Source organism: Oryzias latipes, chromosome 7 (assembly GCF_002234675.1).
Source record: "Oryzias latipes chromosome 7, ASM223467v1".
In the NCBI taxonomy this organism is placed as follows: Eukaryota; Metazoa; Chordata; class Actinopteri; order Beloniformes; family Adrianichthyidae; genus Oryzias; species Oryzias latipes.
In genome coordinates, this window is record NC_019865.2 from 27,439,148 (window position 1) to 27,511,236 (window position 72,089).

Sequence of the window (72,089 nt, forward strand, 5' to 3'; positions counted from 1 at the left end):
AAGCAACGCTTTTATTCAGAGGGGCCTTAACTACACGAAAAAAGAGAAATGTGTCTGCAAAACTTATCATATATATTTTTTATGTTTAAAAATCAAAATGAACCTTAAATACTTTACCCAGTAATATAATATTCTGTTGGCTTTTACTTAGAATGTTATTGGATTTTGCTAGCACTAGTAATTATATTTCTTTAAGAACAACTTTAATATTTGTCCATAATATATTTTATAAATGCAGGACAACATGGAGTTTCAGCATCTAGATCTACATTAGAAGTCAAAAACTATATTTTACATTTTTTTTAAAGAAAACTATGATTTAGAACATTTTTGTTATATATAATATACCAAGCATTAAATCAATTCTATAATTTAAAAATAAACATGTTTGCTTTCTAATCATTTGTATTTAACAAAGGTAAAAAATGCTTTTTTTAAGTAACAGGGATTCTTTAACTTTGGAAAGATCTAAAAAGCCAAATGCTCTGGATGTTAGTTGTCCCGATCCTTCTTTTTCTGCCCTATGGGGTGTGGACTTATGAAGCCCCGGAGGATAAGCAGGATGTTTTTGCTGTCAAAGCCTGTCCAGCATTTCTGACCTTTGTGAATGTTGCCTATTTAGCTGGAGCCACTGTGGAGCTGCTCTGCCACTGCAAGCCTCCGGAGGTAATGCTGATTTTCACAAGTTGTTTTATATCATTGGTTTTATTTAGCGAATCCTTTGAAATGAATTTGTTTGACTTCTCCAAGCTATTTTCCTTGAATGGACGTCGGTTTTCGGTTCAATCTGTTTGTGTCCGAAAGGCCAAAGCAGTTACAATGAACTCAAAAAAGCCACAAACTAAACTCTGGACACAAAGACTGTAAATTAATCTGATTGTTATGTTTAACAAAAAAAAACTCCTGTTGTAATTTAAGAATAAGGATCTTGAAGTGAACATAATCAAGCAGGTTAAACATGACAGTCACAACAAGACAGTTGCATGGTTATTATAGTTAACGAAAACGAACGAAAAAACTAAAACTAGAACTGTAAAAACATTTTCGTTAACTGAAATAAAAATAAAAACGAGAGTTTTAAAAAAAACGAAAACTAACTAAAACTGTTTGTTGTGTGTATAAAACAAACTGAAACTAACTAATATTAACCCCCAAAAATCCTTTGTTTTCGTCTTTGTTAATACATAAGTCTTTGGGGTTGAAATAAAATCTATTTACTTCACGCTGCTAGTTTTACTGTGTATTTGACCCCTACGGCATCACGTAGTCTGTGACGTCACATGATGTCTGTCAGACACTGCCGGCTAGCGTGGTCATAGACATTTACATGAGCGTGATGGCTGCATTAAAAGTTGGGAGAAAGCGGGGGAGTCCTATTTGGGACTTTTTTGAATATAACAGCGTCGAAAACAAAAGTAAGTGCCTTGTAGTCGAAGCAGGAGACAAAATTTGTGGAACGCTCCTCAAAAGGGAAAAATCCTACGAATCTAAAAGTACATTTAAAAAGCGCACACAAAAACGCAAATCAACAGTACCTAGACAAGCTAGCCTGTCGCCCGCCCTCCCCCGAAAAAGAAGCGAGAGCAGATAACGTAATGCTGTTATCGGCTGTTGTATTTTAATTTAAGGATGGTTGTCCTTGAGTCCTCTGAAAAATAAGTGTTTCAAAATGTATCTTTGATTGAGTTTTTATCATACAATACTTATTCTGGTGATTTTGAATCAAGCACCTGACAAATATCCTAATTTACAAAAAAAAAGAAGAAAAAACTAAAACTAACACTAAAACTAATAAAAACTAAACTAAAACGAAGCAATTTCAAAAAATAAAAACTAATAAAAACTAGTAAAGCTGCCTCTAAAAACTAATTAAAACTAAATAAATTTAAAAACAAAAATTCAAGACGAAATAAAAACTAAAACTAATAAAAAATCCGAAACGATTATAACCTTGGACAGTTGGAGGCTGACTCCACTCTTAGCTCAGATTTGAAAAATGCAAAAAACAAAAAAACAAAAAGGGGGGGGGGGGGTTCAGGGGAGGCAGGCTGAACAAGGTAGGTGTCGTCTGCATTAGTGATTGACAGTGACAGTGAAGTTAGCTTGAAGTAAATAGAGGATCTTTTCATTGTTGTCTAAATGAAAATAAGGAAAAGATCATAAGGTTCAGGAGGCCCGGGCGAGCTGCCTCCCCATCCCGCAGTGGCTCTCTGTCTTCCGGCCAGCCAGCTGCCCAAGGGCCGGTTTAGCGAGCAAGCTACCTCCGCCGCTGCTTTTGGTGTGACGAAGCGCCCTCAGGAGCGTTCAAAGATGGGTGGGGCTTTTATAAAGGAGCTGAAGAGCATGACGCGAAACTTCTGAAATGCCGTGGGACTTACACCAGTTGCACAATCACGAAGTTCAACTTTACTACCTTGTTTCAACCACAAGGGGGCAGCACACAGACGGTTTTAGACTACAGTGATCCCTGGCTATAACGCGGTTTAGTTTTCACGGTTTCGCCACTTCACGGATTTGCATCGTGCATTGTGTTCTGCATTCTGATTGGCTAAAAAGTCATATTGCTTCTTTTCTATTCTCTACCTGCGCGTCAATAACGTTGCAGTTTAATATGTACACTTATGTAAAACAGCTTGCCAAATTTAAATTACATACGTGCAAATTTTCTAGCAATTTCGAGTTTCTCTAAAACCCATAGAAAAAAGAGCAACAACAACTGCCTATCAGTATGTTCTTCTCCCGAACAAACACACCTGCACCGCGGGCTTCAAGAAGAAAACACTGCAGAGTGAAGTCAGGATGCAGCGGCTCAGTCTGAAGAGCAGTGAAATACACCTGAGTCACTATACGTCCGACTGTACTTTTTTTTTTTTTAAATATTTTAAATTGTCTCCCGTTTAATCCAATTACTCGGGTCGCGGTGGGCGGGGCTAATCTCTGCAATTTGAAGCCTTTTGTTCACATTGATGATTCAAATTATTATTTGACAGTACAGTACAGAAGTTATTTGTTGAAAAAACGTTTCTAAAGTACTTTGATTTGTGAAACAAATGCTTGAGCCTGTAAAATGGTTTGTTCTTTCTTTTCAATGTATAATAGAGTATTTAATTGTATAATAATTGTAAAAAAAAAAATAAAGGTTTCTACTTCCCGGATTTTGCCTATCGCGGGTTCTTTTTGGAATGTAACCCCCCCCCCCCCCCCGAAAAACAAGGGTTTACTGTATAATTCCAGGATCTAAACAAGTTTATTTTACATTGCCATAAATTGGGCAAGGACCAACAGTCAGCACTTTAAAATCCCCATTTGTACAAGTACAAGGCCAAAGAAAAAGGTGATTTACTGTTAAGTTACCCTTTGAAGGGGTTTCAAATGGAAATGAGTGTCAGAACATGTCTTTATGTAATTGATGTCTAAAACGCCTCATGTATTGATTGAACAGCCATTCTTGTACAATCTGCTCCCAATAATTAAGGTTACTACAGCTCTTTTAATACTCCTCTCCAAAAACTGTGGTCAGTTTAAAAACCTGTGCATAACTGGGAAAGATGGAGTAGCCTTTTTATCTTCTGCATGTCTGAGTGCATATTTGTGTCAACATAAGATAGATAAGATAAAGATACTTATCGTATCTATCTTATGTTTAGACAAATATGCACTCAGACATGGTGCAAGTTTTCTTTCTCAATTGTTCATATACTTTAGTTGTAATACTGCAACAGAAAGATTTCTCCAAGAAAAGGTTAACTTGTGATATTAATGTCTTAGCTTCTCATGCTTTCTCATTGTTTGTTGTTGTGTTTCAGGTCCAGTATGTTGTGTGGTTCTTTAGGAAGCATCGGGCCAGCTCCACAGAGACCAGAGCCCTCACGGATCACCATGGCAACAGGCTGCAGGATACGAGCGAGGTCCTTCACAGCAGTGACCTGCGGAGCCGATTCTCAATCAGGCTGTTCAGCCTGCTGGTCTTCAGAGCCGGGCCCCTCGACTCGGGCGTCTATATCTGTGGCTCTGCTCACAGAGACTTCTTCTTTGGTTTTGACCTGGACATCCAGGAAGTTCACACTCTCACTTTTACTCCAAGGTTAGCACCAGAAGAGTGGGAAAGGAAGTATTTTAACCTTTTTGATTGCTTCTTGCAGCAATTTTATCAAAAATTGTAAAAAGTTAATTCATACAGCTAATGTTTTGGGTAAGAAGGAGTTGAAAGAATAAGATTTTTTTGGTTTTTTAACATAATTTGAAGCAGAAAAATTAGTACTTTTAGTTAAACAACCAGAGTGAAAAGCTTAGTTTTTGTTGTTTTTTGATTGATGATAAATAAACAATACAACTTTTCCAGGCTAAGTCTGCAAAATCTTAAGAAGAAAAGCCAAGAGGAGACGGCAAACAGCCATCCTCTCTACAAGGTCTTTACCAGCTTCCAGCCCTGGTCTCAGTGCGATCGCTGCGGCGTTGAAGGGGAGCAGGTCCGCATAGGACTCTGCTTCGTCCACTCCCACATCCTGCATGTGCGCTACAGGTGGACCAACCAGTCAGTGGCGTCCTGTGGTTCTGAGGCAGTTCCAAGAGCTTTTACCCAACTCAAGCAACGCAAAGTTGGTCCAAAGATGGAGGTCAAAAGCTGTCAAGTGGCTTGTCCAACTGAAGCTCCTCCCCCTTCCAAAGTAATGGCTTTTACTGCTTTTCTTGGGTACAGGTGAGCAGGTTTTATCTCAAACTAAACTGTTTCCATCAAAAAGCTCAAATCAGCTATGAAAAGAATGTTAAAGAAAATATTTTTTAATAAATGGTACCTTTGGGCTGCACGGTGGCGCAGTGGTTAGCGCTCTTGCCTCACAGCAAGAAGGCCTCTGGTTCAAGTCCCAGCTGGGGGACATGTAAAACACAACATCAATGGGGGGCCTTTCTGTGTGGAGTTTGCATGTTCTCCCCGTGCATGCGTGGGTTTTCTCCGGGATCTCCAGCTTCCTCCCACCATCCAAAAACATGCTTCATAGGTTGATTGGCAACTCTAAATTGTCTATAGGTGTGAGTGTGAGTGTGAGAGTGAATGGATGTGTGATTGAGGATATTCCACCCTGCGACAGACTGGCGACCAGTCCAGGGTATCCCTTGCCTACGCCCAAGTGGCTGGGATAGGCTCCGGCAACCCCGTGACCCCGAAAGGGAATAAAACGGTTAAGAAGATGAATGAATGGTAACTTTAGTTACTGACTTTAGTTACTGAGCAAGGACTTCTGTTAGTCTAAACCAAGTACATTCAACTTGTTCTTGATCGAGTCCATAACTTGTGTTCAGTCTGTATTCAGACTGCGGTCAAGGGGACTGTCCTGTTTCAGACTAAAGGTTGTAAACAAAACCATGTGACTACAGATCTTTTAACTCATTGGTCAGGAATTACGAGGGCCTGGCAAAGCAACTAGAGGCAGAAATTAAAAGTCCTGTGCTTTTAGTTCGTCCAAACTTTATATTTCGCTGACCAATTTTGAGTGTCTGTATTAGTGTCAGGCTCAACACTTTTTACTGCTACTTTGATCTGGTGGAGAAATGCTGCAGGGCTGTTACTGACAAGAAGACAGCTATGAAAGATACACTAGAAGTGTTTATGACAAATGGATTGTCAGGAAGACAGTGAGAATGAACGTGGATCACGTTAAAAGTTGTTTTAATGAGCCTGCATCATCCGACCACATTTCATTAAGTTCCCGTGTCTCATCGTTGTGGTGTTATGGCATTGTTTTGAGACAATTCTGTTAGAAACTACAAGGTAGCTTTTAGGATGACGTCAAATCAGTGCCTGTCGGGCACGTTTTGCGTAACAAGACACAGAACTGCGCGTCAGAAAATTTTTAGCGGCCTTAAAATAAATGTTCTAACAAATAAACAGTTAGACTCTTTTTTTCTGTTTGATAACTCGAAAATCGTTGCTTTTTATTTGTGTCGCTCATTTGGTGTTACATTCCAAGACTGTTTATGTCGGCAACGGTGGCTGTTTCGGTTCAGTTGCTCCGGTCCGGAAACAGGCTGAAGAATCTCAGAGCGATTGGAGACGAACCGAAACTACCTTGAAAGATGGGTCAGAGAGCGGTTCCTGGTTCTGGACCAGGGTCCGCTTGGGTGTATTCTGACTGAAAATTTGTTTCAGATTATTGGGGGAAACAAACTCTGGTTCTCTTTAAGTGAACAAAATGTGTCCAGTCTGAACACCCTTAATGAGTTGTTTATTACAATCCAATAATGTGCAATTTCTTCTTTTTTATTTAATGAAATGTCCCAATTCGTCTAATAAAAGTGGTAGCTACAGTTTTGGTTGGGAAATTCATAAGAAAAGCTAAAACGATTAGATTAAAAAAATGTCGAAGAACAAACATTGATTGCCAAACAAAGTTCTTTTTTCCTCCTCTAAATGCTGTATTGATGGGCTACTGCAGGCAACTCATCCCAGACACCAACATAAAAATACACAATGATCTTAAAAATAAGAAAACAAGAAGGATATTAGTTAAATTACAAATTTCCAAAGCCTGTTCTTAAAAGTTTAGACATGCAAAAGCCTCCAGCTCCAGCAAAATGACTCTAGGAGCATTTTACAGAGCTGTCTGAACTGGATCAAAAGGCCAAGGGGAACTTTTCTTACCAAGAATCAGATATATTCAAAGAAATATTATCAAATACATTTTATTTAGTTTGTCACTCATTTTCATATTAAGTGCATTTTTGAAATACATGTTGGCACTCGTGCCACAGTCACTGATTTCTCTTGCATACTACAGTTCTGCCTCCCAGGTGGCACAGATTAAGGTGTTCCACCTGAACCACCCAGCAGACACGGTCCTCACCCTTGGATGTCCCGGGGCTCATTCTGACATGGCTGTGGCCTGGGATCAAGAATCTACACCCATCTATCGGTTCCATCACCCATCAGCCGGTAACATCAGGGCCACGTCTGCCAGACTGCTGATAGATACGGGGCACCACCTTGTGTTCCAGCCTGCAAAGACACAGGATTCAGGTATATTTGCTGCATAAACGCAGCATATTCACATCAGCTCGGTTTCACAAAAAATGTGGCCGCATGCCAACTGTAAAAAAATACTAAAAGATTTTATGTTATATGCCGTTTTATATAAGGTGTGTACCACTGCTGGCTCCAGGGTCGTCGCGTCGCTGAGATCCATCTGCTGGTGTACGCTCACTTGGGCCGTGGAAAGTCTGTGCTGTCGGATCCTGAGCTCCCAGCAGCTGCTGAGTTTGTCCTCAAGTCTTATGCTGTCATGACAGCGTTGTTTCTCCTGCTGCTGTTCTGCAGAACTGCATTCAGACTGATAAAGGACAGCACAGCTCATCACGTGGATTAAACTCAGCTCCGTGCGCTGCCAGCTCCGCCTCATTTGTTTAAGAACAAAGTAAATTCGGTAACGCTTTCTTTTACAGTACAGTACTTACAGTGTACTTAAGTGGCATTTACGTGGTACTTATAGTGTAACTACTGGGTACTTACAGGGTATTTAAATTGTATTTTTATGGAATTTATTGGGTACTTACAGGGTATTTAAATGGTATTTTTATGGAATTTATTGGGTACTTACAGGGTATTTAAATGGTATTTTTATGGAATTTATTGGGTACTTACAGGGTATTTACATGGTACTTTTATGGAATTTATTGGGTACTTACAGGGTATTTACATGGTACTTTTATGGAATTTATTGGGTACTTACAGGGTATTTACATGGTACTTTTTGATGGGACTTACTGGGTACTTTTTTTGTCTTCTCGGTACTTACATGGTACTTGCTGTGTATTTATGTGGTACTATTTGGTTCATACTTATGTGGTACATACTGGGTATTTGTAATATACTTACTGGGTATTTACATGTTGTTCAACTGTGTCTTTTGTGGTACAAGCATGTAAACACCTTTTTTACCACAGCAAGCTGCACCACAGAAAGTAAATAAAGTTAAAATACAGTTCTTAATTGGCTTACAACAACCACCATATTTACTAAAGGTTTTATAATTCTTTCCAACAGTAGGAGTTTATAAATACAATTTCCCCGCCAGTCTGCATTTTTAACCTCATGATCTTTCTCTAGAGTCTCTAGGGAAATATGTTTGTGAGCTGAAGGCCAGCTAACAATGTGGGGGCATGTTTTTACTTTAATTATATGGATCAAAAATGAGAATTATTAACAGAAGTCAAAAGTGCAGCATCATCATCATTGCATCAACAGCTGCTGGTGGTGTAGTTTCAAGGACACGCTTGATGATGTGAAGGATTTCATAAACCCATCATATCTCTACTTTTCTATTGCTCAGTTTTTTTCTTATTTTATTTTATGATCCAATTAATTAATTAAGATATTCAAATATCTGCCTACCAGTCTCCACATTTGGCTTCCTTTGAATCACCAATTAACAGGCATTGTGTTGTTAAATGATGTTGTGATTGAGACAACATTTATGATGGGAGTAGAGTTAAAGAAGAAAAAGACTTAAAGCCGCAAGTGGCGTTGTATGGCCCGCAGACGCAACCCGCCTTCTACGCCCAACTCCACACACAACCGCCGCCCTCACCGCCCTCACCGCCCTCACTGCCCTCACCGCCCACCTTTAATCAAAGGCTAGTAAAACCTGCATATGCTAATTATGCTAACTATTCTAATTGTGCTAATGTGGCTAAAAGTGCTAACATTGCGACCAGCCTCATCAACTCTCTCAAAAAAACACATGGCTCAAAATGCTAATTATGCTAACTATGCTAGCTATGCTAATGTGGCTAAAAGTGCTAGCATTGCGATCAGCATCATCAACTCCCTTAGAAAAACACATTACTTAAGATGCTAATTATGCTAACTATGCTAATGTGGCTAAAAGTGCTAGCATTGCGATCAGCATCAACTCTCTCAGAAAAACACATTACCTAAAATGCTAATTATGCTAACTATGCTAATGTAGCTAAAAGTGCTAGCATTGCAATCAGCATCATCAACTCTCTCAGAAAAACACATTGCTCAAAATGCTAATTATGCTAACTATGCTAGCTATGCTAATGTGGCGAAAAGTGCTAGTATTGCGATCAGTGATTTTATGCTAACCACGCCCACATTCCTTATATGTCCATGTCCAGTGTTCCAGCCTTGGACGCATGCATTTAAATTTCACAATATTCCATTGAAAAACATAAGAGTTATAACAGTGCGCCACTTTTCTAGCTCGCCACGTCCACGTGCACCAAATCTACAACTTCTAATTGCAACTTTTTGTGCACATCGCCTTGCTATGGATGCCTGAGAAGTTAGGAGACAATGGCAAAAAATCCCTAGGACGAGTTTCCGTTTGTATGTGGCGCTAAAGGGGCTTTTTTTTTTAAATGCAGGATGGCGGCCTTTTCCCAAGGTCAAAGGTCGATGAAACTTCTGTGGTGTTTGTAGACTGGAGCTGGTAGCAAGCGTGTGCAATTGCGTAAAAATCGCTCAAACAAAAGTGTTATTTTCCCAAATAGTGGGAAAACACAAAAATCGCCAATTCTCAGAGTTCGCCACAAAATGACCGCCAAGCCGTAGGTCGTGTGGCCGTCCCATAATGATTTCAAAACTTCTTTGGTATATCCCCAACACCTGTGTTTGGGTTTCGCAACTATATTTTGAAGTACATTTTGTTGGAGGTGATGTTGACGGTGGAAAGTTCATTTGCAATTTATCCCAGGTGTGTGCACATTTTGGTGACTCTTCGAGCATGCGGCGGGGGTCACATTTTCGCTGAAAGGCGGCGAACTGCGAAAACAACAAAGGAAGAGATGGATGCACACTTCACTGCCAGACCACAATGATGGTTTTACAGCTACTGTAGATAAGTGATAGCTCAGCTGACTTTGTGTAAGAATGCCGTGCAGGAACTATGGCAGTGCGAGATATAAGTTAGTCAGATAACGTTAGCATAACGAACGTGCTAACAAGTCCACCATGTCCCACCCCTGGCCACACTATGCAAAAAACTACAACGTATACAGAAACTGAAAGCAAAACATTGAACATTGCACAAACACCTTATGACCTGTAAGCACTGGAGGGATGAGCTTCTGCTTTGCAGCATCACAACTTCTGGCAGTAATTGAGTTGACCGAGTTACTGGTGTTAGGATTTTCACCCTATCAATTTCTCAGTCTCTATTTATCATGTTCTTCAATTCATAGCTATTCTCCAGAATATTCCAGGGATTTATGTAGTCTTGATCTTTGTCTGTACATTTTTTTGGATCTCCGTTTGTGAATTTAGGTGGTATTTTGATTATCCCTGTGGACTATTTGTTATTTATACAATGGTCTGGGTAAATACTTGATTCTGGTTGGCTGCAGTTTTAAAAGGGATAATTCGTATTGATAATGCACACCTAAAAAAAAGTTCCGGTCACATAGCCTGATTGCTCTGTACCACTGCGCTGGCTTCTTTAAAACAAACATTTTTCATCTGGACAAAAACAAGCGGTAGGAGGTGAACATTCTCTCTGAGCTGATCCTTTAATCAATCCATCGTGACGATCAGTTTTTATATCCCTTTCCTTTGCTGCTGTAGTTGAGGTTGGTGTTGTGCTCATGTTTCCGTGACGATACGCTGCACTATGTAACAAATAGTCTGCTTTTTTGAAAAACGCTGTCTGAGCCAAAAGAATAACAAGAATAAAGTACTGAAAACTGATTGAATTTTTATTTCTTTTGTAAGTGACAATGGTATGGGCTTCAAGGAGTGCATTATCAGAAATTCGGTTCAGGCTTCCACAGCGTGATTAATTTCGGATAATGCACACTTCAAAGACCATTATCCCTTATGTATCCTTTCCTCCTCTTTCCCTTCCGGAAATAATCAAAATGCTAAGAAGACTTAAATTTAAGAAAATACTCCATTCCTACCTATAACTACTGCTTTTTCAACTTCCTGAAATTGATTGAGCCACTCTGTTTTAAGCCCCCTCCTGAATACCTGGGAGTAACAAACATGATTAAATTGCCTTCTCTGCTTTATTCTGTTTAACCATTTTCAGTTGGTCAAACCATCAGCCATACTGCTTTTGGACCAAGTTCATAAAACCTCAAGTAAGATTTATCTTTACAGTTAATCCTCAGTGTACTAACAGGAAATACTCACCTTGTCTCCTTTAACCTTAGTCGCTGAGAGACTTGGTTGCGTGGCGTTACATCTGCTGCTGCTTGTGCCCCCTTATCTACCTCATCTGAGTTTTTAATTAAAAGGTTGAACAAGACAGTCCAGAGTCTGAGTGTTCTGAGCTCAGGTCTCATTGAGTTGTCAGTCTTGGGTTTGGATGCTTTCTGATATTTTCTGTTGTTTTTCTTCAGCTAACATAAAGGGGTTTGATTTAGTGATGATTTGTTCCGTGCTAAGAACTGCTACTTTTGTTGATACTGAAGGATCTGAAGGAGAGTGTCTGCTTTCAACCTTCCAGAGGTGGCATCGCCTGCTGCCTCATTAAGGCGTCTCTTTACTTTGAGAGCCAGAGGGAGGAAAAGACTCTTGTTTTCCATCTGTGGTCTCCTCTTCAGACTCTCTCATGCCCCTTGTTTTTGCTTTTTAGTGTTCAGCTGCTTCTCAGTTATCAGTTCAACTTCGAATCCTCTCCTGTACCACTCCAACAATAAAAGTCTGTTAAACTGCAACGACAAGAAGAAACCACGAGGACCAATCTGGGTCTGAAGAGTTACCACACTACAAAAAAATATAATAATACAAGCCCATTTTCTCACGTCATTTATCTTCTTAGATTTGAAAACAAATTATTATCAACTATTATCAAATGTTAACATTTTTGTTAACATTTAAGTCCAACAATTGTAAAAATTAGAACAAAAAACACATTATTTTCTCAGGAAATTGGTGACATTCATGAAAATGTTTTATGACTGAAAATGACTCCTCCCTCACATATAGACAAAAACCCAAGCACACACAAAAACAAACAGAAGAAAAAAACACAAACACACTAACACACATAAAAATAAAACCAAAAGACATACAAACACATATACACATATACAAAAAAGACACACAAACACATACAGATCAACACACACGTATGGACAAAAACACACACATATATGCTTACAAACATATTAACTTACACAGAAACACGCAAACACACAAACATACACACGTCTAGGAACACACACATGCATACAAACATATTCACAAAAACACATACAAACACACACCAACACACAGGCACGCACACACAAAGACACCCACACACATGCACTCAGAAACAAACACACTTTCCCTCCATAAAGGTTTCTGTTTCTTTAATACTGAAATTTGAAACTTGAATCAATTATTCTAAAAGTTGTCCCTCACGAATAGGAGAGAATCTTTCACTTAAAGTCAAGATTTTGTTTTCAATTCCTGCATTTCTTTCATTCTGTCTTTAATGTTTTTTTTAGAATATGTTGCTTTTGTTTTCGTCCCACCTCTTGTTGGTTTTTAACCTGTAATCACCCCCATAAATAGCTCTCACAAGTTTGTGTAAACCTGGGTAAATGCAGTGGGTTGTGTCAGGAAGGGCATCCAACGTAAAACCAAAACTCATTTCTTCATGTAAATCACTGTCAGAACTTTCATTCTGGATTGGTCCTAGACCGGTCTACAACAGCCGCCATTGGTGCTGTAACCTACAGAGGATCGTTGTTTTTTTCTGTCACTGTCAGAGAAGAGGATGAAAGGTATGTAGTTACAAAGGATTACAATGAACCCTGGGAGAGAAGCACTTATAAATCAGCCTCAAAGTTGTCTTCTCTAACATTTGGGCATGTTTTTCTTGTACATTAACCATGGTGCAGTTCACCAGTCTGAATCCAAATGGACAGAGATAGTTTTTAAACTAAATACAAGCTTTGGAAAAAAGGGAAAAATCTGCTAGATTGTCCCTATAACAATTAAGTAAGGCAACATTAGACTATCATACATTTAAAGAACATAAAGTGTAACAAATGATAGCACCTTTTTTCTAATCTGTCATATCACTTAAACAACTGTAATTTGGAGCAATGCAACCTAATTACAAACAAAACTTGTTTTATTTTATTTTTTTACAAAAACTACAAAATGCTAAACAGAACAAAACTCTAGTTTTGGCAGGCCTGGACCATCAAGTCTAGACAATGGAGTCAAGAAGTGGAGGGGGGAACGCTGAGTCACACAGCAGTGAAGCACAAAAAGGTTAAAACAGGGGATAATGGGGAGGATACCTTTGGTACCCATCAAATCTGGCCTTTGGAACGGCCCCAGATTCCCGCAGAGATGGTTCCATCATGCAGCTCATAGTCCTTGCAGCAGCAGTGGGATGCCCTCTTTTCAAAAAATGCACACCACAGACGGCTTTTTCACAGACTGATGCAATTTTTCTCAGTTCAAATATTAAAGTGGAAGGCGACAGCTAATTAACTGTAAAGAAATGTATGCTGGTGTTTTCCCATTATTAAGCATTATTGATAGCTTCCATTAAAGACTATGCTCACCCTTCTGCTGGTATATTAATGCTCTTTCAGCAGCTCTACCAAAAGTTTTTTCTTTTTCTGACCTTTTCTTGCTTTAATTTGTTTTTGAAAAGGCTGTGTGATTGGGGAACACAGCAGTTAAAGCATATTGCATTGTATCTGAGTGCTGTTCTTTTACCTGCAAATGTAATCATGTATCCCACTTTATCTTGTGGTGCAATTTTTATGTATTTACCATCCAAGGTCTTTGAAATTTAGAAGCCTGGACCAGGATTTTGCAGAGAATGTTTTATTGTAGTGTTTTTTTTTCTTTTATACTGTGAGAAGAGCTGCACTACACAAACCATAGTCATGTTTGTGAACTAAACATATGCACATAGTCATAGGTGTAGCCACTGAGTTGGCTTAATAGTTTCCTGAGTAGATAAATCAAGTCAAATCAGCATCACTGAGAGAGAAGTGTAGGGTTCCTCATGGTTCAGTCCTGGGACCACTTCTGTTATATCATGAAATTCAATAACACCTGCAAAGTGTCCAGCATGTCCAAAACAATGTGATTTCCTGATCATAGCAGCGTTTTGCTGTAAAGGTCAGAATTAAGAAAAACTTCACTGTTTGAGCTAGGCCTGGGCGAAAAATCGATTGAATGAATTAGAATTTTTCTTACGGGCGATTTAAAATATAACGAAATCGAGTTTTTGTGTAATGGCACATTTTTGGCACCCCAGAGCTTCCGTAGCATTAGTTTCACACGGCGGTATGGCAAGCGACAAACAACAACATCATAGCACACATGAAACAGCAAGCGACAACATGGCTACCAGTGAGAGTGAGAAGTTTTTTCCCAAGAAAGGAATAAAATCATCTGTTGTTGAGAACTGGTATGGATTTGATGGCCCTTTCCCCACAATGCAACATTTGCCTAAAGCCCATTGCAGTCAAAGGCAGCAGCACCACAAACCTATTCCAACACCTGGGGGAAACCTTTTATTACTGGTCTCCCTCATTCTGTAACTCCAAACATGAACGTGCGCACCCCCAGCACTTGTGCACGGTCTTACTCACTCTCACGCGACACGCGCTCATTCCACATGCAGCGTGCTGACACACATACACATACTCATTGTACAACACCTATATCAGGTTTCGGCAACCCAAAATGTTGAAAGAGCCAAATTGGACGAAAAAAAAACAAATATGTCTGGAGCCGCAAAATATTAAAAGCCCTATTTAAGCCTTATAATGAAAGCAACGCATGCAATGTGTATCTATATTAGCTATATTAGCCTACTATCAAAATGACTAAGTTGCTACAAATACATAATGAGCATTATTAACGATTAAATGTTTATTTGTCCTGCAGTGCATCCTGCGGAGAACGACGCGTCACGTGACTGCTCTGTTGTGCAAGTTTAACTTCATTACAATATCAATGAACTGTGTTTCATTGCTTTCATAAAATTAAAGAAATGTAATAAAGAAATCCGATTTTTGATGTCATTTTTATTTTGAGGATTTGAACAAAAAACAACAAAATGGAAGGTGCGTGACGTTCCCCTCTCTGGGAACTAAACAGAGTGCAATAAAATGCAGCCTGAGTTTATAAAAAATAAAACAACAGCCTTTTTAAAAGGTAAAGTATATAAAATCAAATTAATACAGTTAAGTTTGATTTCTGTGCAAATGCCAAGCAAGTCAGTGCAAGGGTAAAACGCAGCAGCATCCTCTTCTTTCGCTGTACATCTCTGGCAAAGACAGTCAGCTTGCTCTCGAATGACAGAACAGCTTCAAGCATTTGCGGTGCCTGCAGACTTTCATTCAGCTCGTTTAGGTGGCTTGCCACAGTCATTTCCACCAAAAATTGCAGCTTTTTGAGCCACTCAGTATCTTCCAGTTGCGGGTACTTCAGGTCTTTGCTTTTCAGGAATGTTTTCACGTGTTCGAAACAGACGACAAAGTGATGCAAAACATCACCCCTGGACAGCCATCAGACTGTGTTGTGTAGCAGGAGATCAGAATATTTGCTTTCAACTTCATCAAGCAATGCACGGAACTGACTGCGGTTCCATTTACATCAGCCACCTACCTAGTGGTCCGTTGCCCTGCTGGTAGAAACGTGTGTCGCGGACTATGACGCAAATTTTCATTGACAGAAATAATGAAATGTAATATTGTAGTGGCGGTCATGTGCATTTTAGGTCTGTTAGCAGCAGGGGATTGTGGGATTCGGTCTCCTGATCTAATTAGGGCTCAGCATGAGCGTTTCTGTTTGCCCACGTTTCTTTTCATATGACAGTTTTGTTGTTCCACCTTAGTTTGCTAGTCTGCTACTCTCAGGGTGAATGTTTGTCTCCTTTTAGTCTAGACTACAAAGTGTGACTTAAATCACAGCTGGGACTTTGATTCCAAGAGTGTGTTCACTTATTTATTATTCAGACCAGAAATGAGGGTTACATTTGTCTTGCATTTGATTAAATAAAAGCAAAATCTGCTTTGAGTTGTCTGCTGTTTGTACTTATTGCTTTCCTCAAGTGTGTGTTTGGGGGGTTGTGCGTTCAGAGATGCTCTTCTGCAGACCTCGGTTGTAACCCGTGGTTATTTGAGTTACTGCTGTCTTTCTATCAGCTGGAACCAGTCTGGCCATTCTCCTCTGGCTTCTGGCATTTCCGCTGTGAGTTTCTGCCCACAGAACTGTTACTCACTGGATGTATTTTTTCTGACCATTCTCATGCCTAGAGATAGTGATGGTTGAAAATCCCAGTTTCAGTTGCAGTTTTTTCAGAAGTTTCTGAAATACCCCAACCAACAACCTGGTACCAACAACCATGCCACATTCAAAGTCACTTCAATCATCTTTCTTCCCCATTTTGATGCTTGGTTTCTACTGCAGATCATCTTGACCATGTCTACATGCCTAAATTCATTGAGTTGCTGCCATATGATTGGCTGATTTGAAATTTGCATCAATGAGCAGTTGGACAGATGTGCCCAATAAAGGGGCCAGTGAGGGTAGACCCTGTACTTATAAAACAGAACAAAAAAAGATATAGGCAGATTTAGTAATTCTGTAGAATTGGGAGGAGACTAGGTTCAAAAGGGATTCAACTTCTGTGTGATTTGTTTGGCATTGCCTTCCCTCTACAGAGGTCTGGAAGTCAAAGGAAAAAGGGTTTAGAGAAAAGCTACCAGCCCTGAATTTTATTTACATTCCAACCAATTGGTTTCCTTTGCATTATTTATTTCGAGATTAAAAATTAAAGCAAGTCTTTTGATCCAATCTGGCCCCTGGAAACCTTTTACCTTTTTCAGTGGCCTCTCACCACTAAACTAAAGCGACTTAAGAGCATGAAACAAGGCAAATGAGAACATCCTCATGCAGTTATTTCCAAAAAATAAAAACACAACCCAGAAAAATGTTTTTAATAGTTTTGTTTTGTGGCTAGTTAGAACCACAAAGTATACAACTTTTTGTTTTAACAGTAATTTTACAGGATTATTACTGAACAAATTGAGAACATGTACTGCATGTACTTCCCTCTTCAAGGAATGTACGTATTTTTATTTTTTTATTTTCTTTTGTCTGTTTGTGGAAAAATTGTGGCCATTTTTTCTTATTGCCTCATTTGTTCTAATTAAGATTTCTTACCTTTACAAAAATGAAATCTGAAAACACAAATAATAACGCAGAAAAAACAATCCGTGGCAAACATTCAGCTATGTACATTTTGCCTATGTTGCACAGATGAAAATTGGTCCTACATGAATCTATACGTGTCTATAGGCTGGAAAGCCTTCTTTGATTCTATAAATGTGGAGGGAAGCATGGTGTTTAAAACAAGGGGAAATATTGTTTTTAACTGCAAACTTGGGCTGCCTAACCCCACAGCTCTTTTTCAACTTTCTCTGCTCTCACTGCAGTAGCCCAATTGCAATATGTTCAAATATAAAGAGTCAATCAGATTCTAAAAAAGGCCTGATTCAGTCAATCCCCAGTTAGAAGCTTTAAATCATTGCTGAGGAAATAGAGTCAACCGAGACATATGTTTGTGCGCCCACCCCAACACAGTAGCCTGGTTCCCGACTACACCCACCTCAACTACTTGAACAATCACACACATCAAATTGTCATTTTTGTTCTGCAGCCCTAAGTCTGGGAAAGAAACTTCTTGAGGACTTTGAGCAAGCTTGACTCCGATGGATATCCTTATTGGTGTTTAGTTATTTTTTGGGCGGCAGTGGCTCAGGCGGTTGAGCAGGTCATCCAATGATCAAAGGGTCGACAGTTTGCTCCCCCCAGTCAGCTATCGCTGTGTCCTTGGGCAAGACACTCCTTGCCTCCAGTGTGGCTCCACTGGTGTGTGAATGTCCTGGTGATGGTCAGAGGGGCCGTAGGTGAGAACTGGCAGCCACGCCTCTGTCATCACCAAGTATGAATGAGGAGTCAATGAATAACAGACACATTGTAAGCACTTTGAGCGCCTGGAAAAGCGCAGATACATCTAATCCATTATTATTATGATTATTATTTTTGTGCAAAAAAACGGAGGTGTCTGACTTGTCTCTTTTTGGGTGCTGCCTTCTGATAATTAAAAAAAAAAAAAAAAAAAACGTCTTGAAAGGCTTTTGTTCCCGAACTAATAATCATTCTATATCACTAAATAAAATTTGCTGATAACCCTAATTCTTACAAATTTGCACTGACTGGTTAATTAAAAAGCTATGGAAGGGATCATATTACTCAAGCGTCCCAACAGTAAAATGACCCAACCAAACGGATCCACAATGGAGAAAGCAAAAGGAGAAACTAATCTATTTTCTATCATTCCAAGTGTGGAACTTTGTTCTTTAGCCACATATAAAATAAAGAGACATTTGGGATTTTATGTAGACATAAAATTATTTGCTTATGAAATTGCAGTTTGAAGTTGTGTTCCACAGTACAGACTAGGGTAAACAGGAAACAAACACTGTATGTAGTGAAAAACTGATCTAGTGTTAAAAGTAACAGCAGTTTTGGTTTAAAAAAAACTCAGATACAAACATGATTATGTTGGTAAAAAGGTAAAAAAAAAAAAAAAGATACTGGTAATTGGTTTCTGGCAAACTTTGTCAGTTTCTCTTCTTGTTTTAGTCTCTCTGGTCTGCCTTTTCTTGTACCCTATTTTCCTTTATTACCTCTTAATCCAGAAACCACATTTGTGATGCTGAGTAAAAATTTCAGCCAATAACTGCACTTAAGATGCAGTTATTTCTGAAAGCGAGTATCATTTGTGCTGTTGGCAGTTTAGTCAAAGAGCCGCCATCTCTGGATCTTTTGTTTTATGACATAACAGAAGCACAAGGGATGGAATAAAAACCAAACCACTGCCACTACAGGCAAATCCACGTGAATTTCTCCAACTAGAAGCTCTGCAAAAACCTCTGCAAAGGTCAGTGAACACGGCGATCAAATATCATAGCAGAGACCGCGGGGTGATGTGCTGGGGTGTAGATAAAGAGGCCACACGGAGCATGTTTTCTCAAGGACTCTGTCTGTGTTTGTCAAGAGGGAACAAATGGAAAATTCTTTAAAACAGACAAATACTGACAGCTGCTCTGTTTACAGCGCCGTCCTTAGCCACCTCCTCCCTGACATATTTATTTTGATCTGTCTAAATATATTGTTTTCTATTATAGTCTTATTCAGTCAGAAAGATATTTATGGCAGAAAATAAAAACAGCTTGTAGTAAATCATCACTTACTGAGAGTTTGCACTTGTCAAACAGGTGATTCTGTGACATGTCCAGATGATTGCTTTCTATAAAAATGTCATTTCATGTGGCAAACGTTGGTAATTTAACAGAGATAGCTGGGTCAAGAAGGTAAACTAAACTGTGTCACATCCAGCCAAAAGATGAGTGGAGCAAACATTATCTCAACAAAGTTCTCCACATAGCTACTTAACCAGGATCTCTCATGGCTCTGCATGCTATGTTTCACACTCACACACCAGTGAGCAAATTCAAGCAATGTGGGAATTCATTGTCTTGCCCAGGGACACTTCACACATGCAGAAACTCGAAATAGAAATGCCATCATTGCAGTTTGGGGGCAGCAACTCTACCTGCTGAGCCAAAGCTCAGTGACCCAAAATGGATGAGCTTGAACGCAATGACAAAATCCAGCAGCAGAATAGGATGGAAAACCTGTGCGGTAACAGCTTCTTTAGGGTCAAGTGTAGAGTAACAGTGGAAGAATGAGGCCATACAAAGAGTTAGAATAACAGGGTTATGTATTTCATGTTTCAAAATGTTAACTAATCAATATCATTTCTTAAAATCATACAAACTGAGATAAAAATGTATTATTTGTACTATTTTTAATACTTAAACTAGGTGAAAGTGCAAATTTGATTGTCGAGAATAAACCTAAGGTCTTACTTTTACTTTCTAAATTGTGATAAATAGAGACAAATAAGTGATGCTGATTAGTTGCTGTTTTTTTTATCAGAAAGTTTAATCACCTTAATAGTTACAACAACTCCTGTGATTGTAATTACATTTAGTGTTTTCAAGGGTTAAAAACTATAAAAGTATGTTTCTTTTCATAACAATTTAATCTTTGGTATTTTCATGCACTTTGGACATGAGTAATTTGTCTTGACTGGTGTCATGCTTGCAGGACAGCCGTCCACACAATGATTTATTAAAGTTACTGCAGCGAAAGAGAAAGGGATGTATGCTCAGCTTTATTAGCATTTAACATTAACTTTGGGCACTTTGAAGAGCACAACTCTAATGGGCTGCTTTTTCTTTTAACTCTACAGGAACATGATGTTTAGCCTTTAAAATCAAAATCATCTGTGAGTCATAGTGAACTGTTTAAATGTTAACTGCCAAAAAAAATTAAGTATGAATCCTGGCAAAAAGTTAAAATGACAGGTGCTCTTTAAAGTCCATTAACACAAGTGAAAACGTTTATTCAAAATAAGAAATAATAAAATGTTCTGCTGAACACAAAAAATATGACCAATAAGGTTTATGGAGTAGCAGCACAAGAGCTTTACCTGAAAACAAACTTCAGCTGACAATGCTGAGTTTTGTTACAGTCAACCAGACTGTGAGGTCAAAACCACCAAGGACCCAGACACAGAATATTTTCAAACTTTTACAAATTTATCAACATTGTGTAAAGAATTTGAGCGTAAAACTCTCATTTACATAAGTGAAGTTTCCTTTGGATCCATTTAAGAAATTACGAGATTAATTGAAATTTAACTTGCTGATGAATCATGAACATTTAGCATAATGACTGACTTTTTATCAGCTTTGTAAATGAACAGCATCTATTTTCAGTCAAATTGATTTGAAACGGTAAGATTGATGCCCTGGTCATATGGGTCAACACCGGGTTTTTGCTGCAGGTTTTTGGGTTGTCCGGGTCTTTGGAGGGTAGTAGAGAGGTGTGGCCACAACTTAAAAGGTATAGCAGATGTGTCTTGCAGTTTTCTTGTTGCTCATGTGTCCACCTTAAATCTTTGTCACACAGCCACCACTGTCAGAAGTCAGAGCTCTGTCTCCTCCACTGGTTGCCGGCGGGAACCGCGTCCAGAGTTCTGAATGCACTTCATCTCCCAGCAACCCCAGCACACAGTTCCTGGATGCCACACACTTGACTCTCGTTTGCAATCACTCAGGGTCTGAGCCTCACTCAGTGTGAGGTATTGTTTGTGCCACTCTGTCTGCTTTACTAAGCGTTATATCTGGTACTGATGTCCTGACTCTGTTTTTGCTATGACTCCGTTTGCCTGCCCCAAATCTCACCTGGATCCAGACTACTCTCGTTTCCTCTCTGATGCTCCCCTGTTTGTTATTCCCCCCTGCCTGCCTGATCCCGATTTAGCTTTGAAAACTTTTAGATGAGATGATAAACCTGCTGCAATTGGAAGTAGCCGTCAGCCTGTTTTGTGGCATCTACAGACATTTTGTGCATATTGCATAGATGAAATTGGTCATACGTAATTATAAATGGAAAAAGTGGTTTTAACATGGAATTCTAACAAATGAAACAAATTATACACATTGAAACCACAGACGTATGAATAAACCACACAAAGAAGACGTTGATCTGCATTGAACATTATTAGTGAGATATGTGTGCCGTATACGCAATATAAAAAGTTATACATCTATGGTACATGCATGAAAATATGTTAGTCATACAAGAACATATGTGGAAGGGGCATGGACAGCCCCAACTCTGGATATTCATCTTTGAGCATTTTAAAAAGCTCAAAACCAAATTCATATAAAGACCCGTCGGCCAAAACCCTCGATGGACATCAGCGAAAATAGATGAACCTTAAGAAATATTAATATCACTACGTGATGTATGTAATTCTCTGAAGGCGGTAATTTCTCTGAAGACCGAAATTTCGTTTGTGAAAAATGCGCAAAATGTACATAGCGGTTGTGTGAACCAGCCTTTAAGGAAATTATAAAAATGAAACATCAATTGCGGGGTGTGTATAAGTATATCACTAAGTGTTTGTAAGAACAATTTAGGTTACACACACTTATGGTGTATTGGTGATGCTGTGGTACGGAGCTGCCATGGGTGTGTGAATGTGTGTGGATTGGTGAATGGAACTGTGACTGTAAAGTGCTCTGGGCCTTTTAAGCACATGCAAGTAAATGCCATTTACCATTCTTATTGCCCTTGTGCTTCAGCCTTGTTACTAGGGATGTGGGGACACTGACTCCTTTACTGACTGCACAAATGCTGCGCGCATGAGGTGTGCAGGGGGATACATAAGTGTCCATAGGACACCTGTAGGAAACCAACGAAATACAGTTTTTTGTTTTTTTTGTGTGTGTGGGGGGGGGGGCAGTTTCTAAAGTGAAAAATGTGTACAATATGCCAGAATTTCACCAACTTCACCTCTACTTTTGCATGTTGTGTAAGTGCACACTACAACCTGTTGCCTGCAGCATGCCTGTGGCAAAAACTGTGCATGAACATTTTCGCTCTACGGGCGCTCTACAATCCAGGATCTTGATAAAAAAATGATAAATATGCAAATATCCCTACAGATTTTTCATAAAAATAAACTAAATTAAGTGTCTCATTCAGTCAAAGTTTAAAGTGTGTGTGAACCAAAAACTGCTGTTGAGAAAAGCAAACGCTGTCAGAATCTATATCCATCTGTTGCTCCATTCGTTCCTTTGATTAAACAGATGTATCTTCTCATGTGACTCTAATTGCCTTCTGTTATCATTCTGCCCATATTTGAACACAATCAAATACTTGGTATTAACTTTAAGCGAGAAAAATGGCAGCATGTTATCTAGCATCACTTGGCTCCGGCGGTCGTTGCTGTCTTTGGTTTTAAAGTTAAAATCTGCAGGATGACGAAGGCAGCTTCAAGTGTTTGTGTAAGGCTGGATGACTAAGCAGCCCTCAACCCCTGCCTTCAATTGATTTCCCTGTAATTGTACTGCAGTAATTGCCTCGTGGCTTCAACCTGGCTTTCCATTAACTTTCTCAAACAGAGTTACGGTCACACAAGGGGGTCATTTTACATTTGCAACCCTTTCATTCTACGGAAGCTGATGTGACCAAAAACAGTAAGAGCTAATATATGTAATAATCGTGTGGGCTGCTGCTCAAAGATCTATTGACATGGCCTTTCTTTATCTGCTCCCAAGCTGCTACCCAGGAGCTGTTAATGTTTTTTTAGTCATGGATTGCAAAATGTCGTGCTGTGGTCGGGAATGCAATTTGTCTGGTATTTGAGCGTAGGTTGAGGGGGTAAAAATAACAGATTTATAATGGTTTTGTAGTTTTTAATTTTATGTGTCTTCCTAAAATGTTTTAGATTCAAAATAAAGGTAATTTAAAATGAAAACTCCACATTTTTTATGGTTCTAGTTTGAACTTTGCTACCTACAGTTGTTTCCCTCTACTCCTCTTCAAATTGTCACTTGGTTAAAAATCGGGCTTTAATGAAGGACATACTGTAAATATGTATGGAAAAAATTGGATGACAAGTCCATTTCTGAGTATTTATTTGTTCAAATGGTTGAGAATCAGAAGCAGACGAAAAAATGCAGTTTGAAAAAGAGAATATTTGGGACAAATACAATACACTGGGAGGGCCACACGCTGACCATTGTGCTCCACAATGTGGAAGTAAAAGGGAGGCGGGGTTGCTCTGCCCCAATGTTACCACCCACAACTCAGAGGCAAATTTCTACTGAACTCAGGCTTTTTTTTTATTTTAGCTAAAAATGGCAAAAACACAATAATAAAAAATAAAAACACTGGGAACGTTTTTAAAATAGCTCAAAAGATAATCAGAGTGGCGCTTCTTTGATTCAGCATGCTTACATTTATGTTGATGTCCGGAAGCTGAGCTAAGTATTTTGAAAGGGGCTGTGCGGCACACACCAAGGTTGTCTCTATTAAGCAGTCTTCCAATGAAATTCATAAGTGTGTCTGCTGAGCTGCTAGAAGCACGGTAAATCAATGACCTCTTTGATCAATTTAAAGCCTTAGATATTCTGGCTATGAAGTGGCAGTTTCACAATTATTTTATACCAAACAGCAATTTAGTTTTCCCCAGACAGAAAACAAATACAGGACAACTGTAATTGTACAATATGCATATTGAGTGTGAAGAGAGTAAGCAAACCTCCCAGACATTCCTAGGCTAGGTTCTATCCATGAAACTGTTAGCTAATAAAAATAAAGCCCCCAAAATGCAATTTATTTGTCATTTTAGAAAAGCCCGGATGAGTTCAAGGCATCAGCTGAAACCTTTTTGGTAGAAAGAAAGATAGCAGAAAAAAGATAAAAGATGATCTGAAAACGTTTTTACGTTTTTAAAGCCACAAGTGCCGGTGTCATGCATTGCTTGACCAAAAAAATAGGGCAGACTCTATACATTATAATATACTATAGGAGGAAGAGATGATCAGCTCATACAGATACTTGGCCTTGCAGCAGTAGATAAAGTTTGACCGGTCTATGGACATGGACTATGTCCACACAAAAGCAAACCACAGGATCTTCTCATACTTTTTACCTATTTACTTATTTATATACTTATTTATTCATATACTTTTTATATTTACTGGCAGTGCAACAGAACTGACGAACAGAAATTACAAGACTAAAGGTTCTCTCTTAACCCTTGTGCTATTCTAGGCACGTTGGGAGTTGGGTCATCTAGACCCACTAGACAGTGCGCTGAACCTTTTTTCTTCAATGATTTGTGATCTTCACTGGTGTCCATGGATTACATGAAATCTTTCCACCTTTATCCACCTTTGTCATGGTAGGGAGAACACGTCAATGTAAGGGTGGGGTCATCTAAGATAGCACAAGGGATAAAAGAAAATCTTTTTATAGATATGTTTTGGTGTCTAAATGAATGAGAACAAAGTTTGAGAGATGGCTAGACAAAGTTAGCATCTCAATTCAAATGGACACTTCAGACATGATAAAAAGGGAGAGAGACAACAAGACATTTTTATTTATGTACTGCTTCATACGGTATTCATAATGTATAAGCTAAAAAGCAGCACTTTAGATAAAAGCACCTGCTCTACGTGTTCAGGTAAATGGAAAAGAAGAGTACAGAGGGTTTGTGGGATGAAAACTGGTGAAAAAGGTCGAAAAGGCAAGATGACAGAAGCTTTTTGGGTTGGCAAAAAAGGCAGGTAATTCGGATAAAGAAGAGGTCAAAAAAAGAAGGATAAAAAGTTAGAATGGAAATTTTAAAAAGTTCAAAAGAGGACAATGTGCTGTTGTGAAAGAAAAGGTTTCTAAAATAGTCATGAAGAAAGTTAAAGTCAGGACTCATGAATAAAAAAAACTTTTCTCCAAAAAACGTCCTTCTCCAAAGAGAAAAAGCATGTGTGATAATGGAGGAAAGTTGTAATGTTTGATAGATGTTGACGGATGGTAAGAAGTAGAAAACACTAACAGAATTAAACTTATCGTCACTTTAGCCGACATGTTTATCATTGCTCAGACATGGTCTGTTCTTACCACATGGGATGAGTCAGAAGAAACATTTAGCTTGTAGCAATTTACACTCTGGCAGCAGCTGTTAAAACACACTGCACGTGTTGATGCCAAGAAGTCAAACAACTTACTCTAATAGATATACAATTTAAAAAAGTCAATCTGCATCTGAATTTTTTTTCTCAAAAAGGTGTTGAGCCTTTTTTCAAATTGAGTGTCTAATAAAATGTAAAAATTGAATTTATTGTAAATTAAAATTTTACTGAGTATAATGCACATATTTATTTATTTGGGCTTTAGCATTGGTATTACATGGGATTCATAAACCTATAGGAGTTTTCATATCTTCCAAAAGAAGAAAGAAGACTACATTTTGCTAATTGAATGCAATTATTACACACTGTGCGCACTCGTGATCGATAGTTTTAGCTTGTAACATACCTACTTATAACCCTTGTGCTATCTTACGGGGTCCAGATGACCCCACCCTTGCATTGATGTGTCATCCCTACCATGACAAAGGTGGATAAAGGTGAAGAGGATTTCATGTAATCCATGGACACCAGTGAAGATCACAAATCATTGAAGAAAAAGGTTCAACACTCTGTCTAGTGGGTCCAGATGACCCCACTCCTAATGTTAAAGTGTCTAGGATAGCACAAGGGATCATCTTACTTTTATTTCTAAAGATCCTAAAAAATGATCTAGTTAATCACCATTTGAACAGAAACAGAGTTGTACCCGGTTTTCAAAAAGCAATGACAGGGTACACCCTGAACAGTACGCCAGTCCATTGCAGTTATGGACTGTAACAAAAAAATATACATATTTACATCCAACAGACAATTGAGAGTCACCAAATAACCTGAAGCCCATGTTTGGACAGTGGGAAAAACCAAGGGATCATGAAGTAAACCTAGAGGACATGTAAAGTGTCCACAGAAAGAACCCAGTTGTGATTTGAACCAGGGTGTTCTCACTGTGGGGTGAGGGTTCTAACCACTACACCACCATGAAGCCCACATTTTAAGTATTGTTCTAGTGCAGTGTTTTTCAACCTTTTTTGAGCCAAGCCACAATTTATCCTAAACAAAAATCCAGCGGCACACCAGCATCCAAAAATTGAAAAAAAGAGAAACTCCTAGTCTGTATTGATCTACCGTCCCTCCACAATCTCACATGCATTGTTGTGATAATTGTGGCAGAAAAAGCTGGAAGCTGCAGCTGTTTTTCCTAAAAGATGTAATAAAAATTAAGTTACAAACCCTGAAGGAGAACTAAACTGTTGACCTCTGATTTCATCAAGAAGATTTAAAAATGTTTGATGTGTGTTTGTTGAGGTTTTAAGACGTTTAACAGGGAAGACTTATTTTACGCTGCGGTGCTGTCACTTTAACCCGATGCATCATGGGAGATGTAGTGATGCCAGACAGACTTGCTTCTCTGAGTTTCATTATTTTGTTCACTTGTTCCACGGTCTGACACTGGATTCTGTGGAAAGCTACACCACCAAAGATGAGCTTTAGCTTGTAGTTTTGATGGAACTGACAGACTTTATGAGCTAAATCGGAACAAGACAGTGAAGACTTTAACCACTTCTGATTGGTCAGACTGATGACGTATGATTAGGGGTTCAAGAATGATTGGATGAGACAGTTAAAGGGGCGGGACTTTTCCAAAAACAGAGCTGAAGCTGCAGCTAAATCGCGATACCGTCATCAAAGTGTCTTAAATAGAATCAAATAAACACAAAGAAAAAAGTATTTTCTGATCTTTCATATTCCTAATTACTCGATGTTTTATCAGGGCCTGTTTGGATGAAGACAGAGCTGATATCCTGGAGATGGTAAATGTTGTTAGATCAGTTAAAAATGGATAATTTCCCACGGCACACTAGTGTGCCGCGACACACTGGTTGAAAACCACTGTTCTAGTGTTTGTATGTCTGTCCCTGTGCCTGATGCAATTACCAAATAATTTCTTATGTCTTTACTGATAGTGCACAGTCAAACTCACTACTGTGACAGACTACCTGTCCAAGGTGCACTCCAGCTTTGCAAACAACAGTTTGTATGTCTTGTAGACATTCAGAATTTGTGGCTGACCAGCAGTTGCAAAATAATATAGGCATGATGTGGATGTCCATCTAATACTTGGAGTGGCGGACCGTACATTACACACCTGGGCCTTCAGTAGTGCTACGTCTGAATCCCTCAACCCCTGCTTAAGCATTTTACGATGCAGAAATGAGCTTTGCATTGAATATTGAAAATTCCTGCCACAATAGCCACAATAAATGCCTCTAAATAAACGGAATAAATAAAAGAGTAAACAAATCTCGTTATGCAACTACAGCCAGCACAAAACATTGAAAACAACCACATAAATTTGGAATATAATTTATTGTTATATTCATCATTTCACTCATCAAAACATTGGATTATTTAAAAACAAAATCCATCCTCCTCTCTTTCCTCAAAAATAGTTTCATCACCCTGTCTTGTAGATTATTGCACTTCAGTTTTGTCAGGAAGTCCTTTTCTATTCCATCAAGGCCAGTGCTGAGAGCCGAGTCTGTCCAGTTGTGTTTATGCGTAGGTTTTAATTCATATTAGAGCCAAATTTCTGACAAATCTGTACAGCTGCTCATGCTCTGGAACAGATTTTTCTGATGATGGAAGTCAAGGAGATCAGTGGGAGATTTTCCTGCATGGTGTAAATTACAGTCAGCTCTGTTTTTAACTGAGACAGATCAACAAGTGCTCCTTGGCTCTGTGTCAAACTGGACAAGGCTGCATGTGACTTCCTGAAACCTCTGTCCAATCAGAAGGTCTAAATACTGTGACGTTGAAGGCCCTGCTGACAACAACTCAAAGTCTGATTCATGTCTGACATTATATTTCGTATTAGCAGGCCTGCACAATGGATAGTGAAGGCCTCCTTAGCTCTGACCCTGCCTGGCAACAAAGGACAGCTGAAATGCGATTGGTTAAATGCTCCAATGTGAAAATCTGTCTGTCTGGATGCAGCATGACCATCATAAACACAATAAAATTGAATTGACAGACCATTTGGAATGATTTCATGAGTATGCATGTACAAAATATAATTAAGACATGATTCAGATATTATTTTAGGCCCTTGAAAGCCCTGGCGGCCCACCACTGAATACTTGGTGGGCAGACACTTTTTTTTCTGTTGCATCTACAGTAAGTCTGCTCAAACCAGAGCATCTGTTCAGACATCTGTTATTACACTACAATTTAAAGGTTTCCTGAGAAGACCTTGGGTATTCTAGAGTTGCTGGGCTGACCTGAGAAATCTTTAGTGTCTTTCCAGAAGAACTAAAAGAGGTGAAAGAGGAGAAAGAAATGTTAGCTTGTCTCCTTAGGATTCTGCCTAGCAACCAAAATCTATGTAAATGTAAGCTGACTGGTGGATGCACAAACTTCAACAACACACATCCATGCTAATGTTTTCATCATCTTTTAAATGTCATTACACCCTCACAAATATTGTGTCGTCTTTATCGTTTTATATTGCTTACTGATGCAAAGGTAAACTGTATCTTATGTGCTAAAGAAGGTTGCGACCAGTCATTTTGAGTTTAACAAATGTATTTACAGGGAAGCTTTGACATTCACTTTACATTTGCTTTTTACAAAGTTTTTGACAGATTTGTCAAAAAAAAAGCTTATGGGTATAAAATATATGAATACAAAAGGATGGACATTTTACAAGCAGAACAAAGATGCTGGATGAAAGAAAAAGAAAAGAGATGGAATTAACCCAACTTTCTCCTTGACAGCGGTGGTAGGTGGATGTCTACTTTAAACATTTAAATTCAGAAATACCCGTTGCCTCGTTTTCTTTTCTGATTGCTGCAAAAGTATTGATCTTTTTTTTTATGTCTTCACTGGTAAACACATATTCAATGTGACAGTGTTCCCAAAGATGTCCAAAATGTGCTGTGAAGCTGTGTGAACCGACATAAGGAGAGTTGAGCAGGACAAAGAGAAAACTGACTTGTTCATTTGTTGCCCAGTGGCTATGTAAAAGGGACTGTTTCCGACACCAGCAGTCAAGGGTGGCTGCCTCAACAATTCACTATGCAGAAATAAACTCTGACCATTAGGACATGAAATGTTACCCACTTAGCGCGAAAGAGCTTTAGCTTCTGTGGGAGGCTAAACAATACTAGTTAGGCTTTCCTCCATGTATAGTTTGGGCTCTGAAACCCAATTCATTGAAAGGGATTGGACTTCCTCTCTGGAGTTGCTCGAGATTAGAGGCAGCACTGCAAAGCATGGTTTATGCCACTCTGCCTGCATTACTGAGCATTATATCCAGACCTGATCTTCTGATTTCCTCACCCTGTTTTGCCTGCACAGAATCTCGCCTGGATCCTGACTACTCTTGTTTTTCCTCTCTGCTGCTCCCATGCTTGTTGTTGGACCCTGTCTGCCTGACCCTGATTTAGCTTTGTGGACTTTTAGCTGAGCTAATAAACCTGCTGCATTTGGATCCAACTGTATGTCTGTTCTTGTGACAATTTCAATATATGAAAGACTTGGTGCATAGAATTCTGGTTGAGCACAAAATGCAATTAGTAATTTCTTCTCCATGTTGACGTTTTCAATCGGCTGACACTTCAATGATTAAAAAAAATTTTCTACTCTTACCTCACTGCCAAATCCAATTCTCTAATCGGTCGAAGTTCAGCTGTTTCCCAATTTAGCAGTCAAAAATTCAACTGGTTGAACTTCCAGTGCACGATCGATAAACACCCGATTTGTACGTAGAACCCACGAACAGACTTGAAAACCTGTGTAGCGGCAAGTGATGGCGAAGGTTTTGAACGCGGAAGCCTGAAAACACAACTTTAAGGGCGTTAAGATAGACTTTTTTTTTTCTAAGTGGCCGCTGGTACGCGAGTTATCGCAGGCGGTGTGTGTATGTAGCTTAATGGAAACCACTGTTAAACACAACACCAGTTTTTATATTATCTATGCTACTGGCCTAAAGATTTCAGTTACTCCAAGTAAAAAGCTCACCATTAAAGCAATGGTGGCAATCCTATAGAGAGAATACTTACATACATTACATATTTATTTGTTATCTTGTTCTTTTCAGTGACATCAAGGCACAGAACAATGAAAAGTTTAAAAGGCAACACTTTTTTTAACACCAGAGAGGTCACACACTCATCAACATAACGTAACTCATTCATCCAATCATCTACTGCCGTTTTATCCCTTTCGGGGTCACGGGGCTTTCAGGGCAAAAATGAAACCCAGCATTCCAAGAATTAAATTTATTCTGCCCAGGAAGATAGAAAATTACATTTAATAGAAAACAGCGTAAAGCAAGGATTTTGTTGGAATCAGCCACCAAGGTGGTACAGGACTCAAAATACAGAAGACCAAATTCATGACAAGAATTTTAACATTTTTAATATGGTTAAAGTGTGCCAAAACCAAAAGAGAAAAAAACAAAAAGAGGACAATGCAAATGACAAAAAAGATGACCTGAAAACCAGACACTTAAATATACTGAGGATTGAAATGAAGACAGCTGTGGATAGTTAGTGAATGAAACCAGGTGAGACTTTGAGAAGGGGACAAACAAGCCAGAAAACAGAACCATACCAGAACCAAGAATAGAACAAAAAAACAAACAAACAAAGAACACAACCCTACCACATTTATAAATTGCCACCCACTTCTCTCACAGTTGCCATTAATACAAAAATGGAAAAGATTTGTCTGTGCAAAGTTAGACTATTGACATGGCAGAAAAAAGGAGATTGACTATAGTCGATGCAGCAATTGCATTGTGTTTTTTCTGCATTTGCTTTAATCCTTAAAATTGACTTTTGTAGCTTTTATTCGCTGTGAAATCCCAAAGCCCAACTGATCATTTTTTATGGAATATAAAAAAAAAAAAGAATACAGGTACTTGAACATGATTATTATTTACGTATTTATTCATTTCATGAGCAGAGAAAAATATACAATTTAAAATTCAAGCTTCAGCAAAACTGTTTGTGTATTGACAACAAGCTAGCTAGCACGATAGTCTGTTCTGCTATGTGCTGAACAGAAACAAGGTTCAGACAGCTGCATCGCCTGAGTCAGATGCTGCAAAAAGCTCTGCCACCCGTACAAGTTGAGTCCGAGTGAGGATAGGGACGTCCTCACTTTAGGTAGTTAGTTGATCGTTAATTGGAACTCCATGTGGAGTTGTTACTTATAAGACTGAATGGCAGCCATATTGTATGAGTCAACTTGTACGTGAAAAATGGCATTAAAAAAAGCAATTTAAAGTAGTATTCACATTACCAGCAACCATTCTCTCTGAAAATGTTTAATCTTTTATGAACCTAGCTTTTAACTTAAAGATTTGGATAAATTGGTGACTCAGGCAGTGAGCAAGATGCAGTACACAAATAACACACTGATATATACCAGATAGTTTCTTGAAAAAGAACAAAACCAACGAAAACACTGGAGCAACACTGTTTTTTTTTAACCTTTTTGAGCAATAATTATTATAACAACAACAACATCGTTATTTTATGATTTGGATTCTTAATAGGTTTTCTTTTGACATTCACGTGGTCTGTAAAATGTAAACAAGTAAAAGCAATCAGACACCTGCGCTCGTATGCAAGGGGAGTAACAATTTCTACTATTACAGATGATTTTTTTTTTTTACAAGAGAAAAAGTTTGAATATTAAATCGGAAGATGATGATAACAAATGGACATCAATGCGAACAGACAGCATAACTTTGTCGGCTGTCTTTTTAAAAATGCTTCTTTTCCCCAAAAACTTCTGCTACAAAGAAAGAGAAACATCGGAAATACTAAATTCTGTTTCTTGAACAGCTTTAACAGCAACATTTACTCACAAAAAGCCTTGAAGCTGCGTTGATTTTATAAAGTTGTATCAAGCTAAAGCTAGTGTCCTTAACGCTTCAGCTTTTTTTTCCAACGCAATTTGTATATATGCAGTACAAAAGACCACAAAACTCGCTTAACACTTTATCATCAAGGTTACCACAGTAAGCACAGTCACAAAGCTATCAGAAGTCATGTTGAAGCTGCTGGTCAATGGGTTTCACAATGTTCTTTGGCCAATGCTTCGGGTCCTCAGAGTTAATGAAAATAGGACAGGATTAGTAAAAACGCACTGTGAAGCACCATTACAACTAGAACAAATCAGACTCAGCCAGAGAGCAAACTTCATTAACACTTCACCTAATATTTAAGGCAATGGCAGGTCATAGAGAGTATAGAGATTTAAAAAAGAACTAAAACGAAACGGTAACATGTGAAAGGAAATAGCCTGTCAACAACAAACAGAAAAGAATCCGTGGAATGCAAACTATGGCTGTGTCCGAATTCCTTCCCTACTCCCTAAATACTAAAAAAACTATATAGTGAAGGAACATCAGGTTCCCTGGATTCGGACAATATGCTCACCTTTATTCTTTTTAAACAGCAAACATGATGTCACTGATTTCCTGAAAAACCCTCTGAGGACCTCAGGGGCCGGCCTCCTGTTGATTCCCAGAGTCAGAACTACACAAGGGGAATCAGCGTTTCAATATTCTGCAGCTAAAATCTGGAACAGCCTCCCTGAAGTCGTAAGACAGGCCTCTTCTGTGTTCATGTTCAAATCTAGACTTAAAACATTTCTGCTTAGCCGTGTACATGACTGAAAGGTCCTATCTGCACTTTTCTTTCCTTTCCTTCCTTTATTTTTAAATCAATTTTCAATATTTTTTTTTCTTTTCTTTTAAAGTAAATTTTACGTTGATTATTTCTATGATGTATTGTGATTTTAATGCATTTTTCTGTTTTGTGAAGCACCTTGAATTACTTTGTGTACGTATTGTGCTATACAAATAAACTTGCCTTGCCTTGCCTTGAAGTACAAGACCTAAGAAATATAAACATTTTATGAAGACTTTATGAATATTCTGTGTTCTGAAGATGAAAACTTGGGTCTATATCCAGTGAGCAGTGATGCACACTGTGTTTTTTTTCTTTTGGCAGAGACTTTTTGGGAAGTTTCTAGCATTCAATTTTGGAATTGTAGAATTGTAGAATTGTAGACCGGACAGGTCTACCAAATGACAAACACACTACATAAGTAGTGAGTAGCGAAGGAATTGAGACACAACCCGTATGAATCAGCTTTCCCGACATTCATTTGAAAGCAACATTTTAGCCAAACATGAACTCAGGTGAAGACATCTTCTAGATTGACACTTGTCTAAACAATGGGATAGGACACAAACATTAAATGAATGTGGTCGTCAGCCCTAAAACTAAATACATTCACAGGATAAACGCCTGGACAGTTCACAGCTAATCTGCTGCATAATGGTGAAAATTCTCTCAGTACTATGAATAGCCAAGACTGACACTATGAAACTGGATGTAAACTGAACCATTGTTAGTTTATTTTCTTACAAAGTCATATGTTTCGATGATCTGAAACACCGTTTTACTACTGAAACTAAGAGTACCTTGGAAGAAAATGTATTTACATGGGTTTGAAATCTGTGAAAAATGTTTGTCCATAACCAGATCCTATATTGAGGTCTTGTCTAAGTGCCTCAAAAGACAGCAATGACATATATAATTCATGTTTCAGGGCTGATTTCCACTTTAAGACACTAAGGAGAGAGAAAGATACAGAGAGAGCCCCTTTGTCCCTTGAAGTGGGGGTCACAGCATCATCACCCCGTCCACTGTTGTGCTGAAGTTCATGACTCCTACAGTGGCTGCGCCCCCTAGCTGTTGCTGTGAAGTGATCCACACCAATGTTAACACACTGCACTCGTTAGTATTTTTCTATGATATAAAACACTTTTCTTTAACCAGTATGAGAGCCCTCACAGGTCTTAAGTGCTTTAACTAGACATTGAACTTTAGTAGTTTTTACCCAACGTTAGATTTTCCATGGTAAACTGCAAGTGCTACTTATGAAACTGACCCTGGAAGCTGCACTTTTCAAGTTAGTGTCAATTAACATTTTAATTTAAGGATCACCACAAAAGCACAAAACAGGTAATATGTCGTTGTGCCTTTAACCCTTGCGCTATCCTAGGTACTTTAACATTGGGAGTTGGGTCATCCAGACCCACTAGACAGTGCTCTGAACCTTTTTTCTTCAATGATTTGTGATCTTCACTGGTGTCCATGGATTACGTGAAGTCTTTCCACCTTTATCCACCTCTGTCATGGTAGGAAGAACACGTCAATGTAAGGGTGGGGTCATCTAAGATAGCACAAGGGTTAAATGTGATAATGATCCATAACCATTTTCCTTATTTGTACGTCTTTGTTCAGTTGAATGTGCCCTTTAGATAGCAGTTGATGCAGTTTCCAAAACAAATACACTGAAAATTTCCATCAGTGATCAATTCACCTTTAAATAACCAGCTCTTACCACTAGATCAGTTAGTTTTGTTTCAGAGTACATGGAAAAACTCCAATGACAAAGTGGTAATCTTTATTTAACTCAATAAGGTTCCATGTATGCAGTTCAGTGGTCATTTTCCTCCGGTTGGGCCAGCTTTTGTTACATACTCCATCCAGCTTCCTGCCACAACTGAAAATGATGACTTTTACCCCTGGAAAGGCATTCTTATACACAAGGGCTCAGCAGCATTTTATTATAAACACACAATTTTTAGTCCAACGTGAAGCTTCCCACGCAAGAGTCTGTTTATGATGCCTAGTTTTTTATCCAACACTTACTGTTGAAGTAAACCATGGTAAAACTGTTCAATCTTAATTACAAACACTGTCAAACACACTTTCTTCTGCTGCTTTGTTCCCACCCAAAGTTATTTATTCTCTGACAGTGTGACTCTATGTCACTTAGCATCTTCGGCTGCAATCCATTCTTTGTTGATCAAAGACTTGCTGCATCAAGCTTTCCCCAAGTGCAGAGTTGGGCAGTTTCCAGGTGCGCAGAATCATTGTCTGCTTGGAAAAATATCTCTTTTCATCCCTCTAATATTTTCAGGGACATGTTTGATTCTAGCAAGATTTTTTCAAAGTCATCTTGCGTTTCAGAAAGCTCTATTTTCCCAAAAAGAGCAATATCCTGTCCTCTACCGTTTAATGAAGTTTGGGTCGTTTCAATCTTGAAATGTGAGGTTGAGCTAAATCCATATCCAACATCATGAAATCCACTACCAGCATCAGTAAGGCATTCAGCTCGACATCATTGTCTGCACCTATGGATGCTATGTCCATCATTTTTGTCTTATATTCTTTTTCTTTCAATCCCATCCTCTTCCTCTCCTTCCCCCCCGCCCCAGGCCAGTCTCCTAGTTGGGGGACGGGAGGGCTCGCGCCGCTAGAGAGCAGTAATCTGGGTCAATTCTGTGTTGGAACTCCCTGACCCATGGTTGTCTTCCCTCTGTGGGGGCTCTACCCCCACTAAAGGGAACTCCACGCCTAGTCATGCTGGATTAGGCGTTCCTCCCCCTAGCTCCCCTCCATCACCGGCCTTGCAGCTGTAAACCACTGCCACCTCTCTACCCATGCTCCTCATTCTGCCTGACTGCTGGGTATCGTGGCGAAATGGAGATGGTTGGCAGAACTCACGAAAGCAGCGCTTAAAGTTTTCATCTAGAAAGGCGTAAAGAACCGGATTCAAGCTGCTGTTGACGTAGCCCAGTGCGATGAAGAAGTGCATCATCACCAGTGTGTACAGGCTGCTCAGATTAAAACCGAGAGACTGAGCCAAGACCATGATCTGAATGGGAGTCCAACAGACCACGAATGCCGCCACCACCACGAGGACCATTCTGGTGATGCGCCGCAGGTTGCGATCCTTTTCCTTGGAGCCGGACAAGATGCGAACATTTCGCAGGCGTTTAACCATCAGACTGTAGCAGATGCTGATGATGGCCACGGGGATGAGGAAGGAGAAGAGGAACACACAGGTGCCAAAGACAGGTTCCCAGTGACTCTTTGGTTCAGGTAAAGCCACAATGCACTCGACACCTGCATGTGAAGAGAGACAGACAATTCGTGAAATCAACAAAGGTTGAAGGTGGGTAACAGGTTTCATCACAGGTGACTACCAAACAAGTTGTGTGACCTTGAGGTATCAAAAATGACACAATGGCATATCTACTAGTTTTTTTTACCCGCTAAATAATGAACACTTTTAACTGGGAGGGGAGTAACACTATTGTGTTTTTGATGTGCTTTACTTTTGGAATAAACTCTTGAAATGTGTAGTTTAGAAGCATAAATGTATTCAGTTGTTTATCATATTGATGATAATTTTAGAATGATATTCAAAAAGCTGCATTCATTTTGAGCATTTGTAAATCTCACAATACATTTTTGAGGCTAGGAGCTTTGATTTCAAGTGAAAGTTCATTTCCGACAGGGTTGTCCTTTCTCATTGATTCTGCTTAGTACATTTATGGACAGATTAAAATTGCACAACTAAATGGTGGAAAGTTTTGGCTTTTGGAACCTTAGAATGTCCTCCTTGCTATTTGTGGATAAAGTGATCTAGACCTCCATATCACTGCACATTGATGCAGTAATTCATCCAAAATCAGGTCCAACAAACAATGCATACAGTTTTAAGATGCTTGGCATTTTTGCTAATAGCATCCTTTTTATATTAGTTGATTTTCTAATTTTTAGAGAAGCAAGTTTAAGCTTTTATTATTCATAGACCATCTGGTCAAAATTACAAACAAGAGAGTCTTAAAATACTTAAGTTATGCTTTGGACGAAACCATGTAAATAATCACCTTTACTGAGTTTTGTTTTATTCTGAGATGTCTCTTTCATCATTACTAATTTCACAATTAGTGCAGACATTTACCTATAATATTATTGAATGTATGCTCTTTGTTATCTAAAATGTAAAATACAGTCAGGAAAATGTGTCCTTATTGCAAAAAGTTTGATAAAATTATGTCGCAATTAACTGCTTGTTTGAAGACTGGCAAACATTGTAATTGCAAATATTTTTTTTCTTGTTTTAATTTTTTCGTATTTCCTATATTTAATGCCCAAACACAACCAATAAACATGTTTGTTTGTTTTTAATCATAAAAAAGGTAAGTATGTGCATAATCTAACAGTTATAATCTAAATTGGTAAACCTGAGTTTACAAAAATGTGTTTGGTTATTTTGTTTTAATTAAATAAACTTTTAGGAGAGCGGTTAATCCTGCTGAATCATTGTTGCATCACCACTTCGTCCTCCTTCACAAAACCCCTTACTGACATCACCACTGTGTGTGATTCTGTATAAAAATCCTCTTCTGACATCACAGACGGGAAAAAAACAGGATGTCTGTTAATTTGTTGCTTCATTAGAGTTTTTCAGCACCTCTGCATACACTGGAAGTAAAGGTCATGCACAATCACCCAGAAATGTTAACATTAAAAACTTAGACTCTATTTTGAAACATTTCAAATTATGGAATGTCATCAGATGGTTTTTACTCTCTTTTCGAAGTCAGTCAAGTCAGTGTTTAAAGTAGTATGGACTGGACTGGCCAGTGAAAACTCCAATGGCATACACGGAAAGATTGCATTGCAAAATGATGTAACCATGGAGATATGATGCTTCAGGTCTGCAGGACTGTAGTAAACTTTTCTCAACATGACAGGAAAAAAAAGCTGATGCTAAGCCAGAAATGGGTAATGGTTACCATAGAGCCCAGAACAACTTCCAGAGACCTTAAAGGTCAACCTAAAAGTCACAGTACATCAGGTACATCAGAGCCACACCATCAGTTGCCAAGGAGGAAACCCCTGATGAATGCAAAGGATCACTAAAAAAGATATGCTGGAATTTGCCTCAATGTGTCGTTTAAAATCCCTAAGTTCTTGGGACAAAGGAAACAAAACTGGAGCTTTTTAGGAAGGCTTGTCATCTCTATGTTAACGTGTGCAAAAATAAAACAAGCCCAGGGAAGAAAAGCTTCCCCACTGTGCAGCATTGGAGGAGGTTCTGTTGTGGTCTGGAGCTGCTTTGCTGCATCCACCACAGGGTGTCTTTAGAATCTGTAATGGAACAATGAATTATCAAGACTTTGATGGCATGCTGTGCTGACTGGTAGATCATATAAGGTTGGTCTAATCTCCAGTTCACACGTTTCCCAACAGGTGAATGACCTAAAACACAAACAGCTAAAAAACACAAAGAAAACAGATTTGCTACAAGCCAAAGATTCAACAGCTGAAGTGGCCTCTTATGAGCCCAGATCAAAATATCTCAGTCTAACTGTTAGAGAGACAATTTGAAATTGCCACAAACAGTTTTGCAACAAAACACACGAACAGTTCTAGCATTCTTGTCCAGGTCAGTTACTTTTCAGTTTTTTTAAATCAGCAACCATAGCTAATTTTGCTATTTCTTTCGAAAGGAGAACCAATCACGCTGCAGAGAGGATTTATAATCAGATAAAGCAAAAGTGGCTGCTTGGATATATCTAATAGCTCACTTTAGCCACTGACAATGAGTCAAGGGCCATTATATGCTGTTTAAAATGGAAGAAGGGATGAAACAATGATCACGTCATGAACATCCGTGCAGCCTTCTACTGTCTCTGTGCAAGCAGTTGTGTTCAGATGAAAAATGTGTGTGTGTGTGTGGCTCAGGCAGGAAAATACAACCAGCAAAAAACTAAATCTGATAAGTTCACCTCCACGTTAGCCAATGCAGCAAAGGCTCCACACACTTTTCCTGAAGGTGACCTGAGGTACACACTGCTTTGTGTTACAGCCTAAATGCTCCCTGTTTTAAAACTGAGTTAAAGGACATTCTTTTTTCACATGTGCTCTATGGATTGATGGTTTTCTCTTTGCCAATGCATAAAAAAACTGTGACCATACATAAATGAGACAAAAGAGAAGCATTCAGCCTCATCTAAAATTCTCTCTTTAAGGGACTCCAATGTGATTGGCAGTAGTTAAAATGTGCAAATTAAAATGACATAAATCCTGCATTTGAGCTATAAGATGAACCAACTACAGTATAAGACCGGTGCAAAGATTCTAAGGTTAGCAAAGATTTTGTCAGCCAATGAGCCAAAAATGAGAAACATCTGCACTACAAGCTGTTGATTTATCTTTCGAAATGACCTTTTCAATTTTAAAAATTTCCGCTGACATGAATACATCTGATCCTTTGTTTATTAAATCTTCCCAGCCAATTATATTATTTAAGGATTTTTTTATAAAACAAATTCATTCCCATTGAAACTGTAAAGTTCCTCTTGGGGAAACACACAAATGTACTTTGTTTTTAATGGAGAGTATAAATCTTAGACAATAATAATAAATAACTTTATGAAAAGCTTTGGGGTAATTTGAAAACTTCTACAGCGGATTGAATTTTCTTTTACCTTCGTTCGACGGAGAAACAGACAGTTTGAGTTGCTGAAAGCATCAACACTAAACTTTATGAAAGCCACCATTGCTGACAGTAGTCCCATCTCAATCCTGCCTTTAGGTACCAGCGCAGGTCCCATCTGTTGTGTCTCAGCCGCAAACGCATGGCATAGACGGCAAAAATAGATTGCTTTACGTAGGCAAGCCTTCAAATCTTGTGGGACTTTCAGTTTCTTCAAATGCTCAAAGGAATAAAAGCTGCGTCTCTGCCACTCAACTGCCCCGCTTACCTATTTTCACATTAAACACCCAATCTCTGCCTCCTGATTAGTGTTTTATTTCTAGGAGCCACTTTACGTTGTTGAGTTTTACTTTTTCAGAAGGAACTTCTTCTTTTGTAGTTTTTTTAAAATTCCCTTTGTGGGTCTCTGTGTGCGAGTGGCAGGTGGGGTACAAAAAGCTTTAAACAGAGCATTACCTAAACGTTTATGAGCCCAAATCTTCACCAAACACTTGCAAAAGAGGTTAATCATTTTAGACTCTCACATTATTAACATACAGTTAAATATATATTTAGTAATATCTTTCTCTATCATATTTCACAATAAGGCTTTTGATCTTATCAAGTCCTACTTTGTTTTATCCTTCTAAATTTGTATTTGCCATCTTATGACTTTGGCTTATTATTTTACTTTTGAACCCCATTTCGACAGCACTTTTTCAATGTTTCATTCCAGCATTCCCTCCTTCATAAGTTGAATATTCAATCTTTCACTTGAGTTCTTCTTCATATATAGGCAAGGGTTTGGTTCCAATACCGGTTTCCATTTCACAGCTGACAGTTCTTTGCCTCTGCTGTCATTTCCTTGCCCTCATTTCTGTCCCCACAAATAGATATTTTCTTTTTTTTCTGTTACTTGTCACTCCAATGTTTGAATTTGTTTTTTTTTTTGTAATCTGGTATTGGACTTTTTTTTTTCAACAACTCTTTCTTGTTGGAGACAAAGTCTGTATCTTCTGTAAAAGTTTTCCTTTCATCTCAATTTGACTACTGCGTTTAGTAAAAATCCTTCAGATATTCACCACTATTTGTTCCTATCTTTAAATAACATGGATGTAAAACACGCATGAAAACTGATGAAATATTGTAATTTATGGAAAAGTTAGCTTAACTAAATTTAGACCAAAGTTCAATTTCATTGTATTATTTTTCAAATGGAACAAAGTTACAACAGACAAAACTGCTCAATTGTGTTGCTCTTCTTAACTTCAAACACAAAGCCACACTATTTGAAAATTATGTAATTTTAAACTGAACACATACTGATTGCCTCCACTGACAGCAACACAGATTTGGTTTCTATCTATCTATCTATCTATCTATCTATCTATCTATCTATCTATCTATCTATCTATCTATCTATCTATCTATCTATCTATCTATCTATCTATCTATCTATCTATCTATCTATCTATCTATCTATCTATCTATCTATCTATCTATCTATCTATCTATCTATCCATCCATCCATCCATCCATCCATCCATCCATCCATCCATCCATCCATCCATCCATCCATCCATCCATCCATCCATCCATCCATCCATCCATCCATCCATCCATCCATCCATCCATCCATCCATCCATCCATCTATCTATCTATCTATCTATCTATCTATCTATCTATCTATCTATCTATCTCAGCTTTCAAATAATGGCTAGAAGTTACTAGGCTAGAAGTTACAAGCGGTGACCACAGACACCTTCTCCTCATGTTTTCTGGCTGATGTTTTGGTGACTTTTGGATGGCAACAGTGTCGTCACCCCAGCGGTTCCATCAGACAGTCCACAACCGACACAATTGGCCCAGGTAGTGCAACTCATCCAGAATGGCACATCAATACAAGCTGTGACAAGAAGGTTTGCTGCCTGTCAGCGTAGTGTCAAGAGCATAGAGGCGCTACCAGGAGACAGGCCAGTACATCAGGAGATGTGGAGGAGGTTGTAGGACGGCAACAACCCTGCATCAGCATCTCTAAAAAACTGTTTGAAAGAAACTCCATGAGGGTGGTATGAGGGCCAATGTTCACAGGTGGCAGTTCTGCTTTCAGCCCAACACCGTGCAAGATATTTGGCATTTGCTAGAGAACAACACGATTGGCAAATTTGCTACTGGCGCCCTTCTCTCTTCACAGATGAAAGCAGGTTCACTCTGAGCACATGTGACAGACGTGACAGAGTCTGGAGACGTCATGGAGAATGTTTTGCTGCCTCCAACATGACTGGTTTGGCAGTGGGTCAGCAATGGTTTGGGATGGCATTTCATTGGAGGGCCGCACAGCTCTCCAGGTGCTCACCAGTGGTAGCAAATCAGATTCTCAAACCCCTTGTGAGACCATGTGCTGGTGCGGTTGGCCGTGGGTTCCTCCTAATGCAAAACAATGCTGGACCTCATGAGGCTGGAGTGCGTCAGTTGTTTCAGCATGCGGCTCTTTCATACATCTGCTGCGGCTCTCTGTGGTTTTGTTAAATAACTATGGTGTTCTCAGATTGTCATGGTGCCTTTAACACCATTTGGTAGTGAGAACGGGCAGGAGGAAGAGAGCTGCGTGAACACGCGGAGGGGGCGTGTGTGCAACTGTGAACACCGACCAGAGTCTATTATGGGATGGAAAATTCTTCTAAAAAAGACTCTCAGTGGTAATCTCGTAGGGATTACATGAACACCCCCCCCCCCAAAGCCATTTTTTTCCTAGACTAAAACCACCCATTTCTGCCTAAAATTAATTAAATTTGCGTTAGGGCACCCCTACTATCCTGTCAACTGTCTGCTATGATGACCGTATGTTGCGCTGTCTGTGTAGAACACGCTGCGGAGGGGGCTTATGATTCCAGAACCGCAACAAACTAACAACTGCTTCCTGATAAAAAGTAATTGTCATGCATAAAATTAATATACTTTACTGGGTTTACTGGATTTAAAGAAAAATAAATAAATAGAAAGGAGTCTGCATCAAAGTGAATTTGTTTCCATCATCTCACTCATCTTAACTCTGGTGTTTGACAAACAGAAAAGTCTATTCAAGGTTGTGGAAAATGGACAAAAGATCAAAGGAAACATCACGCTCATAAAGAACAAAACTAATTGAATTAAAGAATTAAATAAATATCCTAACAGCATTTTGAATCAATACAAGTATCGCCAAATGAACTATCGCGATATTTCAGCGAAAACCTTTTTTTCTAACACCCCTAACTCCCTGTGCTTTCATTTCTGTGGGAAACTGATCCAAATGGCTCTTTGAGTGGTACAGGTTGCCGACCCCTATGCTAAATGAAGGTATTGATGAAATGGACTGGCCAGCCCGTTCCCCAGACCTGAGTCCAACTGAGCACATCTGTGACATCATGTCTGGGTTCATCCACCAATGGCAGGTTGCACCACAGACTGTCCAGGAGTTGGCGGATGCTTTGGTCCAAGTGTGGGAGGAGATCTCCCACAGGAGAGCATCCACCGCCTCATCAGAAGCACACCCAGGCATTGCAGGAAAGTTATATGGGCACGTGGAGGCCACACCCACTACTGAGCCTCATTTTGAATTTTTTCAAAGACATCATATTAACCCTTGTGTTATCTTAGATGACCCCACCCTTACATTGACGTGTTCTCCCTACCATGACAAAGGAGGAGAGGATTTCATGTAATCCATGGACACCAGTGAAGATCACAAATCATTGAAGAAAAAAGGTTCAGAGCACTGTCTAGTGGGTCTAGATGACCCAACTCCCAATGTTAAAATGCCTAGGATAGCACAACGGTTACAGCTGAATCCGCCTGTAGTGGGTTTTTCCACTTCAATTTTGACTATGATTCCATACCCAGACCTCCATAGTCCAATCCATTTAATTTCTCTTAATCATTTTTGTGTGTTTTTGTGTTATCAAGACATGCAACTATGTAAAGTGTGCCTTATAAATGACTTTTTCTTCTTTACTAAGCAATTTTTGGCTGCTGTGACTTTTACTCCAGAGTGACTTAAAGTCTATAAAATACAGAATAATATTTCTTATTTTGAATTCTTTCCCTCTTCACTTTATTTTTACCATTTCCTCTCGTCTCCAGGCTTTCTTCTCTGCTGAATATTTGCTGTTGAATATTTGCTGTTGTCCTACAGATATTAGATCATGCACCCTCCAGTGTAAGTACCTGAAATTTATTAGGGCTGTTAAGCCCCACTTTGGGAGTTTTTACAGACCATTTCCCTGATCCCTGTTGGTAACACCACATTAAGGAACCAATATTTCCAGTCAGACGCCAAAACTCATATAAAATACTAGTACTAGTACTACTAGTAATTATTTTTTAAAGTTATAAAACCAATGTTGTTGTGTATTTTTCAAGTGCTGGCAGCCATGCAACCGCGTATTTTACCAGTAAGTATTCATGACGTCATTGAGTGGTAGTAACATCCGGATTTGAATACACTTTTTCATAACTCTCCTGTTGGAGGGCTAAATAAAGGGGTAGGGTGAAGCTGTAGGGGTAGGAAATGAATTCGGATTCGGCCTGACATTTGGACTATTTGCTGAGAATTTCACAACAGAGTGCAAATCATCCATGCCACTTGTCAATTAAGTATCCAGAGTTTGAATTTGTAAATATAATTTAAAAAGTTGCAGACTTTTTGTCTTACATGTAATACATCACAAACTCATTTAAGTGCTACTGGAGGTACCTACACATCAATAATTCATTTTCTAATTAAAAGCACATGCAGCTCAGTGAATCTTCCATACTTGATAGGAGTGCTGAGTCAGATGTACTGCAGCCTCAGCAACACATTTTCAGATGCAAGTTTCTGGGATGGATTAGTCAGAGCATCTTTTGTGACAGCAGGGTAGCTGCTGATTATAGCTTCCTTACAGTTACTGTGTCCTTTGGCAAGGCTTTTGACCCCAATTACTGAGAGCGCATGGATGTGGCTCTCCCTGCAGCTATTGTCCTATAAAGCCGCTGTTTGTTTAGATGCACTAAAAGGAGGGTGGAAAGACAACCTGAGTGGAGTAAACCTTTTTATGGCTGAATGTCAATTTCCAAGTAAAGCTGACACACACATGAGAAGTTACAACTAAGGCAAACAGATAAGACACAAGAGAGGAACCAAGACAGAAAAAGGGAGAAATATTTCAAGCTCAGATAGAAGTAAGACAGATTAATATACATTAAATAACCCAGCATCAATTTGGAAGAAACGAGAACAGGGTGAGGGAAAGATGGATGAACTGACAGTTAAAGTATGTGAGAATTAACCTGGAGAACTAAATGAGACGTAAAAGATGAGAATGATTGTGGAACAATAATGAAAAGGAGCAAAAGGGAAGATCAAATGGACAAGAGTGACGTGAAATTGAATTTAACGAGCACGAAGCTAAGTGAATAGAAGTGAAAATGAACCAGACAAAGAGACGGATAAGAGAGAAAGAAGCAGCCTGAAAAAAGTGAGAAAGGGAAGAAATGAGCAGAGCCAGAAGGCACGAGAGACACAGAAAGTGACAGTGGGGAGAGGAGAGCATGTGAAGCTCAGCTGTAGAGTACACTAATAAAGGCCATGATGAGATTAGGATGCAGCTCCAGGCAGAAAGTGGATCAATAGCTAACCACTAAACCTCCGGTTTCCCTGCTAGCTACAACATATTACTTAAACTGCAAAGTAGTTCAGCTCAGGACTGTGCTGTGTATCTGAATGACTAATAGTTCTGAAGCATGTACATCAAAGAAGCCTTAATATAGGACAAAACAAGACTTTTAAATATAGGACCAAATAAGACTTTTAAACAAAACAAACATTTCCAAACACAGAAACATTTTTTTAATATTATTTTTAAATCTAAAATCAACAAAAATCTTACAAGTCCATTTGGTTGGGGTTGAGAGCTGAATTTGGGGCAGGTAAAGACTGTTTGATTTCTTTAGCTTTTGTTCAGTTGAATTTTATTGGACAGTACCTGTGGTCATTTTACTTTAGCAGTTTTAAAGTGTAGCCAATCTGTCATGTCTACTTGCCTTTTCTCACTAAATAACATATTTTTATAGAATTGTATGATTTGTTTCAATGCAACTTTGCACACATAACAAGTGTAACTCATTCAAATATTACTGTAATGTATTACATAAACATATTAATTTTAATTGAAACAGTAAGGCATAAGGGCTGCATGGTGGAGCAGTAGTTGGCTTTCTTGCCTCACAGCATGAAACAGAACACCAATGGGGGACCTTTCTGTGTGGAGTTTGCATGTTCTCCCCGTGCATGCGTGGGTTCTCTCCTGGATCTCCAGCTTCCTCCCACCCTCCAAAAACATGCTTCATAGGTTAATTGGCAACTTTAAATTGTCCATAGGTGTGACTGTGAGTGTGAGAGTGAATGGATGTGTGTTTGTGGACATTCTACCCTGCGACAGACTGGCGACCTGTCCAGGGTGCCCCCTGCCTTCGCCCACAAGTGGCCAGGATAGGCTCCAGCAGCCCTGTGACCCCGAAAGGGATAAACGGAATAGAAAATGAATGAATGAGTAAGGCAAAATGGTGAGGATGGCGGCGCGTACGCATCGCGAGGCTCAGCGTCTCTCCAGTTTTTGCAATTTTGCAGTATTATTCTTGCTCATTTCGGGTCTGTTCGTACTGAACAGCTTTGCTTTAACATCATACACTCGACACGAGCTTTTGGATATCGGTGAGGACTTTACCAGCAGCTTTATCACCAATCTTCGACTAATCCCTGAGATCGCTAGAACAACCGAGTCTTCGCACTCTACCCGGCCGGGCGGAAGTGCTCGCAGGCGGCGTCGGGATCGTAAACAAAGGCGGGGGAAGCGCGGAGGCGTAAGAGCCAAGCTAAAGCTAACACCGCTCCGGCTCTCTTTACCCAGCATCTTCCTCGCTAATGTGCGGTCACTGGTGAACAAAATGGATGAGTTACGACTCCGCATCACCCACAGTAAGAGACTTACGGACTGCAATGTCATGGTTTTCACAGAAACATGGCTACACAACGACGTACCCAACAATGCTATTGAGCTAGCAGGACGCTACATGCTCCGGGCAGATAGAACAGCAGATGACTCCGGCAAGACAAGAGGTGGTGGATTGTGCATTTATGTCAACAAAGCTTGGTGTACAGACACTGTCATTGTTGGAAGACACTGCTCAGCTAACCTAGAGTTTCTCATGGTTAAATGTAGACCTTTTTATCTGCCACGGGAGTTCACTTCCACCATAATAACTGCAGTCTATATTGCACCGGATGCTAATGCCAAGCTTGCTTTGAACGAACTTCATGCAGCCATTAGTAAACAACAGATTGCTCACCCAGAGGCTGCTTTTATTGTTGCGGGTGATTTTAATCACTGCAAATTAAAAACAGTACTCCCCAAATTTCACCAGCATGTTTCCTGCCACACCAGAGGAGACAAAACTTTGGATCATGTTTATACAAATATCAATGGAGCTTACATCGCGAACCCCCTCCCCCACCTCGGACAGTCTGATCACCTTTCTTTGTTTCTCACCCCTAAGTATTCACCCCTCATCAACCGTGTGAAGCCATCAGTGAAGACCATCAAAGTGTGGCCAACTGGAGCAGACACTGTACTTCAAGACAGGTTTCAACACACTGACTGGAGTATGTTTGCTTCACAGGCTGCCTGTGGCTCTCACACGGACATTGATATCTACACCTCCTCTGTACTGGATTACATCAACTCCACCATTGACAGTGTAACAACAGAAAACAGATAACAACATACCCTAATCAGAAGCCATGGATGAACAAGGAGGTTCGACTCCTGCTGAAAGACCGCAACGCTGCCTTCAGGTCAGATGACGCTCAGGCCTACAGTAAATCCAGGGCTAACCTGAAAAGGGGCATCAAAAAGGCCAAGTACTGCTACAAGCTGAAGGTAGAGGAACACTTTTCCAACTCTGACTCCCGACGCATGTGGCAGGGCATCCAGATCATCAGTGACTACAAGTCAAGCAACTGCACACCAACAGTCATGGACGCCTCCTTCCTTAACGAGCTAAATGACTTTTATGCTCGCTTCAACAGCGACAGCAAGGGGACGGCCACCAAAATCTCACCCTCAGCAGACCACCAACCCCTTAAACTCACCCCCTCAGATGTCCAAACTGCACTGAGCCGGACCAACGCACGCAAGGCTGCTGGCCCGGATGGCATTCCTGGACGTGTGCTTAGGGCATGTGCAGAGCAGCTTGCAGGGGTCTTCACAGACATTTTCAACCTGTCCCTCTCCCAGGCAACTGTGCCAACATGTTTTAAGTCCACATCCATTGTGCCAGTACCGAAACACTCCTCCCCAACGTGCCTGAATGACTATCGCCCCGTGGCACTCACACCCATCATTATGAAGTGCTTCGAGCGACTGGTCCTAGCACACCTCAAAGACTGCCTCCCACCCACACTGGACCCACACCAATTTGCCTACCGCAGAAATAGGAGCACAGAGGATGCAGTATGCACAGTGCTGCACTCTGCACTCACACACCTGGACAATAACAACACATATGTTAGGATGTTGTTTGTTGACTTCAGCTCAGCATTTAACACCGTCATTCCCTCCAAGCTGACCACAAAACTTGGAGACCTGGAAATCAACACCTCCCTCTGCAACTGGATTATGGACTTTCTGACCAACAGGCCTCAGCATGTTCGGTCAGGTCACACCCACTCCACCACCATCACACTTAATACTGGCGTACCACAGGGCTGTGTGCTGAGCCCATTCCTCTACTCCCTTTACACCCACGACTGCAAGCCCGTGCATGGATCCAACTCCATCATTAAGTTTGCAGATGACACCACGGTGATTGGCCTCATCAGTGACAACGATGAGACTGCCTACAGGGAAGAGGTACAGCACCTGGCCACATGGTGCGCTGACAATAACCTGCTCCTCAACACCAACAAGACCAAGGAGCTCATTGTGGACTTCAGGAAGAAGAATGGAAGCACCCATGACCCCATCCGCATTAACGTGATGGTTGTTGAACGTGTTTCCAGCTTCAAGTTCCTGGGAACCACCATCTCGGAGGACCTGTCCTGGGCCACAAACACCTCCAGCCTAGTCAAGAAGGCTCACCAGCGCCTTTTCTTCCTCAGGACACTGAAGAAGAACCAGCTGTCTTCATCCATCCTGGTGAACTTCTACCGGTGTGCGATCGAGAGCATCCTAACGAGTTGCATCTCAGTCTGGTATGGGAACTGCTCAGTGGCTGACCGCAAGGCACTGCAGAGGGTGGTGAAAACTGCCCAGCGCATCACAGGGACACCACTTCCTGCTCTTGAGGACATCCAGAGGAAACGCTGTCTACGTCGAGCTCGCAGCATTCTCAAGGACTCCTCTCACCCTGACCACGGACTGTTTAACCTCCTCCCCTCCGGGAGGCGTTTCAGGAGCCTCCGGACAAGGACCACAAGATTCAGGAACAGCTTTCTCCCTAAAGCTGTCTCCTTGCTGAACTCTTCCCTCTGACACCCCTAAAACACCCCCCCACACCACCATAGACTCCTCCCCCCCTCTTCAACACTCTGAATCATTTATTTATTCACAACAAGCAAAAACAGTAACTTGTTATTACTTGCACTACTGTCTGTTCATCCAGGAACACTGTATAATCCATCTGCACATTGTAATATTTTCTATGCACTTTACTGTCCATTGCAATACTGTAAATTATGTTCATAGTTCTGCCTATAGTGTTCATACCCTTTTACATATCCCATCTGTATAGTATATTCATAGTACACCTATCTGTATATCGTGCTTATAGTATTAATATCTGTAAATTATGTCCATAATACTAACCTGTATAGTTATTGTACATACTATAGAACTTTATTCTGTACTTACTGCTTATTGCACTTCTGGTTAGATGCTAACTGCATTTCGTTGCCTTGTACCTACATGTGCAGTGACAATAGAGTTGAATCTAATCTAATCTAATCTAATAACGAATCAACAGTTTAAAATACTTTACTTATTAGATCTTAAGCAGCCAAACTTTTAATGAATACATTTCACAAGCAAGATTAATAAAATACTTCTTGTCAGCCACTTCGTCCTTTTTTGACTTAACATTTTCCATCAAATTTCCTGTTGGTCTTCATTGATCCAAACGCTTTAATCGTTGATTGCATTCGCATTTTACAACTGTAAAGTGTTGCATATCAGTGCAAAGCTGCTTTTCTGCACTTCAGAATCTGCTGGATCTTTGTTCATCGTGTCAACGGTTTGAAGAGTTACGGTAGTCGATAGCTCCGGTCTTAAAGGGAGGAAATAAGGATCAGATCCCCTTTCCTTGAGTCATATCATCCTGGTTCTCCACCAGCTGCCATTACTACTATCATTATTCATAATTACAGATCACCCAGTAAATGAATATTAAATGCCCTGTGATGCATTTGCAACCCTAGATTCTGCTCTACTTCTAAAGGTATTATGTTGAAAGTAACTGAAAAGTATAACAAGATTTACATATTGCATTGTTGTAGGGTAAGTGATTACTTTCGGATCCCAGTAACAAGTAACCTTTAATGGATTACCGCTTGGAAGTAACCTCCAAGACACCGCGCATCACCCCCCCAGTGCTATCACCGTCATCAGAACCCAGAGTAACATTTTTCTCATCAGGTTTAGCACTTGAAGCTGTTATAAAATATTTCTGCCATTTCCCCTTTTATAAATCTCTTCTATGTTTACAGTTTCTCCTTGTGTAATACTTTTCTCTTTCCCTTTAATTTATAAACACTCATGGAAGTGTTGAGGTTCTGAAGGGTTCAATGTCTTTTCTAAATACACTGACATGAACGAAGGAGACAAACACTTCTTTCTTATTCACAAACCCTTCTTTTATAATGACAAACTGAAGCTATTTGTGTTGCTTAAAAACCTGTATTATGTCCATATGGTGTGGTAAAGATCACCAACTATGAACATAGTGTTGTAAATGCGCATTTTCTTGCATTTCTAGAGGACTAAATCGTTGGAGGAGTAACTTTCTATTAAGAACTCAACAATACAAATTTATGCTGCAGTGGTTTACATAGCAACTCCGAATACAGTAATAAACGACATAAACAAACCCTGTACAACGTATTTTAAGCTGCCTTAACCTGCTGAAACAGGCTCAGGCAACCGCTTTGGCCCTATTTGGACAAAGCAGGTATAGATACAATAGGAATGGATGAATACAGCATGAATTGTAGTGACACGTCTTTCTATGACAAAACTAAATGAATGAATGAAAACTTAAATATAGACACATTTAAAGCCGCACAGGGGTAAGGATGTATTTAGACTGGAAAAGTCTGTTGATCTGAACTGAGTCTGCTTAACTTGGTCCAGATCAAGTCCTGAAGTCTGTATTCATACTGCCTTTCAACCGGATTTTTCTGTTTTGAACCAAATCTTGTAAACAAAACCATGTGAGCTACTTTTGAGTCGACAATGTCTTGAAGATCTACCTGTATATATATATATATATATATATATATATATATATATATATATATATATATATATATATATATATATGATAGTAACATATGTATTAGAAGATGTCCGATTGGCCGTTCTGCATGTCAATCAAGTACTTCTTGGTGAGGATTTTGATTGGCTGGTGGATTGTTTAGAAGTAATTTTTTTTGTTATTTAACCAAGACTCATTAGATAAGGCATTATTTCTCATTAAACATCAGTAACAACAAATAGAATGTCCCATTTAAAGCTTGACTATAGGTATGTAGTTTGTTTTTAATTACATCCTAATTAGAAATGGCACAAATTAATATACTGTACTATAAAACAAGTACTCAAATCAAATAGGAAACTAAAACCAATTTAGCAAAGAATTGATCATCTCCCACTCTGTCTGCAACTGGAAAGAAAAAAAGCCCTCTGCTGTCTGTTGGCCCTTTTCCATTGCAGCCTACTCTGCCCTGCTGAGTCTCCTTTGATTTAAGGGATTTCCTTTTGGTCCTGTGTCGCATTTTTTAGAATCTACTCAGCTGGGGTTTCAAGCTGAGTAGGGCTGGAATACAACAGCAGTAGACTCTCTTGCCATTGATTGGCCAAAGAGTTGTATCCCAGATGCTTCTTTTGTTTATGGTCTAAGAATAACTATGGACACGCCCCCCCACTCTGACAGGCTATTACATTTTGTATATGAATCAAATCGTTTTCTGATTTGATACTGCTGCATGCACTTCACATAACTGTTTTGCTCAGTGGTGTTAAAATAGATTCTTACAGCACTGTGTCATTTATGCCCTTCTTAGTGGCATATTGTTAAGTTAAAGTCCCATTATCTGTCACCCACCTAGGTGTTCTCCACTTTGACCATCCCCTGGGGGAGCTGTGAGCTACAGACACAGCCACGCTCAGGAACCATTTGGTGATTTAACCCCCCAATCCGACCCCCTGGTTCTGAGTGTCAAGCAGGGAGGCACTGGGTCCCATTTTTAGAGTCCTTGGTATGACCACCATCCAATAACATGCTTCATAGGTTAATTGGCAATTCTAAATTGTCCACAGGTGTGAGTGTGAGAGTGAATGGGTGTGTGATTGTGGACATTCTACCCTGCGACGGACTGGCGACCTGTCCAGGGCATCCCCTGCCTTCACCCACAAGCGTGCGGGATAGGCTCTGGCAGTCCTGTGACCCCGAAAGGGAAAAACGGAATAGAAAATGAATAATGAATGAATGAAAGATGTGTGTGTGTATGGGGGGGCGCACAGGAACATATTAGAATTTTTAACCATGCCTGTTTTTAGAGACTACTTGTGTATTTGAAAATGAGTGACACCAAGCTGAGGGAGGGTGAGATCAGGTGATTAGGTCCTAAACATTTAAATGGAAACGTGATGTGTGAGTGCTTCTGGATGTGGGTGGGGCAGCTTGCACGGAAGGCGGTGGTGCAAAGGGGCAGCGGTTGAGCTCTGATCGGTAGATTGAACATTGGGTTCCCCCCCTGCCCACCCATATGTCAAAAAATCCTAGGGCAAGACATTGTACCCTACATTGCTTCTGGTGGTTATAGGGTGACGCCAATGTTGGGCAGCAGAGCCACCATCAGACGGTGAATATGTTGGTGCATGGGTGAATGTGACTGTAAAGTGCCTCAAGCCTTCAAAGAAGGTAATAAAGTGCCATATATGTATACCTCATTTAACATTTACCAGAAAAGAGTTTTCAGGTGGCGTTAAGGTACATCCCCCTCAACACCTCCCACCTGTAGCCTTAGTGGATTCCACTTCTTAATGCATATGTCAATCTTTCAGGGACTTTTATCGTAAAAAAACCAAAAGGGCAAATCCAGCAAGAAATGAAACTGTCACACATGTATGCCAGAACATTTTTGAAGATCTTGCAGTGTTTAAAAAAATGCAGCTGAACACCATAATTTTAAGGGATTCTTTAGTATAATACAGAATTAAAACAGCAATTGAGATGCCTTGAGTAAAGCAGAGGGCTTAAAGATTTGTTCAACTACTCTAAAGCCAGGCCTTCTAACAGCTAAGTGATTTACAACTCACTTTATCAACTAGTAACAACATTGTGATCATTTACTGTTGTTTTTATATTTTTGTCTTATTTTTAATCATTTGAAAAGCTTCACACATCTGCAGACATAGAAGATGCACCAATGCAAGTAAATATTTTCCTTTGTAGGGGAATGTTTGCAATGTGAGAACTCCAGCAGTATTTGCACTCAGATATCTATCTTCCTATCTGAGCCAGTTTGCAGACACGCATAAATACTCGTCATCTCACACAACCCTATAAGGCAAAGACGCTGCTTCCAAACACTCGCAGCTGTGTGAAGGAGGATCTGTTACCCTGGCAGATTTTTCCATTAAAATTTATGACCAATACTAAACTGTAGCTAGGCTTAAGCAGCATGCTTTCTTGCAGACAACACACAGAGGGCAAACAGAGGATGAAGATTGGCCATATAAAACAAAAACTCAAGACATTTCCAAGAAAGCAAAAGACAAAAGGCAAGGTTCTCTGTACCTCGAATGAAAAGCATTCCTTTAAAATCTAAAAAGACAAATGGTTCAAGAGAGACGGAAGTAAGATATTTATAGGAAAAGTGTAATTTCAAACAGAGACATTGAGTCCATGTGTCACCTATCTAACACTTATATTACAGCTTCAACAGGCCTTGTCAGGCAGTTTTGGTCCCATTCACACTTGGAGCTGCAGGACTGTGCAAGTTCACAGCAGACAATGAACCTGCAGCAGGAACAGGAAGGTGGGTTTGTTATACATGTGAAATCAGAAGCTCAAAGCACAGCGCAAGTGTTAAAACCATGCCTGTTGAATGATAACGAATAGAGCATTTTTTTATGAGAGATGTAGCGTTATCACGAGGCATGAAGAATACAAAAGATGCAAACACACAATCTGTGTGAGTATAATTGCTTTGTTACATTTTCATGCATGGTTAAGCACTAAGTTGATTGCCAACTGAACCCTGGGGTGAGCATAAGGGAAGCTAAAATCCTGAAAACAGAAGATTACCTGAGCAAAAGATTGGCTTAGGATAAAACACTGAACCGAGGAGAAAAAAAAATCACACCACTCCTCAAAGTGAAGCTCTGAATCACTGAGCTTGGTTTGCTTTTGGTTACATTTACTTGAAAGTGATGGTGGCACAAAACCAATGTCTTTGTCTTTCTCTCATGACGCAGAGCACCAACAATAGAGGTGTTTTGGCTTATTGTAAGGCAAAAGATGAAGAGTGACAATAGATCATTTCCTGCAAAGACCCACTCGGATGAAAATTGTGTTTTTGGGGATTTTAAAATGTTACTGTGAACAAGGGCGGCCGTGGTGCAGCAGAAGGGCGGTCGACCCATGACCGTAATATTACAGGTTCGATTCCTGCCTTGCAAGCCCATGTGTCGAAGTGTCCTTGGGCAAGACACTGAACCCCACCTTGCCTCTGGTGGAGGTTGACACCAGTGTTCGGCAGCGGAGCCGCCATCAGTGTGTGAATGTGTGTGTGCATGGGTGAATGGGTCTGTGACTGTAAAGTGATTTGGGCCTTCAAAGAAGGTAGAAAAGTGCTATATAACTATGAGCCATGTACCATGTTATTGCAGCATTTTTCGATGGGGAAATATATTAAGACATTTCTTTATTCAAAATCTGGGTGGGGCAGTAATGTACCAGTAGAAAAGTGTCATTGGACAGAGTGGTTTAAAAGGGTAAACATTTCAGCAATGATTAACGCTCATATACTTCAGTATATCACAAGCATGCATCGACTACATCAGATTAACAAAAGTTCAAATATAGCTTTTGTCCTATTTTTGAAATAGTTCATTTTAGTTATGCTCTATGAATGTCTCTCTGACCTTTAAGCACAGCTGCCTGAAACACAGGTAATTATTTTTGCTTTCTTTGGCCATGAATAGTAATCAGGAGAAAAGCCCATGTGAGAAGAAAGAGCAGTGAGTTGAAAAGTAATAAAACAGAAGCCTAAAGTCTTAATCCTCTCACGAAGCACATCTGTGAAGAGGCTTCAAACTCATTTAGCTGCTTTAGCTTTGGGTAATTGTTCATGGTAAATGCAAAGCACACCTGCCCTGCTTTCCCACAATGAGGCTTTTCTGAAATGTGTTCATTCTAGTGTACATCCATAAAGTTACAAGGCATTAAGTCGGGGCTTCCATTCAATTATCCCTAACTCACATGGCATGATAGTCATTACTAAAAGATGAAAACAGGTTGAGGAGGAGCGTCTTGCTGAATTATTTTTAGATTTCTTACTTCCTTGCCGTTTCAGCAGAAAGTAATGAATTAGGGTTTTATTTTTTGCTTTATGGCTTTTGTGTTGAAATAGGTAAAACGGGTTGTAAATCACACTAAAATACAGGAGAGATTCAACAATAAAAAGAAGAAAATTCAGTTAAGATGTCAAGAGAAAACCATAGACTAAATCTGAAAGAAATTTAATAAAAACAAAAATAAAATATTGTCAAAGAGACATCCAAGAAAAATATATACAGACAAGTTTTTGCCATTCAAATAGGAATACACATTTGCGCAGTTGCTCATTTTGTATTCATGGAATTTTAAAGAAATGTGCAAATGTGCCAGCCTCAATTCCTTTGAGTTTTGGTAAAAAGTGAGGTAAAGAAATGATGGCTTTGATCTGTGCATCCGAAACAGCAGCACTATAACCAGGCTGGATCTAATTGCTACATTTCTGGGGATGTAATCAAGACTATGTTTGTGGTTGGATTTCCAGCTCATGCTCGTGGATGAGAAGGAAATGAAACACTGAATCGATCAACAAAGCCAGCTTCAAACCAAAAGCAGTTTATTGTCTGGAGTTCTAAAACCAATTCCTCTGCCACAAATCTGTAATTGAGAAGCCTGACGATTCAGAAAAGATGTAGGATCCCACTGGAAGTCCAATTTCATTATTTATTAAAAACATCATAAAAAAACCAACGAAATAATTATGAATAAAGTTCTCCAAATTGTATGAGTTCAAGTTAAAGACCCATTTTGATGAACAATGTATCGTTAGCATGTTCTTTGGCATTTTTCTGATGATGGAGGACAAATGTTTAGAATGTTTAACCCTTGTGCTATCTTAGATGACCCCACGCTTAAATTGACGTGTTCTGCCTACCATGACAAAGGTGGATAAAGGTGGAAAGATTTCATGTAATCCATGGACACCAGTGAAGATCACAAATCATTGAAGAAAAAAGGTTCAGCGCACTGTCTAGTGGGTCTAGATGACCCAACTCCCAATGTTAAAGGGCCTAGGATAGCACAAGGGTTAAAATTGCGTTTCTGAGCATTTCTTTTTTCAAATAGTTGGGAATCAGGAGCAGGTAAAAAAGTGCAGTTTAAATAAGAGCTTATTTGTGATGTAGAAAATCGAATCCGCAGGCTACAAGCTCTCTGGTCTGCTCCAAATCCATGCAGACAAATCTGAACTGGCATCTGGCTCAAAACTCTCCAGTTGGATGTTGCACGGATAATGTTAGGTTGGGGGTGTGAGGGGCTGTAAGCTAGCAGGAGAGCAAGTAAACAGAGGGCTCAGTTTTGGGTGATGTGATGTGAAGTGTGGGCAGGCTTACTCTGCGTTAAAGGTCCTGCCCTGCGAATTTCTGACGAACTACTGCCGCTCTGCAGAAACTATGTCCTAAAAGACAGAGTTTTCGATTTTGGCTAAAACATCGTAGACATAATCAAAAGACCACCAGGAACGCTTTGACAGTAGATCAATAGATGATCGGAGCGGGTCTTTAAAACCCATCACAAGTTTCCTCCTGAGTTTTTAATATTGTCTCATTTTTCATTTTAATTTTTCATTAATCAAGTTTTTCTTTGTTTGTTAATTGCTCTTTTTTTCTAGTTTCATGTAGAATTTCCTTTTGAGGCATAAATAAGGCTTATGTTTAACCTTATCTGACATGTGTCGCAATTTTAATGTTCTGTCTCTCAAAAATAAATACCAGATGTGATGGAGTGATTTTACCTCAAAGTCGGATATTTATGAGCATAAATTAGGTCAAAGTTCACCTTTATGGAGTGCCAGGTTACTGTCTGCAGTCATGAAACCATCATGGTGGGGTGAGTGAGAAATTGCAATCTGAGATGAGGTAATACAGTCCTCAGCTCCTGCAGTAGATTGAATAATTCCCAGTCTGTTGTGTGTGTTTGAGTGTGTCTGTGTGGAAGATTCACACTGCTGTTTGAGCATGCACGATTCATGATCATGTGATGGGCTCTGAGCAGAGGGGAGAGGTGTGATTGAGGCCACAGCTCGAGGTTAAAAGCTGGTCTTCAGCTTCCTGATGCTGGATCGTAATTTCCGTTTTATCTGCTGGCAGCAGTTTGAACAATGAGTGCCCATTAATATGCTGCTTACATCAATTATGTTGAGGTTAGGAGGCTCCAACCCGATGGTTTGTACCATTTTTCCAACAGGAAAGCTGGAATCCCTCACAGTGATGAAACTGGTTAGAATGCTTAGCATGAATTAAGCATTGGCCTATGTGGAAGTTGGGTGTTTCCAACCTTTTAAAAGGCTCTGTCATGCCTTTTTGACCTTCTTTGAAGTGTCCACAACTGTTGAGTAGTTTTTGGTGACTTCAAGAAACTTCATGCAGTCTAGAAGGAAAGAGTCCTTTTGTCCCTGCATCACTCTTCAATGAATTCTCATTCAAGAACTGATGAAACTGATCTAATGAGCGGCCTTTGGCAGCTTTTTCAGTGGTCTGTCATTTAAAATGGTGCTTACCTTCTGGAAACAAATATTACATCTTAACATAGGTTATAACACGGTTAGTTAATCCATTTAAAAAGATGACTATGTGCCACTATCTTTGCTTCACAAAGAAAAGAGAGTATTTTGTAAGAAATGCACACAAAACAGAGCATGCATGTGCAGTTCTTCCACATTGACACCTGTCAGTCAACAAACCGCAGAGCAACTCAACAATACCATCCAAATATTGTCAGAACCCACCGAATCTCTGAGTCACGGGCTGCTGGAACCAACCCAGCTGAGCCAGAGTGGGGTACATCCTGAATAGGTCGCAGGGCGTCACACTCACAAGCACACTAAGAGGCAATTTAGAGACACCAATTAACCTATGAAACATGCTTTTAGACTGTGGCAGGAAGCTGGAGTGCCCGGAGAAAACCCACACAAGCTCAAAGACAAGATGTCAAATCCACACATCTGAGATTTGAACCAGAGCATTCTTGCTGGGCGGTGAGCGAGCCAACCACCATGCAGTCCTCTCTGCAAAACCAAGTCATCAAAAAAGAAGACAAAAATCTGAAGGGAAGAGAAAAGGCACTGTGTATCACATCTTAGGCATATTCAGCCAGCAGTAACGGCCAACGCCTGTCAGGAAGCCAACCTCAGTGGATGCATGTGTGGGGTTTGGGGAATCAGAGGGCTTTCTATGTAAGCTTATAAGGAGTACTTAAAGTATAAATTAACAATTACTTCGACAATGTCTGAGTCACATGACTTCACTCACATGGTTAAAACACGTTTGGATGCACTTCCCCATGTGTTCACTCTGTTAGATTCACACATGCATATAAAAACTGACCTTTCTTGTTAACTGAATTAACATATATAAACAATTTGATGCCCTTTAATAAATGCTCACTTCAAATGTTACCTGTTTTGTATAATAATGTTTACCATCTTTTGCAAATCTGCCTTTTTGAGCATATTTAAACATTTAGTTTTTCCTTTGATTCACAACAAAGTTTTTTTTTTTCTCAAACATTCTCCTTTGTGCAAGTAAAAATTCACCTGCAAAAAAATATGCTGTGGTTCATCTTAGTGTGAAAGCCAACAGACTTTCAATGGAGCAAAAAGCCGGAGCGAGCCAAAGACAAATAAATAATACAAGCATCTTCTCTTACAAGTGAAAAAAAAATCTGATGAAGGACAAACCTGCTGGAAAATGTCTGCGGGTTAAAAATGATTATTAGGACTATTGGAAATGGCTGTTTTTTTCTTATTTTTTATTACTGATCGGCACTGCTTTGGGGAAATACTGGCCCCAAATGTGAAGATGTGAGAACTGCATAGTTCTCCCCAGTTCTTTACTTCCGCCCACTTCTGTATTTTGCTGAATCTGGAAAGGGTATAAGGTAAGGATCTGTCAATAAGAAACATATTCATAAAGACAAACTTGTTCCTAAATGAATAATTTTTGCACAAATTTGCAGAAAAATATGTATACAACATTTAGTTTTACGTATAACGTGTGTTGTGAATTTCATTTGTCTTTGTTTTGAATACATTTCATGTTAACTCGCTGTCAAAAAAATCTCATGGGGTCACAGGCAAATACATCGAGTCAGGATACTCTTCAAATTGTGCGTGTGTTATACGGGTCCCAAACTAGGGCATTGTATTCTATTTTCCGCCTGATGCGTGTGTACTACGTGCCTTGGGTCACGTGAGCGCGACCAACCAATTGGCTATCTTTATAAGCCGCTAACCCGGAAGCTATCACAATACATGACAGGAGAGCCGGATTATGATGTTACGAGGAGCCAACTACCAGTTTAAACCCGCCGCAAATAAGCCGCGGATTTGACGCATTTTGAAGAAATCGGCCATATGACGATGGTGACTTAAGCCCGAACCAGAAAGAACTAAAAGCATTGGAGCTTTCCAGGGAACTGCCTTCACTCTATTGCTCAGTCCGGGCTGGTAGGAGGCTCCTGTCGCCTACAGACTCATTCTTTGCACTTCTCTTCTTATGGAACAGTGACATTTTCATGAACTTCAATCATTCCCTTTTCACTGGACACCCGCCTCTGGATTTATCAATCCCTGTCTGGGTTGTATGGACGATGCATGAGCTGTTGCTTCCACTCTGATTCAGATACACTGGATCACTAAAGGGACTACTCGTAAATAATTGAATACTGTAAATATCATATTTCCTGGATTTCTGCTTTCCCTATCTTCATATTATTGCATGTTATGTCTGTTTTTTTGGGTCAAATTATTACAAAGTATTTTTCAAAGCAAATCTTACAGTCTCTGCCTCCTCTCTCCTTGAGCCGTTCCTAATTTTCTGATGACTAGTCCACAATATATATGCTACACATGCATATTGAGTTTTGTTTATTAAAACTGTAATAAAATAGAACTTTTTAGAATGTTATTGATCCCATAACGGGGAAATTATTTTTTTACCAAAGCTCTGTTGAAAATTGACTAAAACAGATAACATTACAGCGCTCTTCAGACGCATTTTGGTGGTGCCAATCTTCAACAGCTGATCATGTAAACACTGCACCAGCGGATAGCTTGTGACCCAGAACTGATGGAAAACAGCCCAGAAAGTGGTAGTAGACATGCCAATCTACTCACTAGGTGTAAAAAAGGCACATTCTGTCAAAATTGGTTGATAGTAAGATAATACCAAAACAAAAACAGCTAAGCCAATTCTGAGTGAAAGAAGACTAACGGTCGGCCAACCGTTGCTGCAGTAAAAAAAAATAAAAATAAAAACTGAATAGGATCGGAAAAGTTAGCCGACAAAGTTTTACTTGTGCACAACCTCTTTTTAATTCATAGGTTTCTTTTTGACAGCTATCTTACCCGAGAGCAGTGCGAGTAAAAAAACAAACATAAAAAGAAGCTGACCAAATGAAGTTGTACATTTCACATGTGCTTTAAAACAGAAGCGGTGAGGAAGAAGCCAGACTCACTGTTATGTTCTTGTTCCTCCTCTACATTTCCCATGACCATGGCGGGCACACCAAAGGCTGATGCCAACACCCACACACAGATGTTCACCACCTGAAGACAGGACAACAAAGTGGCTACAGTCAATCTTGGTTGCACCTCTTCCCCAATGTTTTTATTGAAGAAAGTATTTGTTAGTCTTCGCATTAACAAATTTCTTTAAATCTCTAAATGCTGTTCTGTTATGTCACTTTTAACCTCCTAATGTCCTGTGAGAGATGCAGCCTAGCACATGCAGAGTGACACCGCCGTGTTGTCAGTATCAGTTAATCTTATTATACCCTCCCTACCAACACCGTGACAGCACATGCAAAGCTTGTTTAAACAGGATCCGACTCTCACCGTGCCCTCAGCCTCAGAGATGAACTCAAGTGGTGTGAAAACTGTGTTTGAACTGATGCTGCTGGCAATTTAAAGAGACGGAAGGATGACTAACTTTTTCCAAGTGACAACACTGTCCATGGGGGATTGAACCCATTTTACCTTGGCCTTGTGAGGGGTCCTCATATCCAGAGCCTTCACAGGGTGGCACACAGCCACATACCTGTCCATACTCATCACTGTCAGGGTGAAGGTGCTGGTAAACATGTTGTAGTAGTCGATAGACACCACCGTCTTACACAGAGCATTCCCGAATGGCCAGAAACCCAGAAACACGTCAGTGCCCTGGAACACAAACAGGCCACAAAAGCGTTAGACAACAGGACTTCACACATTCCATATGACACCATGTAAGAACAGATCACACAGTTACCGTTTTGGTTTTGTTGTCCATTTGTCTGAAGTAAATCTTAAAAAATACAATTCCGTTAAGATTAATAAAAATTAGCCCATGCTCTGATCTGTCAGCGTCCCATCCCATAACTTCCACTGAGTTGTAGTTTGGGCTCCTTTGGGTTCATGTTTTCTTGTTATTTTGCTGCACAATAGAAAGTAATTGGGCCGTGCAAAAGGACAGCTTTCCAAATCCCAGCAGCAAAAGTTGACAGGAATGTTTTTGATTCTCTGGTTGTACATCTCAAAAAGTACATTCACCTATAAGTAGGATATTGTAGAGGACAGATTCCATTTTTTATCGTATTACATTTTAAAGACAGTGTTTTTCTTTACCAAGAGCCTGGGGCATGCTAAAAAAAGGCAGTGGTAATCTGGGTCAAAAACTTTACTGTAGAGCAGTGGTCCTCAACCCGGTAACGGTCCGTGGGCCACTTGGTACCAAGCCGCAGACATAAAACAAATGCATTGGTTAACTTAGATTATTTCAGTTTTTTCCCCAATACCAGATTCTGTTCACCCCATCTGTCTGTCTTAACGCGTCATTAACCCTTGATTTTAGGCAGCTGCTCGGAATGTTACTAACTCAAAGCTAAAAAGCTAAAAAAAACAACCAAACAATAAAACGTATTTGGAAAGTTTATTTGGGGAGAAAAGAGTCAGTGAGAAACCTGAAGAAGAGCCTTCGACATTAAAGAAACATGAAGCTGCTGTTTAAAGACAAAACTAGGATTATTCCTCCAAAAACGGATTTATTTAGACAGTTGTTCTCACGGACTGGAAGCTGCGGCGATTGGGTCTCGAATGTTTCACAAATGGAGATAATCAAGTTGCAGACATTCATGTTTATTGTTATATTTAGAAAATACCAGTTTTCACAGGTGCTATCCATCTTTGCACAAAGAGTTTGAGTGCTTAAATGAAATATTTCATGGGTTGGGTTAGGGTTTGTGGCATTTGGGTGTGTGTAGACAGCAGCCCCCACCCCCCACCCCCAGGATCCCTCTCTCTTTTTCCCTTTTTTTCCTTTTCTGTCCGGTCCAACAAAAGACTGATACAGAGTAAGAGATGACCAAAGTTTAGCTTAAATTACAAAAGGGGTTTATTTAAATATATACCTAGTGTTTCAAAAGATTCATAACCCCTATTGTGACGGTAAAATATGTCCAACACAAGAGGCTTCAAGCTCTCTTGTCTGTTTGCTCAGGTGTTGTAGAGGACAAGTTAGAATATAGAAAAAATAAAATACCAGTTTTACGACAGTTGTGTCATTTTATTTTGCTTTATTTATTCATCACACCTTAAAAGTCGGACGTGGTTAAAGTTAGCGCCTGGTTGTTTGCATCCAGTTTGACATCATCGGCTTCATCACAAAGTAAGTTTAAACCAGCAGCAAACATTTGACAGAGGATGAAGATTCAGTCAAATAAATTGATGACCTGAAGATGTTTCTGGTCGGAGAAAATTTGAAAAAGGAAAATCATCTGTTCATCTGTTAAAAATAAAAACGTTAAAAAAAATTATCAATAATCTTTGTGCTCTGAAAGTTAATCTGAGACTTGGTTGTGTTCTCAGTGTTATAATAATATTTTATGAAAGAAAAAAAAAACCTGGAATGTTGCTTTTATTGATTTTTTACAAAACAGAAACAACTTCTACAAATCAACAAGTTTCCTTCACCAAATCCTCGTCATCTGCAAAAAAAAAAAAAAAAAAAAAACTACAAATGTCTTATTTTTTAACTAAATTTCTTGCAGTGGCATTTTAATGTGGAAAATAGGTTTTTCAGAAACCAGAAGCTGAAAATGATCAAAGGCAATCTTCTGCTTTGTTCAGACCATTCGGTGAAAATAACAGTAAAGTTGTCCGTGACCTGAAAAAGGTTGGAGACCACTGCTGTAGAGGTAGGGTCTGTGGTGGGAAACCTGCAGTCCTCAGAGTCCTTTAACCCTTGTGCTATCCTAGGCACTTTACCATTTGGAGTTGGGTCATCTAGACCCACTAAACAGTGCTCTGAACCTTTTTTCTTCAATGATTTGTGATCTTCACTGGTGTCCATGGATTACATGAAATCTTTCCACCTTTATCCACCTTTGTCATGTTAGGGAGAACACGTCAATGTAAGGGTGGGGTCATCCAAGACAGCACAAGGGTTAAGGTCTACCAGTCATTGAATTGTATCTAAAAGCAGATGATGTCAGAATCAAACATAAAATGCTCAAAATGGTTAAAATATCATGTTTCAAAGTATTTCTGTCTTAGGGTGTATTCAGACTGGAAAAGACAAGTTTACTCTGAATTTCGTCCGGAACAAGTCCTGAACCTTACGCTTGGCTTGTATTCAGACTGCTGTCAAGGGGACTTTCTTTTTTCGAACCAAAGTTTGTACAAAAAAAGCAACAACAGAATAATAAATGGAAGTCTTGCGTTTTGCATTCTTTGTCTGGAGAGCTCACCAATTTTAAACCTCTGTATGAACATCAGGTACAACACTTTTTACTGCTTCTTCGGTATGGCAGAGGCATGCTGCAAAGCAGTTGCCAAGAAGACATTGGGTATGAAAGTACGCTGTTAAATGTTTATGATGTATAGAATGTTGAGAAAACTGTGAGAAGCAATGTATATCACTTTAAAAGTTGTTTGAATAAGCCTGAATTCATCAGAGCACATTTAAATGAGTTGCTGTGCCTTATTATTGTGGTGTTATGGCATTATTTTAGGAGAATTCTGTTAAGGAAACTACAAGGTAGCTTTTAGGATGACGTCACAGCAGCGCCGGGCGCTTGCCGCATAATGAGAAACAGAAAAGCATGTAGGAAGTGTTTTAAGTGGTATTAAAATATACGTTCTAACAAATAAACAGTTGAACTTTTTTTTTTCTTTCTGTTTGATAACACGACAATCGTTGCTTTAGATTTGTCCGCAGCTCATCAGTTCCTTCATTCCTAGTCTTTTTACATCACGTGATGACCGGCTACCCAGCCCAGTCTGATCAGCCCACAAACCAAGACCACCTCCAAAGATGGGTCAGAGAGCGGTTCCTGGTCCCGGATCAAGGTCCACTTGGGTATTCGGAAAATTTGTTGCGGATTATAGGGGGACACTAACTCTGGTTCATGTCAAGCAAACCAAATGTGTCCAGTCTAAATACGCCCTTAGAATCAAAATCTTAACAAGCAGTTTTTGATTTAATTCCTATGTGGTGAAACTACCCTAAAATAACCCTTTAACTTCCCGGTTGAAGCACACTCATAATAGACCCAGAAACGTAACCAAGTTACTGGTCGGTTATAAAAGCAAGTCTCCACTTTAAAAAGATACAACTTTACTACATTGGCCTTTGCAAACTGGTTTAAAAATTCTTTTTTCAGCTCTGTAATTAAAAAAAATTTGTTCTCTGAAAAAGGATAAACTTTTTCAAGGTTGTCATACTTTTTGTTGTTGTTTGAAACAACGGTTTATCATATTCTGTTTTGTTTTTTTCCAGACAAAATAAGCATGAGGAAAGTTTAAAAACTGATGCTTAACAAGTTCAAAACTTCACTTTCACTATACTTCAACACTTTGTACAGTGAAATTGTAACAAAATACACTTAAAATATATTTCGTCACAAGTCACAAATTAAATTTGCAATCTAAAACCTCAAAAAGACCTTTTTTCCCCCTAATTAATATAACAGGGACCTGTTGCTTTGACATAACAGCATAAAAAATAAAAATAAAATGACCAAGTAGAAGCAAAATTTTGAAGATCAAGATGAAAATCTGAAACTTTGACAGCAAACTTACAAAGTCAAACTCCTATAAATACTTGAACTGGTGAAGACGTACCTGGAAAGGTAGAGTGGCCAGGAACAAAGAGTCAGCCAAAGCCAGGTTAAAGATGTAAATGTTTGTGGCTGTTTTCATCTTCGTGTATCTGAGGAGACAGAAAACAGAAAAGCTCAGGCTAAACGTCTTTTATACTTTTGTAGCCTCGAAAAGCATTTTGCTGCATGACAAACACAGTATCTTAGTATAATCTGACTGACAAATCTGCAGATGTTTTTGCTTTTGGAGTGAAAAATTTAGCAAAAAAACAAAATAAAACAAAACACAATTTAAGTAAAAAAGACAAGACAATAGAAGAAGTTTAAACAAACCGAGGGAAGGATGATTAATGCTTAAACTTTAAAGTGTAGTGTAATTATGATTGATTGTGTTTTTTTTATTTGATTAATTCTGAATTAATCTTTCTTTATGAGAATTAAAACAATCCAATAAATCTGTTGATTGTTTTTTTTTTGGCGCTCTGTTCTAAGAAGCACATTACTGTTGATCTTTAATGTGAGCATTACGGACACAAATTATAACAATTCCTCTTTGTTTGCTGCACATATATCTGTGACGCAAATCTTAAATGGATCAGAAAGGATGAAGGACTTTGACAGTAAAACCCCGCCTTAATGCTGATGGATAGCAGCAACTGTTTCCACTTACTGGCTTTTGACTTTAGAGCGACAGAAACTGCACATCATGTTTCTCCAGCTTTATCAATACAATTTCATCACTAAATCTGTCTAGATGATGTGACCGACAGATCATTTTTCAGTAAAAGAAATGTAATAGTTTTCAACCTTTTGGAGCAAAGTGACATTTCAGAATTACATTATCGTCATGACACACTTGCTGGCTGAAACAACAACTCTGTGACATGGTCTTTGTGTTTGACTCATAAATCTAGATATGACTGTGGCCTAATTTAAGTTTCACTAAGTGCATTAAGGTTACCTAAACCAAGTAAATGCACATGAAATACAGACCCTTACCTTCACACCTCAAACTGTAGTGTTCTCTGATCTTCATTTACATTTGAAAAGGCCTTTTTCTCCCCTAATGTTTTTTTCTTAAATCAATTCACAACCTTTTCTTTCATTTTAGTCAGACAACTCATGCAGTAAAGAAGATTTATTTCCATATTTCTTTTAGTATGACATAAGGCTCTGTTCAGATACATCTGAGAAAAGGATCTCCATTGAAAACTTTGGGTATTAAACTACTACCCCTAACGGAGCTCACAGGTGGAAGCCGGGGAGGAGGGTGGGGTGATGAACGCAAAGCTCGTGGAAATGGAAAAGAGGGATTGGACCGTACACCTGGAACTTAAGTAGAGTCATTTGAACTGAACCGCCTGCAGAGAGGAGTAACCAGGTAAAAGCACTGCTCGAGTTGCCTGCCTGAAATACTCCGAGGGTCGTTCATATTGGCAAAATTATTTTATTCCTGTTCTTTATACAAATTCAAAGTGTATAATAAACCTAAAATACTTAAAGTAATCTCATTATATCAATAACTGTCCTTCAGTCTTATTGCCCATCAGATATTTGGCCTAATTTAATTGGCTTTTTCTCCAAAAGCCTCAGCTTTGTCCGTTTTTCTCCCATCTTGCTTTTAACTTTAATTATCAATAACCTCTATCAGGCTAAATTTCACAAGACTATTTAAATGAATTACAGCCTTCCTGACATTTAATTAGGGATTACCAGTAAGGCAAAGTGAATGTTAAGAACAGCTTAGGAACTGCTTACAGTTATCTGCTTCTTTCTGTTCATGATCTTTGTTGGGTGGACTCTGTCATGGGAGTATGTATTTGTCATAAATCTGGTTCAGCATATAGTAACACAACTCCTATCTAAACTATGATTTAAACAAAAAACAGGATAAATTTAAATCAGGGAAATCTGAAGTCAAGAAATTATTGAGGAGAAAGAGCTAAATTTAAAAGGTTTTCAAGGCTAGTGTGGAAACGATATGAAGCAAAAGCTGAGGGTTGGATTAGAAAGAGGTCCAAAAGTAAGTCTAGAATGTTTAAACATAAATAAAATAGTGTTTTAGTTAGTAAATAAAGAGGATACAGCAGTCCACAAAAGCATTTAGAAACTTATAGTAAAACCATACGTATAGCACTTGTCTACCCTCCTTGAAGGCCCACAGTACTTTACGGTCATAGTCCCAATCACACATTCACACACACAGTGAGGGCAGCTCTGCTGCCAAACAGTGGCGGCAACCTATAACCACCAGAATGTGGGCTTCAGCGTCTTGCCCTAGGACACTTTGATTTAAGATGGGAATATTAATGTGCAGTAAGTCAGGGTTTAAAGTTTGGGAATCGTTAGATCCATTAGACAGATAATTCCCCCTGTTGATTGTAGGTCCATGGCAACAACAAACACCCCTGATTCAAAGGATCATCAAATATAAAAAAGGAGGTGAGAAAACCTCACCATAAACCAGAATGAAACCCCCCTGAGGATGACTCCCCACAACAGGAAACAAGTATAGGTTAAAAAAACAGGCATCTCCTGTCTTGTTTTATCCAACTGAAAGAGTTCTCAATCATTATGAAGCTTAAGGCTTAGTCACACGCTGGACGGATGGGTGCTGAGGGTTTTTGGGTTATCTCGACCTGTAGAAGGTTTTGGAGAGGAGCAGCTGTCTTGCAGTTCCCTTGTGGCTCCTGCAACCACCTCATGAAAGTGGAACAGGGTAAGCAAATCGTGAAATATTTGTAAGGATGATGTAAGTTACACACACTTATGACGTAAAGATGATGCTGTCTTACAGGGCACTTTATGCAGCACTGTAGTCATTAGTAAGGTGCACACACTGGCTCCTTACTGACCGTGCCCAATTCTGCACACATGGGGCGTGCCCGTGATACGCGAGGACCGGTAGGACGCCCACACAAACTACACTCCAATTGTCCAATTTCTTCATTTCTAACAGCCAGGCTGCACATTAGAGATGTGCCATGAGCGTGCACATTTCACATAAACAGCACGGATCGGCTTCCTGCGCAGTGCAGGACACGCGTGCGTCTCACCTACTTCAATCTTACCTACCTTTACGTGTTGTTAAAGTGTATATATGTGAAAATTTTTGCCTTATGGCTTTATGCGCTTTTTAATGTTCCTGCGGGCAATCTGTGTGTACTGTACAGGTTTGCGCATTTTTTCACCCGCAGACAGCACGTATTCACCCATAAGAGCAGTTGTGAGGGCAGTCATACTGATCCAATTGTGTGAAGGGTTTTGGATAAAGGGATTGACCCAACAGCACGGGACTTTTGGAATGTTCGATTTTGCATTGACCTAGAATAACTATGTGAAGTGCAGGTAACTTAATGTGGGTCTGCACATGGAAGTGTAGCATGTTGATCTTTGTGTTTTTATATGGACATTCCTAAAGCTTCAAAAAGAGGATTTAATTTTGAAATTCTTTTTATTTTGAGTTAACACATGATCTAATATACATAGATAGATAAATGGATGGATGGATGGATGTATATATATATATATATATATATTAGACCTGCACATTTAATCGCAAATTTATCGTTATAGCGATTTCGAGCTGTGCAATATCCATGTCGCAAAAGTCAGCAAAAATCGCAATAAACGGTAAACCTTAAATGTGCTAAAACAATCTTATCGCAACTTGAACTATTTAATCAGATGGAGCCCTTCATGTTGTTGACCAATCGGAAAGAGCTTTTATGTTAGACGATGCCCTCCTAATTAGACGACGGTCATTTGGAGAATAATGTAAGGAATTTTGACTCTTATTTAAATTAAACTTTTGCAGTGAAATGGAAATGAAATGAAAAAAAAAAAATATATATATATATATATATATATATATATATAATCCTGCTGTCTCCTCTATTCCTCTTTATCTGCACTCTCTCAAGACCTGCAGGCACACCAAAAATCTTCATAGAGAATTCTTCTGCATCCGGTTCTAAATCTGCTTATCCAGACCACTAAAACATGTAATATTTTTTTCTCTGGATCATCATCTCCCCCTTCAGCTTTCTCCTGCCTTCTGGCTCAAAAATGTTTTTTTTAATTGAAATATATTTCTTCAGTTCAGCCTGCATTCCCTATGCAATTTCAGTTCCCCTTCATTCTGTCTCTTACTCTGGCAGTAATCAGTAACTGCATAATTACATTTTGTTTCACAGCTCAAGACAAATATGAGCTGTGGCAGCCATAAGCAAAATGAGAGGCCTGTAGCAGCAGGGACTGACTATTCATTTTCTAAACCCGTTTTCTTCCTTTGTGGGAGCACAGGATCTCCAAAACTACAACAAAAAAACATGTTAAAGAGCTCATATCATGCAAAGTCAGGGGTTTTGAGATTTTAGGTGTAGTATAATGTTAAGTCATCACTATTATACAAACCCCAAAGTGGTATTTTCATCCATTCATGCATTTCTAAATATTCCTCTTAACCTGCTCTATGACCACCAGCCACTCACAGTCCACAAATACGAGTGAGTTCTCACATTGTGACGCATGACGTATTGTGACATCCCCTTCCAGGAAGAGTCTGCGCTGCCAGCACCGTCCCCAGGCCAACACACCCACTTGCTCCATGGAGCTAGCGGTGCACGCTTTAGTAAGGTTCCACAATATGGTGGGTGTTGTCTGTTTTTGTGGCCGACACGCTGCTAAAGGCCGGCTCTAGTTTAACGTCATGGAATGGTCGGCACCCACAATTGGTTTCAATTGGTTCTAAGTGCAGCAGGTTGAATTGACGCAGCTAAAAGTCCAGAAAGCTAAATCAGGGTCAGGAAGGCAGGCAGGGGTCAATAACGAGCATGGGAGCATCAGAGAAGAAACAGGAGTAATAAGGATCCAGGCGAGATTCGGGGCAGGCAAACGGAGTCAGAGACAAAACAGAGTCAGGAAATCAGAAGATCAAGATGAGTTGTGCTAAAGTGTACTGGGGGTTACCGGGAGATGTGCATCCAGTTCTCTGGAGATGGTTCCTGACCAGAGGGGGAGACAGAAATCTGACTTCTGTCAGCACCCCAATATTTCAATTTTTCTCCAAATCAATGAATTGGATAAAACATCACATGACTAATTACCCAATTTATTTGATGATGTTACTCAGGAAAATATTATATTACAATACATTAGGATGCATGTAACAACAAAAATAAACTTTCCTAAAATGGGAAACATACGGTGGCCCAGAAGGGTCACAACACATTAACTTTACACACAACACATTAACTTAACACACAACACATTAACTTAACACACAACACATTAACTTTACACACAACACATTAACTTAACACACAACACATTAACTTTACACACAACACATTAACTTTACACACAACAGATTAATTTTACACACAACACATTAACTAAACACACAACACATTAACTCACAACACAACACAATAACTCACAACACAACAGATTAACTCACAACACAACACATTAACTCACAACACAACACATTAACTCACAACACAACAATAGCAATAACGTGCTCCCTCCACAGCTTACTGTGACGTTACTTTCTGTTAGGCAGTTAGCCGCTCAGCCCAGTGGAAATTTCAGAATTAAAGCACTTCAATTGCTGCTTTACTTCCGTTGTGAGTTAAAGTGTTGTGAGGTAAGTTAATGTGTTGTGTTGTGACCCTTCAGGGCCATGAGTTAATGTGTTGTGTTGTGAGTTATTGTGTTGTGTTGTGAGTTAATGTGTTGTGTTGTGAGTTAATGTGTTGTGTTGTGAGTTAATGTGTGGTGTGTTAAGTTAATGTTTTGTGTGTAAAGTTAATGTGTTGCGTGTAAAGTTAATGTGTTGTGTGTAAAGTTAATGTGTTGTGTTGTGACCCTTCTGGGCCACCGTAGAAACACTCTTCTGACAGTTTAAACATCATCTATCAGTTTACAGAGCGTACTGAACAAAATGCTTCCTCCAGCCTGTTCACTGTAATCCAACTTTTAAAGGCATCAAAGCTTTATTTACAGAATGGCTACAAACATGTTTGTTTGATTTAAATGGAATGGATCGTAAAGTTATGTCTACAATGAGCCTGCAGATAACCACAGCAGTGTTTTGATTTTTTTCCACACAAAAGGATGGATTTGCATCGGCTGCTGACAGAGTGTTGGATATATGCTTCTTTGGAAAATTCCTGTTGCTGCAACTGACATAAAGATGCTACTTAGAATGTTCCTTTAAGAAGATTTTGTTATTTAG

The 72,089-nt window shown here is 39.4% G+C and overlaps 2 protein-coding genes across 2 annotated transcripts in view; one reads left to right on the forward strand and one right to left on the reverse strand.

The window, feature by feature from the left end:
- Positions 1–401: 401 nt before the first annotated feature.
- fam187b (family with sequence similarity 187 member B) lies at positions 402–7,382 on the forward strand. Its single transcript, XM_020704935.2, has 5 exons — positions 402–666; positions 3,807–4,084; positions 4,343–4,699; positions 6,777–7,015; positions 7,135–7,382. The coding sequence occupies exons 1-5, from the start codon at positions 481–483 to the stop codon at positions 7,359–7,361; spliced, it is 1,287 nt and encodes a 428-aa protein (XP_020560594.1). The 5' UTR covers positions 402–480; the 3' UTR covers positions 7,362–7,382.
- A 26,187-nt stretch (positions 7,383–33,569) lies between these two features.
- Positions 33,570–72,089, reverse strand: part of LOC101160812 (delta-type opioid receptor) — a 129,056-nt gene continuing 90,536 nt past the window's right edge. Inside the window, exons 3-6 of the mRNA XM_023956981.1 lie at positions 65,871–65,958; positions 61,749–61,931; positions 61,229–61,319; positions 33,570–36,551 (exon numbers count right to left, since the gene is read on the reverse strand). Of these exons, the coding sequence (XP_023812749.1) occupies positions 36,004–36,551; positions 61,229–61,319; positions 61,749–61,931; positions 65,871–65,958 (910 nt within the window). The 3' untranslated portion in view covers positions 33,570–36,003. The remainder of the gene's footprint in view (positions 36,552–61,228; positions 61,320–61,748; positions 61,932–65,870; positions 65,959–72,089) is intronic.

Coding starts and splice junctions, on each gene's coding strand:
- fam187b (XM_020704935.2), top strand. CDS start 481: ATGCTCTGGATGTTAGTTGTCCCGATCCTTCTTTTTCTGCCCTATGGG. Junction 667..3,806: donor GCCACTGCAAGCCTCCGGAG/GTAATGCTGATT, acceptor GTTGTGTTTCAG/GTCCAGTATGTTGTGTGGTT. Junction 7,016..7,134: donor TGCAAAGACACAGGATTCAG/GTATATTTGCTG, acceptor GTTTTATATAAG/GTGTGTACCACTGCTGGCTC.